The sequence below is a fragment of the Hibiscus syriacus genome, unplaced genomic scaffold (genome assembly GCF_006381635.1).
Source record: "Hibiscus syriacus cultivar Baekdansim isolate YM2019G1 unplaced genomic scaffold, ASM638163v2 tig00113722_pilon, whole genome shotgun sequence".
Lineage (NCBI taxonomy): Eukaryota > Viridiplantae > Streptophyta > Magnoliopsida > Malvales > Malvaceae > Hibiscus > Hibiscus syriacus.
Window position 1 is genome coordinate 722722 of NW_024063469.1, and position 55170 is coordinate 777891.

The following is a 55170-nucleotide window of genomic DNA, read 5'->3' on the forward strand; positions in this document are numbered from 1 at the left end:
TGACCCTCCAAAACACAAATCTATCCAAACACGATCAACATTAGATGATTTCATTATTGTAAATTAATTTACTAAACAAATGAGCAACGAAACTAAAACCTGTTGCCGGATGGGGAAGGATGTCGTTGGATATAGGAACGGATGTCGCCGGAGAGAGTGATAGATGGAGATAGAATGAGTTGCGATTTAGGGATTTAGGTTATGAGTTGTTGCTGCTACGTATTTATATACCCAAAACATTTGTGTTGCGAAATTAAAACCTGTTGCGAATTCAGAAATCCAGTTGCGAATTTGAAATTCAGTATTGCGATAGTCAGAATCTCGTTGCGATTTACTAAATCGCAATGCGATTACGTAAATCGAAATACGAATTAGAAAAATCACAATGCGAATACGTAAATCGCAATGCGATTACGTAAATCGCAATGCGAATTAAGAAAATCGCAATGCGATTACGTAAATCGCAAAGCGAATTAGAAAAATCGCAATGCGAATTAGGAAAATCGCAATGCGATTGCGTAAATCGCAATGCGAATTAGGAAAATCGCAATGCGATTACGTATTCGCATTGCGATTTACGTATTCGCATTGCGAATTAGGAAAATCGCAACGCGAATTTGGGAAATCGCAATGCGATAGTCAGAATCGCGTTGCGAATCTGGAAACTGATTTGCGATACCGGAGATCGCGTTGCGAATTATCGATCGCATTGCGATTTAGTTGGTCATTTTGGCAAATCCAAAAAAAGTTGGTTAAAATCGTATATTATAAGGCATTTTTTGTTACTGAGGTTATTTTCTCTTTTGTTTATTATAGTTATAATCTTGGGAGAGTTAAATAACATGCGAGCCTTTCAAGTAAATTAGACACAATCTGGCCCAATCGAATACCGATGTTCTTTTATCATGGATCCGGTGTCTGTTTATGTTGTGGGATTGTCTAAGAAAAGAAAAACTAATATAAATCTACAGAACGGCGTAATTAAAATTTTAATTTTTTTTAATAAAACTGGTTTAGCGGGATTGAAAATGTTGACTTATTTGTAATGTATTGGGTGTAACTATTTTAAAATAACTTAAAATGGTGTAATTGAAAAACCTATCTTACAAGTTAAAAGCGGAGCACAAAATGTTATAAAGCAGAATCAGAAAAATTATAAATGTAGTAACATAATAGGTTACACCTAATATATTATAAATGGTAAAAAATAAGTTATAAACAATAAATGTTATGAATATTATTAATATTTTAGGTTGCGCTTAAAATGTTATCAGTGTTTAAGTTGATAGGGTCTTAGCCATTCACACGATAAGAAAATAAGTTAAAAGTTGAAAATGTTATGAATATATATATATATATATAAAATATACGGTTGCGTCTAAAAATGTCATAGTTCACTAAGAAATAGGTTGTGATATGGAATGTTAATATTTTTACTAATAAAATAAGTTGCGCCCAAGAATATCATGGTTTACTAAGAAATAAATTACGATATAGAATGTTAATATTTTTATTAATAAAATGAGTTACTTCCAAGAATGTCATGGTTCACTAAGAAGTAGGTTGTTATATGAAATGTTAATATTTTTATTAACAAAATAGGTTGCATTCAAAAATGTCTGGTTCACTAAGAAATTTGATGTGATCTAGAATGTTAATATTTTTATTAATAAAATGGGTTGCGCACAGGAATGTTATGGTTCACTAAGAAAGCAAGTTGTGATTTAGAATTTTAATATTTCTATTATAAAAAATTGAAAGTATTGATACTTTTTCAAAAGTATCGATACTCCATACTTTCGAATTTATAGGAAAACATGGAAAATGAGAAGACTTAAAGTATCTATATTTTTTCAAAAGTATCGGTACTTTTAAATTTGAAAGTTAAAATATAATTTTTCATGTTTTTTTAATTCGAAAGTATCCATACTTTTTCAAAAGTATCAATACTTTCTAATTTAAAGAAAAACATGGAAATGAGAAGGTTGTAAAATATCGATATTTTTTTCAAAAGTATCGATATTTTAAATTCAAAAGTTAAAATATCATTTTCCATATTTTTTTTAATTTGAAAGTATCAATATTTTCTAAAAGTACTAATATTTTTAAATTCGAAAGTTAAAATATTATTTTCTATGTTTTTTAAATTCGAAAGTATGGATACCTTTCCAAAAGTATCGATACTTTCGAATTTAAAGAAAAACATGAAAAATGAGAATGCTGCAAAATATCAATATTTTTCCACAAATATTGATACTTTCAATTTTTTTTTTTTAATATTAATGACATCTTAAGCTTTTAACTTTTGTTATGCTCGTGATAACGTAATAGGTAGCTCATTTTTTAATGTCAATTGTTTAAATTATAAGTATCAAATCGCTTATATGATGCAAAAGTAAGATAAAACATGTTTCTCATGATAACGTAGTATGTAGTACATTTTTTTATATCAACCGTTTAATTTATATGTATGAAATTGTTTATATTATGCAAAAGTAAGACAAAGCATGTTATTCATGATAACGTCGTACGCATCACCTTTTTTATGTCAACCGTTTAAGTTATAAGTATGAAATCGTTTATAATATGGAAAAATAAGACAAAACATATTGCTCATGATAACATACTAAATAGCGATTTTTTATTGTCAACTGTTTAAATTATAAGTATAAAATTGTTTATATTATGCAAAAGTAAGACAAAACATGTTGCTCAAGATAACATACTAGGTAGCGTCTTTTTTTAATATTAACCGTTTAAGTTATAAGTATGAAACCGTTTATATTATGTAAAAGTAAGACAAAATAGATTTTTCATGATAACATAATAAGTAGTGCATTTTTTATGCAAAAGTATTAATCAACATAGATTAAGTATAGATATTTTATATTTAGAACTATTTTCTTAAATAATTTGTCTCATGATTCACTCATAATAAATACCGATAATTCTCCACAAATGAATTAAAAAATGGAAAACGAGAAGACCGCAAAGTATTGAACTTTTCCACAAATACTAGAGCATAAGTATTGATATAAATAAAAATGTATCGAACTTTATAATATATGTATCGATATTTTAACTATCGATCATATTCATCAACTTGTTCAATATCTAAAAGTATCTCTATTCATCGCATAAGTTTCAATATTTTAAGTTTTGATCTTTTTATCAACTTTTTAATTTTTAAAAGTATTGATCATTACTGCATAAGTATCAATATTTTAAAATTTTGATCTTATCTTTAACCTTTTTAATATTTAAAAGTATCGATAATAATATATTAAGTATTAATATTTAAAATTTTGAACCTTTTTTTTAAATTTTTTTGGGCACAACATATTTTATTAATAAAAATATTAACATAACATATCACAACCTATTTCTTAGTGAACCATTACATTCTTGGACGTAACTTATTTTATTAAAAAATATTAACATCAACCTAACCATAACATCCTTGGGTGCATCATTTTCTATTAATAAAAATATTAACATTACATATCATAACTTGTTTCTTAGTGAATTATGACATTATTGGACGCAATTACATTTCTTATATATATTCATGACATTTTCAGCTTTTAACTTATTTTTTATCGTGAGAAAATCCAAAGTTCCATCAGCTTAAACTTTGATAACATTTTAAGCGCAACTCATTTTATTATTAAAAATAGTAAGATTCCATATTGCAACATTCTTTCTTAGTGAATCATGACATTCTTGAGCGCGACCTATTTTATTAATAAAAATATTAACATTACAGATCGCAACCTATTTCTTAGTGAACCATGACATTATTGAGCACAACCACGTTTCTTATATATATTAATAACATTTTCAGCTTTTAACTTATTTCCTTATAGTGAGAAAATCCAATATTCTATCAACTTAAACTCTGATAGCATTTTAGGCACAGTGTAACACCCACAAACTGATGTGGGTGACTTGATCTGATCTGAGGTGTTACATTAAGGCCACCGAAGCGACCCATAGTAAAAATCCAGGAAATTTTTTAAATTTTTCCTAATCCATTTAAAACCGTAAAATAATTTATAAATAAAATATAAGTTCATAAAATCATTTATATATTAAAATAAAATCCACTAATATCCAATAGTAAAACAAATTCCAGACTCGAATATAAAAACATAATACAACATACATGCCCCCTAATTACACATTGTATCGTACTATGCAAGCAAAGCCAAAGGAACTGTAACACCCATCTCTCGTATACCTTTCCGTACACGAGTTATAGATGTCACATCACTTTAAAATCATTTCCTTATTTGAATATATGTAAAAAAAAATTATAAAATATTTTAATTTAGTGTTAATAAAACATTCATTAAACTTACGTAGGTAAATAAAAAGTAATGTTCAAACATTTTATCATTTTACATCATGGTAAATCAAATACTTTTCAAAGCATTTTTGTTAAATCTATTACATGCCAACTAATTACATCAAAAGTAGATATGGATGTCGTGCAGTTACTGATGAGGCGACCTTTCTTGGTGATGTCAGATTATCTCCTTACTCCACTTGTATAATAACCTACGCGTGAAATAAACACACGTTAAGTATTTACTTAGTGAGGCAAGAATACTAGTACGATGATATCAATACATCATTATTTTATATCGATCCAATACTAATTCATTACTTTCAAGTCATTATCTTTTCGTTGAGATGCACACGTAGTGCTAATACGGTCATTCATAAAAATATTATGAATTCCATAGGTTGCATACATAGAGCCTAAATGGTTGTTCATCAATATATGATGAATTCCGTGGGTTGCACACATAGTGCCAAAACGGTTGTTCATCAACTTATGATGAATTCTGTGGGTTGCACACATAGTGCCAAAGCGGTTGTTCATCAACTTATGATGAATTCCGTAGATTGCACACATAGTGCCAAAACGGTTGTTCATCAACTTATGATGAATTTTGTGGGTTGCACACATAGTGCCAAAACGGTTGTTCATTAACTTATGATGAATTTCCTGGGTTGCATACATATTGCCAAAATGGTTGTTCATCAACTTATGATGAATTTCGTGGGTTGCACACATAGTGCATAAAGTACACATAGTATTGATATACAATTGTAACATATACTTTTAACACACACATTTATAACTCTTACTGTACATAATAAATGCACTCACATGTATTCCTCGTTCGTGTGCTTTAAGGATGTCCAACTATTTAGCAACTTTGTCTTTTCCCTTGTTCTGGCTTGACTCTAGAGCTTGGTTACGATCTACAAAAACATCCATTAAAGACACATATTATACCAAATGTTAGTATAATCCCTAACATTTATACTTAAACAATACTCACAAGTACTATTATTAAATTTTTTATAACAATCTCAGTCTATCTTAAAATTTTTGGCTCAATAGTATCGATACCCTTACCATGGTATCGATGCTTCTATAGTGTGGTACCGATACTCTCTTTCAGTATCGATACCATTTCTATATTCTGAATCCATGGTATCGATATTTGTCTTACCGATACTTCAATATTATGGTATCGATACTCTATTATGGTATCGATACCATTTTTACATTCTATAAATCAATGGTATATATACCTTCCTCATGGTATCGATACCCACCTAAGTATAGATATTATATTGCATCATTATCGATATTGTTCAGCAAATTTTATCCAATTTAAGCCTATAGTATCGATAATGTTCTTTCAGTACCGACCCTTACCCAGATTTTCCATTTTCAGTCTGATATTTACCCATATTTGACCAATTTCCCTTTTTTTAGCTCCAATTATACTATCAAACTCTTCTTTACTTATCCCAACTAACTTTACTTCATTTAGCTACTTATAACATCTACAATCTCTAAGGAACATTTCAATCCAAGAATCATACCACTTTTTCTAACATGTTTTTAAACTCATCCAATACTTCTAATCTCTTATTTACTTCATTGACAAGTCAATATACTAATAAACATCAATAAAAATTCATATCTTAACAAATCATTCAAAAACTCATTTTCCTAAATCTCCAATATTTAATTCATCTCTTAGTTTTAATTTTGTTTTACCCTTCCTTAAGACTCTATATTACTCCATGATTCAAAAACCAACCAAAAATGAAAGGAAAAACTAGCCAAATGAAACCTTACCTTTGGCTATGGAGGAGAGCTCTTCCACGGGAAAGAAGAAGAAAAGAGATAGCTTTTGGTTAACTTACTTTCCCCTTTTTCCTTTACTTTAATATCTTATTAAAATTGAATTTTAAATTCATTTCCCCCTTAAAGGATCAAAATGCCATCTTTATTAATCTATTGTTACAATTTAGTCTAAAACACTATTCCAAATCTCATTCTTTTATCATAATTCAAATAAATCCTTAAATTCTTAAATCTTTTTAATAAAGTCTCTGACCTGATATTTGGGGTATTACAGGAACTCCCAATGTTGAAGTTGTTAGCTACTCTAGATCGATTCTTTTAACCTGAAATGGTGAGTGAAGAGTGAGCTTTGGGAAGCTCAGTAATACAGAAATATCACATAAATGCAATAGACCATCAGGTGTAAGTAAAACATGAATTTTCTTAACGATACAGACATCATCAAATTCTACCGACGAGCTCAGATTTCATTAATCATTTCTTCAGGTAACAGTCAAGAAATCAAAATCTGAAGGAAATATTCAGAGAGAGACTCAGGAGATTGAGATGAAGAGTTTAGTGTGTTCCCTCAAAACCAGAATAAATGTAATTATATTTTAAAAACAATAGTAGTTTATTTCAGTAAAACATATTCTAAAATCACCGTAATACCTTCCACCCGAATACTCTATATGCAGTCCCCCCTAACTGCATCCATAAGCACTTACCCTAAGCACACAACAAATGAGCCACCCTAAGGGAATTCCTTGGGGCCTACCCAAGGGTCTCATTAGGTTCGTATGGATTTACCAGCTTGATTAGAGCTGAACTTCTGTACTCCAGACTCCTACCCATATAGTATACAGTAAAATTGTGTAAAAATGACAATGTAGTTATTTAGATCACATAAATGGCCTCCACCGTACATCATATGCAGTTCCCCAAAACTGCACCCATAAGTACTCACCCTAGGACCAATAGACCTAGGAGCCAACCTAAGGGAATGCCTTGGGGCCTGAGAGCCTACCCAAGGTCACCTTAGATCCATAAGGAATTACCAGCTTGATCTAAGTTGAACATCCATATTTCAGCCTACCCAGATAGTTTCCCAATAAAACATTTCAAATAGTAACCAGTAGTTCCATGATCCATACTTCAGGCATATTTCATTTTTCCAGTAAAACAAGTAACCAATAAATCATTATATTAATCAGTTAAAACATTCGTAAATCAACCAGATATCTATTTATAATTTTAATACAAATAAAATGGTCGGTAGCATATAGGGAACATACCAGAAGATTCAATTATTTTTCGGAGACAATTGATCGTTATCAGGAAGGAAAAACATATAACTTCTATAGATTGGACGAAATTTAGAATCGAGGTCCCTATAAAAAGGGTTCGTTCATTAGCAAATCTAATCAACATTCAGAAATTGATGTTTGAAAAATCATTTAAGATTCGAGTGTATTAAAAAGGTACTCATGAATCTATACATCATAATTATTAAAGATCTAGATATAACATGAGTATTTCCATTTTTCAGGAAAATAGGGGTATTCCATACATTTTAATTTCTGATGGATTCTTAGTAACTTAATCCAATAAGGGTAAAAATAGTTTGTATTATTCTAAATTTATATCGAATTATCATGATTTGGAGTCAAAACGTGCTAACCAATCTCCACCCTGAAAAACTTGCCAATAATTCAGACTGATATACTTCACGAATAATCACTTCTTAATATTTATTACACTCGTTGAACTGGTTATTTTCATAATCACCACTGAACGGAACTAGAGGAGACGATCAGGTATTCGATGGTATTATATATTTTTGTGATGTATCAGTATCAAGAATACTCAGCATACTTGAGTTAGGCTTCATAACCTTTAGGGATGATACAACATTTAAGTTTATTGGTGTTTCTAGAATTTATCCAAATACATTTACTTATTCTAAGTCGTTAGGATATTTAGGTCACTTCAACATTCGAGGTTACTTTACTCATCTTTGAGTTCAAGGTATTCTAATCCTTTTGGGGTTTAGGGGTATTTCAATCATTTGAATATCATAGGTTATTTTAGTTATTTCGTATCTCAATGAAATTTCGATAATTCTTTTCAATCCAAACATATACACTTCTTCTAGTAATTCAGTCTAGTATGTCCTTTCTGGATTATTTTTCACTTTCAGGGGTAATCTTGATCTTTTTATAGTACAAGAGCATTTTTATAAATTTACTCCATAGATCTATTTTTGTAATTTCTTAACCAAATATTCTCGGCATTTAACCCTTAAAGAAATTAATAAGAAATTTGGATCCTAAGTCAATTTATTTACTAACTAGTCCATGAACTTAGAATTATTTCTGATCGGTCTACCAATTTCTTTTGTGAGCCGTCTGAGTCTTATAAAGTGTTATGCCTTTATTCCATATTCAGTTTGAGTCTAGTGAAAATTAAATACACCTAATTGACCAATAATTTTCATTCATGCATTTACCAATTATCAATGAGTTTCGAAAAACATACAAAAAGTAGTAGATTATTACCTCTTTTTACGAGCCACATCGATTAACAAATTAAACTCCACTTTATCACTCTTAAAATTTAATTCCACATTCCATAACGTCTCGGATACATGGCAAAACCAATTACATTAGAAATAGAAGTTAAACGTGAAAATTTGCATTGAATCGAGAGATAAAATGTCGAAAAATAGCTTATCGAGTTTGAATTTGGAAAAACGAACTTCATATTCGGAATCGGGACCTCGAAAAACATACAATATGATTTTTTTAAAAAAATTTAAATTTTTGATCAAAGTCAAAGTCAAAGTCAATGGTCAACTCTGGTCAAAGTCAATGGTCAGTCAAAGTCAATGGGTTGACTCAACTCAACCCAGTTTGGTATGACTGGATCGGTTCCATAAGGCTCCTGGACCGACGAACGAATCCCACGTGCACTGTCGGCGCGTGGCAACATGTGCGGTAGCGACGGGGGTCGATTTGGACGATCGAACGTTCACGATCAATTACACACTTGAATTTAGCCAAAATTAATCCAAATTTACAGCAAAATACGCCAAAGTTATCGGAAATCGATCGGGAACTTACCCCGACGGTAAATGGCAGAAAATTGGCTTCAACACGGAGACTCACCGGTTGGGTTTCGAGCGCACGATAATGGTAAATCCAACTATGGTGGCGGTGATGCGAGTGGTTGCTAGATCAGTAGTAATCGAGTGAAAATCGAGCAGTGTAATTTGGGGTTTTCGACGAGGCTTTAACGACTTTTATACGACGATCGACAACACCTATCGAAGCGGGGTTGGAGGGGTTTTGGTCGGAGCAAAGTGGCAGTCACGGTGGGGGTGGTGGAACTCTCCAAAGTTGCTTGGACGGGGGCTAGGGTTAGGTTGGGAAATTGGGGGGTTTCAATTTGGAGATTTTGGGGATTTAAATTCCGAGCTTTAAGCATTAACATATATATTTAATTAAAATGTTAGTAACAATGCCTAGCCTAGATGGTAGAGGCATGGATGGCCTTATCCGGGGACACGAGTTTGACACCTTGCAGCACCAATTTCATTTTTTTTTCTTCTATGTCAACAAAAAATGAGTAAATTCAAGGTTAGGTCCCTAAATTTCCCTTAACATCCTTAAACGGCATGCAAGTTCTGAAAACTTGTAATTTGATCTCTAATTTCATTAAATTAATTCTTTTATTTTTTATTTCAAAATTGGGTTGTGACACGCAGCCTAAAATATTAATAGTATGGGTTAACTACATGGTTGATCACTTATCTTTTAGTTTTGTCCACTTTTGGTAACTGATTTCAAAATGCATAAGATATGATCACTTACATTTTTATTTAATTAAGATATGGTCACTTTCATTTTTATTTAATTAAGATGTGGTCACCCCGAGTTAATTGCCCTTAACAACAATTTCATTTTTTATTTTTTTTCCTTGTCGATAGAAAATAAGTAAATTCAAGGCTAGATCCCTGAATTTACACATGCAAGTTCTGAAAACTTGCAATTTAATCCCTAATTTCATTAAATTAATTCTTTTATTTTTTATTTCAAACACAACCTAAAATATTAATAGTATGGGTTAACTACACGGTTGATCACTTATCTTTTAGTTTTGTTCACTTTTGGTAATTGATTTCAAAATACATAAGATATGATCACTTATATTTTTATTTAATTAAGATATGGTCACTTTCATTTTTATTTAATTAAGATGTGGTCACCCCAAGTTAATTTCCCTTAACAACAATTAAATATTTTTATATAATTACACAGTTGGTCCTTATTATTACATATTCTCTCAATTTAGTCATACTTTTAATAAATTAAAATAAATTTAATCATCCAATCGAACAATGACAAATGTCATGCCAGTAAGGTTGTTCAAAAATACTCGACCCGGTTGAGTTGACTCGTCAACCCGTTGACCCAGTCAAAAAATATCGAGTATTTATAATAAAAATACCTGATTTTTTTGGTCGGGTACCCGACCAGGTTTCTGGGTCGAGCATGGGTCACAAAATGTTGGTTAACCAGGTACCCTCTGACCCGATACTCGATTTATTATATATTTTCATTTTTATTTTATATTAAATTGTTATTCATAATCCTCAAATTATTTCATTCTAACATTCTAAAATCCTAATTTCTTAAATTTTGACACCTAACGTTCTAAATTCTTAATTTCTTAAATTATTTCACATTAACATTCTAAATTATTTTGTAAAATATTTATTTTAACTTCAAAACATTTGAAATTTAATTATATTTCTTTATCTTAAATTTTATTTCAATTATGTAATTTGAACTTTATGTGTGGATTATATATATTATAGCTTTTTAAATTTTAGATTTTTTTTATATAATTTTTTAAAAATAATATAATTTAAATAAAAAAAATATAAACGGGGTACCCTTGACCCGAATTATATATAATATAATTTTATATATATTAACTTAAAATATTTTTATATTAACTTATTAAATAATTTTACTATTAACTTAATTTAAAAATATATAATTTATTTTACTTTATTAAAAGTATCACTAAATTGAAAGAATATGTAAACAATAGGGATCAAATGTGTGAATATATTAAAATATTTAACTGCTGTTAACAACTGTTAGCTCCGGGTGACCAAATCTTGTTTAAATAAAAACTTTGGTGACTATATCCTATGAATTTTGAAATCAGTGATCAAAAGTGTACAAAACTAAAAGATAAGTGACTAACATGTAGTTAACCCTAATAGTATTTGTAATATTTACTGTTTATAACTCATTTTTTATCATGTATAATATTTTAGTGCAACCTGTTATGTTACTTTGACAAATAACTTTTCCAATTCTAATTTATAACATTGTATATAGTACTTTTAATTTGTAACTTTTTTTACCAGTCAAAATTTTTTTTATTTGTCAAATAGTTTCTTCTATATAATCAGAAAGATTATATATATATATATATATATATATATATATATATATATGTGGACAGAGAAAAACTATATCTATGAGAAATATTTATTTAAATTTAGTCTAATTATAATTTTAGTGTCAACAGTGATATTATATTAGGATTAAATATTTATAATATTTATTTAAATATATATAATTGTTATCAACAATTCATATAATAGAATAAAATATTTGATGTTTTAAATAAGATTAGAAATTTAAGTTTTAATATTAATATAAAACATAATCGAGAAAAACACCCTTATAATAGGTTTATATAATATCTGATCTAGATTAATTAATCTATCCAAAACTTACACTACTCTGAATAAGATATATATCATCCAACAAGAATTAAGATTGAATAAGAAACACTATTTATTTATATATAAAAAAAAATAACACATTATGAGAAAACATCAACTTTCAAATCATTGAGGATTGCAAAATACGAATAAAAAACAATTGTATTATTTTCTCCACAAATCTTTCCATTAGGCTTAATAATAGGGCATATTGGTGCAAAGGTGCAAAGATGCAAAAGTATGCGATAGCTCTTCGAGAGCGAGCAAACTCTGCTCGAGTAACAAACAGTACTACAACAACAACCTCTGCTACATTCTATGTTTACTATAGCTGCCGCGTTCCTGTTCCCGTTCTCTTGACCCTCTTGAGTGCCGTGGTTCCTCTTCATGCTTAGCTGATGGTAGCAGCGATGACTCGTGCCTTGACGGCTTCCTTTTGAAATGTCTATCATCATCACTCGACTCATAATCTACAGCATTGCTACTACTGCTCTTCCTCCCACCGCCACTAGTAGTAGAAACTGCCTTGGCAGATACCGAAGACGACTTGTAATCGTATCCATTGGAGGATGGTTTGTGATGGCCAGAAGATGCCAGTGCATCAGAAGATATCTTCTGTTTCTTCATGCTAATTTCTTCTTCTGGAAAGCTAATGCGAGAAAACACGCTTGGCTTTGACTTCTTATCCATTTCTGTAGTAGTCGTGGAAGTTAATTTGGGTGCTGGTTCAGGTGCAAGCCTGGTAGACTCAGAGCGACGATGATGATGATGATGATGGAGATAGCGATCATGACCATGGTCACGATCATCATAGTTACGGTCATAATCACAATCAAGATCATGATGCTGATCAGCTTTCCTCTTTGAAGGACGTGGAGGTGGTGCTTCACAGTCCCGTAAGGAACGTTCTGGTGAGGTCCTCTCTGATCGGTAACGATGATGTTCGTGCCGATGATCACCGCCTGACATTTGGGGAATAGGCTTCTGTAACAAACAGACATCATAGAAACGATGCATCATTAACGGATCATCTAATTTCTCATGTCAATAACAAGAAATACAAGGCTTAAACTGTGCAACTTTGACCATAAAAAATTTCTGAGTGAAAAACCAAGAAAATGGAGAAACTTCAAAGTAGGCCTGAGTTAAAACAGCCAGTCAGAAAGTTGCAATTTTTATACACTTCCTTTTTTTTTTTTTGATAGAATAGTGGCCTCATTAAAAAAAACCCTTCTAATCCTCCATGTTATGTGAGTAACATGAAGGATTAAGGAAGAAGGAAAAGAGTGCCTAGAAAATTTTATTCATAAAAACAATAATACATAGGTAGAGCCTAACAGACTCCAAAACCTCCAAATGAAGAACATAAGACTTAACTCCAAAACCTTACAACACAGAATATAACATTTCCTACAAAACAACATAACCAATATAAAACAAGAATCACCCTATCCCATCTTTAGCTAGTTTATCAGCTTCCCAGTTTGCCGCTCTCAAAATATGCTTTATAATAATATCCTTTCATGAATTCTCAATATCAATAAACGGAACCATGAGTTCATAACAAAAAATAAAAGCATAAAAACAGAAAAAGCACCAATAAACAATCAGTGAATCCCATTTACCGAAACTTAAAGAACTAAAATAAAATAAAATCTTATATCCCTACGTTACTACAAGACTTAGTGCATCCTAGACAATTGGTTCCCAACAATCATGTAGCATACCTCCTCGCATGACAAACAACAAGAATTAAACAAAGCTGGGGGGAAAAAGAACACATACAGATTTTGACTTCAATGATGAAACATCAGCACTGCTGCTCACTTCCCTAACAAATTCCCGATCTCTAGAGAACTCCCTGTAATAATTTTAGAAATTGTAAGTAAACCATTTCATTCCAAGAATCCATCCCTGTAAATACTAAGATATTAACACGTACAGGAAGCCCTTTTCCAGGATTTCAGGACTCACATGCACATTGTCCCAAGGAGTTAGCCAAAAGAATTACTAGGAATTATTCCAAGGTCAATGGAAAGTATAAACCAATTGAATAACAATAATGTACGTAGCAAATTTATGTTCAGTACCTTTCACCTCGTCTCTCATTTTCACGCTTCCTCCTCAAAGCAGCTTGCCTAGCCTCAAATTCCTCTCTGCTCATGATAGGTGGGGCAACATTCATACCCATGCCAAACTCGGCAAGATCTCTACAAACCATTAAATTCAAAAAATCAAAGATGTCCAGACTCCAGATATCAGCATTAGTTCATTACATAAGAAATCAAAAGATGCATAATCCAATATTTAAAAAAAAAAAATAGACAGAAATGCCATGCACAGGCTAGGAATACACACAACTGGCATAAACATAGGCTATTTAACAAATGTTACACATACCTCATAGGTGGGACGGGAGGAAACATATAATTTTGAGCACCAAAAGGATCTGGTGGCATGACACCTCCGAATGGCATGTCCATTGGACCTAGTCCATACCCACTCATATACGGCATCACTCCAGCATAAGGACCCATAAATCCATCCATCCCAGGCTGCATACCAGTCCAGTAAGGATTATAGGCAGAAGGACCCATAGACATCATATAATTCTCAGCTGCAAGATCCTGAGGGGTTTTCCACTGCAAGTCTGGAGTGGGACAAATAAGATTCAGGTTACAAAACTCAGATATAGTTTAAACCATCATCAAATACAAAATAGTGGCTGAAAACCTACCATTTACTGGCAAACGAACCTTCTTTTTCTTTTTCCTTCCTGGAGAAGAAAAGGATCAATTAAACCAATGATCCATTTATTTTTCCTCATTTCCACTAAAGAAAAAATAATACTTACTCTCACTATAATACACACACAATATAAATCCTACTCAGAGTGCAAGATGGAACAGGACAGATGACAAAAAGATTTAGTGCATGAACAATGTAAGTTCTTAACAGACACATTTGAGAATTTCTTTAAAAATTATGACATCATAAATAGATCTCAGCCACAAGCTTTCAAGAACGGGAATGATCCTGAGGTTGACAAGGAATGAGATAGCCCAACTCCAGACATTTCCACACAGGTTTAACCCCAAAATCTCACCGCTCCCGCAACGAGATCAGTAACAAACTAACAATGTCCTTAAAGGTTGTCTCCTAACTTGGCCAAACCAATATCACCAATAAATTAACAAATCAAAATTACCTGCCTCTCCAGAAGCCACCTTCTGTTGCACTTCTTCATCCAGAAGTGGGGCACTCCCTTGTGATGCAGGCTCCTTCACACTCATCGACTCCAGTGTAGCTTCAGAAGAATCAGCTAGTTTAGTAGTCTTCTCAAAGACCTGCTGTGGGGGAATAGCTTCCTTCATCTTATTAGCTTTATCCTTAACATCAAGACTTTCTTCCTCGGCAAATACTGGTTTCTGCTCTCCCTTAGATGCAGCAGATGCAGTAGGAGATGGAATTTTTGGTTGTGGACCCCTTGCAGATTCCATATCTAGATTTGAAAGACAGGACAAAACAATAAAGATTTGTGTATCATAGAAGTCAGTTGAATGTCAATTCATTTGATTGTCAGACAGTGACGAACCTTGAACTTGAAAAGTGCTTCCCGTATTGTCAGCACTGCTGTTACCAGACTCCAATATACGGTTAATTGTATCTCGTAAGGTCTTATTTGGAAGAAGATCATCAGCAAGTATGTTGGTTGCCCCACATACACACATTGACTTTGAGATAATATGGTCCCTTATACCTGAGTTATATTTTGTCAAAGTGAGCTTCAACATACATATACAAAACCATTCGACAGGGGAGCAAACCAAAAGATGCATGGGTTAAGCAGCAATAAAACTCACATTTATCACAAAAACTCGTAAAACAACATTTGCTAGTTAGAACAGCATCTTTCATTACTTCCTTGCACACTGGGCAGTGGAGTTCAGGTGGAAGGTCACCAACAGAACGAGTGGAAGGTAAGCCCTCAATTTCTTTCTCAAATGCAGCCCTATTGGAACAAAAAGTTGGTTTTCAAGCATAACAAATAAAATTACCCACAAGCATGAAACAAAACCACACTGATAAGACAAAACAGTTACTCGTTGGGTTTCAAAACAGCAACCGCTCCACTAGGTAATGCGTAAGAACCATCAGGAGTTGCCATTAGCATTGACTTCGGAATGCCAGTTGGAGGCTTCACCCTTTTAATATCATAGTTTGGATCACCATTTGTGGGGCAGTGCTGAATAAAATGCCCTGAATCACAAATTCAATAGCAACCACAGGTTCACTAAAATGTATAATCTAAGCAAATGAAAAAAGGAAAGTAAACCCAACATACCAGGCACCTTGCACCGGTGGCAAACATAGCCTTGAGGAGGCGTTTTGCGCTCCAATCCTAATCGATATCAATAAGAAAAACAAAAACTTCAGTCAAAATATTATTTGGAAGCACAGTTATAACAATCAAATGCCCCACAAAATTTCCAAAATAACTGATCTAAATGAGAATAACAACTATCACACTTTCAAGCATAAACATGTTTACACACAAAACTGCTATATGTTATGGCAACAAAAGAGAGAAAGTTCGGACTTTGATTAATCTGCAGAAGCATATACCACTGGCAAGATCACACTTAAATGATGCAACTATGGACAAAGCCAGCACAATCACACGCACTTATATGCGAGCGCGCACACACACACACTATATATATATAGGTAATCACAGAATGAATATCTCACACGCAAAAGCACAAGGCACACGAAACAAAATGATAAGCCACAGAAGACAATCAAACTTCAATATTCTAGAGATGTAAGTTAAAGTGAACATCCTATACAGAACCCCATGCCCCACTCACGAAGACGGATTGAGATCCAGTCCATTACTATTTTGTCCAAAACTATCCCATTCAATAATCATTATCATATATATGTGTAGGAACCACCTATGAATTGTAATCAGGCTTATGAATAATGATGAACGGTGATTAAGTTTATATTGGATTGTAATGGATAAAAAAGAATAATGGATGGTAACTTGAACCCACAAAGACACACAGCCATGATAAACGATGCAATGAAGGCAAAAAGGGCTCAAGAAAATTACCAAAACCACGCCCTCCCATCCTTCCACCCATACCCCTTCCAAAGCCTCTACCAGGTCCCAAGCCATCTGCACCTAGGCTGCAAATCCAAATAATTAAGAATGAAGATTGCATCAATAGAAGAAACAAAAAAGGAAAATAAAGAAATAGCATTCATCTCACCGCTGCCAATCTAAGGCAGGAGTATCTATTAAAGCCTTAATCTTGCTTTCCTCATCATCTATATTAGTAGGGGGAGCATCAGGAAGTGGATTGCTTGACTGGACTGGCAGCGTTTCAGGTATTGAATACAAATCGTTCCCAAATTCATCCCATTCTGAGTCTTCGGGCTACAAGTAAAAAATCAAAGCCCAACATGATAAATTCAATATTCATCAAAGGCAAAAAGACAACATTATTAGTGCAAACACAAGTCTATTTTCATCAAGGAAAAAATGTCAGAAGCAAAGCAATACATATTTTGGAACAGATGAATCAGCATCCAGGAAGCTGCTCATTTCTGGTTGAGCATTCTCAATCTGATTTGCCACATTAGGCCTGTGAAGCATAAAAAAAGTGCAAACCTAGAATCAGGTGTCCTCTCACAATAGTAGCCACCAAAAGTCAGAACCAAACTAAACACACAATTGATCAAGTTCATGCAGCTAACTGAACTTCTTGATACTTGTTATCTTAACAAGTTCACTAGAATTTAAATATTTTAAGTGAATAGGTATCTAAAGGATCGAGATAGTACTCTGGTGCAGTAACAATGGGCATGCGAGGCCTTCCAGGAACCCGGCGAATCAATACAGAAGTATTTTTGGGGATTAACATTACTTCATCTAGATATTCTGAAAATGAAAAGATAAAACAAGTCTATAAAAACTATAGAGATATGCTATTTCATCAACGGAAACAATTACTAAAATTTAGTCCTAACATCAAATCAAGAAACAAAGAGTGAGCCAATATAAACCCCAAGGGGATTTCCAACAAAATGGAAGATTTGGCTATACTCCTAACCCATATTTTTATGCCAGATTAAACGAAAAATAAGAATTCCAATGCATTGAGCAAAGACCGACCTTCATTAGTTTGGGCATTAGTGACAACGAGGTCAAAGTCTGTACCCCTGCCCAGGTGCTTTGATTCAAATATTTTTTCTTTCAAAGTACCAACGCTTATAAACGGACCATCCATGGAAATTGAATCAAAATCTCTTGCACTTTTAAATTTGTAATAAACAGCCATTTTTAACCTTGTTTCCTCTTAATAATAATAGTAGTAATAATATAATTTTTAAAAAAAACACACACACACACACAAAAGAAAATATGAACTTATTTCTTAGCCTTCCAAACAATAATAGGCCTGATATTCACTAAAAAACAAATATAAACAGTACAAAAGTTTTTTTTCTTATTCTATGAGAAACTGAACCAAACTCATCGATTCTTCTTCGGTGTAAATCCCGAAGCTCTGACATCAAAAAGTCAACCCTGAAAGCTTCTTCACGCTGTATTCCAGTAATCGAATCTTTCAGCTATACCAGCAGTTTAGGGAAAATCGTAGGGAATAATGCAAAATCCCCTTTCCTCTTAGATCGTCAAATTCGCACAAAATCTTCTATTATCGATTATTTTAGTAAAAGAACCGCTCCGAATCAATCAATCCACACGGCCCAGATCTTGTAAAACGCGAGCAAAACAAACCTTCAGGAAATAATCCTACGATAGATTGATCTTCAAAAGGAAACTCGGGAGCTTTGAGACTTGAGATTCTGATACTCCGAAACCGAAAATTATAACATTACAAGCTTACAAAAACGTAATCAAAGATCGGAAACTGAAATAGTTAGTGAACAGCGATCATCGTGAATCTCTAGGGTTATGACCTGGGTAAAGGGTTTCAAGAAAGCGGAAAAGGGAATTTGGGGAGAAGGTTATCGAGAAGCTATAACCGAATCTGGCCCTCCAACAAAAATAAATAAATAAATAAATAGATATTATCTACACTCTATAATTGACCGCCATATGCCCCGCACGTGCAGCTCTGGTGACAACCAGGGACGCAACTACGGGCCCTGGCCCACAATTGTGTGTGGATTAACTCTTTCTTAGGTCCTCTATTTTAAAGTTAGATAAACTGAGCCTTAAATCATTTTTTATTAATCAAATATTCTATTGTCGTTGGTCCTCGAACTGAAACCATTAAAAATAATAATAATTCATTTAATAAATTAGGTTATTTAGTGTATTCTGTGAATACATTTTTAATAAAATAAATAAAATAATATAATCATATAGTATTATTAAATTTTATTTCTTTCAATGCGTGATAATGTAATTTACTATATCATAATCTTTTTAGGTACTTTATATTCACATAAATTTTATTAAATAATCTTTTTAGGTACTTTATATCCATCTTATTTTGTATAATTTCATGTTTTAGTTAATTTTTTAATTATATAAATTTTATTATATTAATATATTTGTACCATATTGTGCTTTGTAGTACCATATATTTCAGCATATTAGATTTTTTTCTTATTAATAATTATTTATTATAATATACATGAACTATAAATATTTTATATTTCAGTACATATTATGTAATTTTCACTCATAAAAATGACCCGACAGGTGTCTAATTTCTGAACATAAGAATAAATGAATGGCAAATTCTAATAAATTTGCAATTTTATATTTAAAATCAATAACACTAAAACTAAAATAAAAATTCATTAAAATTAAACTAGAAGGACAAAACCCAATACGGTTCAAATTTAACTATAAAATAAAAGAAGAAATGAAATTAGGGTTTTCACTCAAAAACAAGAGTTGCATTTCTTTCCATAAAGTGAAGAGTGTAATCTACTTAATCTAAGTTTAATTAAAATGGTGGGGGAATAATAATAATTTGGTCAATGAAAATCAAAAAGGGAAAGACAATCTCACACATCGGTCAATATTAAGGAAGATACAATCACCGCATAGACTAGAAAAAAGAAAATGGCTATCTGAACGAAGAACTTTGGGTTTTCTCTCATGTTGGGAGATGTAACCGCCCTGCAAAACCAGAATCTTAACCTGGTTAATAAAACCTTGTGGCTGGTGAAAATGGAGTAAAGAAAAGTTATGTAAAGTGAAATTATGATTCAGCAAGTAGCTTTTGTGGATGGTGCAACTGGATTTTACCTGGCGATTCGCTGTGAAAATCGATGAAACGGCAAACTTTGGATGAATACAATTCCGGGTCCTGTTAGAACAGCTGTAACCACATTGTCCCCCTGCAAGGTTGCATCGAAAGAACTACAAAACTTACATGGCCATACATGGCTGGGTTGCAATTAAATTTAACAAAGAGCAGGATTTTGGGAATAAACGTTGATCCAGATATTATAAAGGATTGGGCTAATGTTATTGGTTGCTCGGTGGGTTCGTTTCCGTCCGAGTATCTTGGTTTACCTCTTGACGTTAGGAGGATTTCGGTGGCTATGTGGGAGTCGATTGTTCAAAGATTTTATAAAAAGCTGGCTGATTGGAAGGCGTCGTCTTTGTCCTTAGCCGGAAGGGTGGTATTGGTTAAATCAGTGGTGTGCTCTCCCAATCTACTTCTTTTCTATCTTCTGATTACTAGTATGTGTTTTGAACAAGTTGAACTCCATAACGGCTGCTTATCTATGGGGTGGTTCGACAGATGAGAGAAATATTCATTGGGTAAATTGGGTTTCGGTGTGTAGGCCTAGGAACTTGGGGGTTTAGGAATTCCTAACTTGGACAGCTGGACCTATTAAACAGAGCTCTTTTGGCGAAATTACTGGAAATTTGCCTGTGAAAAAGAATCGTGGCGGAAAAGGCTTGTGTGTTGTGTCAATAATTTGGATACGAATGCAAGTGTGGTAGATAGTTCGATTTCCTCTCGTGCTTCGTGGATTTGGAAAGGGGTGGTAAAAAATTTCTATTCAAGCGATGATTTTGGAGAAAGTCTTGGAAATAATATGCAATTAAGAGTCGGTAATAGTGAGTTTGTTTATTTTGGCATGACATTTGGTTGGATTCGATTCCATTAAAAGATCGGTTTCCGAGGTTATTCGCTCTCTCGGTTAACAAAAGGGGCAGAGTTGTTGATTTCAGGAAAAATACTTCGTCGGGGTGGTTTTGGGACTTACAAATGAGAAGGAACCTTGCTGATTAGGAGTTGGACCAATAGCTCGTGCCTAATTCGATGTTGAGTAACTTTTTATTGTCGCCTTCGGTGGAGGACTGCTGGGTTTGGACAAGGAATAGGGAGGGTTGTTTTTCAGCTATGTCGTGTATTAGGAAATTATTAGGAAATTTTTTGAGTTTTTTTTTATAGGAATTATAGGCCTCATTAACCCCCTTCTTGATTAATGGATCTTTTGGGAAAGTTCCTTAATCAGCGGAGGGAGGAAAAGAGTGCCTTAGGATTTTATTGATCAATGGCACAGAACATAATATACAACCAGAAGACAGACTAACAAAACCATAAAATTTACAAAACACTTAAACAAACCCCCTATACAACCAGACCTCTCATAAACAATAGCAAAACTATCACAGTTCCAACAACCTCAATAAAACAAGACCCTACTGAAAACCCTCTAAGGCAATTATAAATATTCATCCAATTCCCTGTTTAGCTAAAGTGTCAGCCTCACAATTGTTGCTCCTCGGAATAAGTCTTACAATGATCTCCCTCTCCAAGATTAGGGAAGCAATTTTTTGAACCAACGACCTAAGAAACCGAGGAGATGATGTCGGCAGCAAAATCCAATCCACCACTGACTTACAATCACTCTCAATAATTAACCTTCCTTTCATCGCCCATTCCGACGAGAGAAAGAAGTCTATGCCTTTCTCAATGGCTTTCAGCTCAGCAAGTGGAAGAGGACCTGGACCAACAGCGTGCGAGAAAGACCCAAGAATTTTCCTTTCCGAGTCTCTTAAAATGCCCCCAATTCCCCCCAGCAGCCCATCCCCACTAATTGCCCCATCAACGTTAACTTTGAAAAAATGAAGTGGAGGAGGAAGCCATCCCTGAACCTTATTCCTTTTAGGTTCCCTAGTCTGATGCTTGTCAGCAAGTGTAGGGTCCCCAACAAGAGAGTCCACCTGAATGATAACGTTCGGGTACTTAGCTAGGAACCATTTAACCAATCTAAATATGCATATGAAGAAAAGAGAAGGTCTATCCAGTTTCCAATCATCAAAAACCACCAAGTTTCTAGCCTTCCATAATGACCACATAACTACCCCCGGTATAAAGCTCCATATTATTGACTTTGGCCTTAAGTCCGACCATGAAGACAACAAAGAAACTGGATCTTTAGGCAAAACTGACGAGACTCCCCATAACCTCCAAAAACTGCTCCATAGGTCCCATGCAACCAGACACGATATGAACAAATGCTGAACTGTTTCCTCCTGTTTCGCACACAACGGACAAGAGACCTCCTCCAAAGTAACACCTCTCCTTATCAACTCCGTTCTAACTGCCAGTCTTAGATGAGAAACCTGCCAGAGAAAAGTTTCAACTCTAGGCGGAGCCAAACCTGACCAAATGAACCTTTTCCAACTGAAGCTACCCCCTGAGTTGGAAGAAAGGGTCAACCTGCAAGCTTTAGCGGTGAACAATCCATCTCCCTTCCCCGACCACGCCAGAAAATCATCCACCGAATCAGACAAACCAGCATTCTCCAGTAATGACATCAATCGGATCCAGTAATCCATCTCCCAATCACATAGATTTCTTCTCGTTTGAATGTTCCAAATCCATTTATTACTCATGAAACTGCCAAACTCTGAAACTTTTCCCCACTTATTGTTAGAAAGAGCATAAATACTTGGAAATTGATTCTTTAAGGAATCCTCATTTAGCCACACATCATGCCAAAATACAATCGATTTTCCATTGCCTATTTGAATCTTCGAATGAGATCTCAAACCATTTCCAATTGCGTCCTCTGCCAAGTAGTTTTTTGTAATACCCTTCCATATCCAAGAATCCGAAGGAGAGACTACCTTGTTGAGGTCTAAAGACAGAATACTCACATTATGTTTACTACAAATCATGTTCTTCCAAAGTGTGTCTTTTTCATTTGCGAACTTCCATACCCATTTACCTAGCAGCACTCTGTTAGCGAAATTCAAATCCAGGATTCCCAAACCTCCCTCCTCTAAGGGTTGACAAACCCTTTTCCAGTTCACCCAGTAAATTCGGCGTTTTGAAGACCCTTCCCCCCACAAAAAGTTTGCCATAATAGAATTCAACTTCCTATAAACCTTACTCGGAATTCTGAAAATAGAGAGGAAGAAAATTGGCAAGGAGGATAGGGCTGATTTAATCAACACTAATCTGCCCGCCATAGATAGTGTTGAAGCTTTCCATCTGGATAATTTTTTGTTGAAACTTTGCATGACTGGCTCCCAAAGAGCCTCTGAGTTTCTTTTTGCACCTAATGGTAAACCTAAATACACTATTGGAAGAACCCCAACGGCACAACCAGTCTCCTTAGCCCATTCGTTTAATACCTCGTCATCCACATTAATTCCATACAAATTACTCTTCGACAAATTCAAATGGAGTCTAGTCATTATGCTAAAGATCCTCAAGACTCTCTTAATATTAAGAATGTAGGTAGATGAGTCTCGGCAAAACAAAATCAGATCGTCAGCAAACTGTAAATTTTTTGAGTTGTTGGTTGCTAATCCTATTTGGGTCATACAAGTTTGGTTAGGGGTAGCCCCGCCTCGAGTGGAAACTTTCATCTGGCAGGTTGTTCATCAAATATTAGCGGTTAAAGAGGAGTTGTTGAAGCATGGAGTCGCAGGGATCGTGGATCCACTTTATCGTTGTGTGGCAGGTTTTCAGAGTATGTTTCTCACTTTTGTGCATTGTGATGTGGTTTGGGGCTTATGGTCTAGATTTTTGAGCTTTTGGAACGTTTCCTTTGTTGTTCCAGGGATTCCAGCTGCTTTGATATCTGTTTGGGCAGATCTAGTTTCGCGCTTGACTATTTGGACTTTCATTCCAGGGGCGTTAATTTGGTCAGCTTGGAAGTGTACGAATGAGATTATTTTTGAGAAAGGAAAGTTGGGCTCTAAGTTGTTATTTTTTCTTGTAAGATATAGGATTGCAGCACATTTTGTAGCTAGATTTCCGGACTTGGTAATTCCTTTTGACATTTTAGCAGGCGATCCAAAAGTAGCAGATTCTGTTGTGAGTTCTAAGAAGGCCGGCTCTTCATTGGCGTGTTGGGTTCCTCCTTCGGGCTTCTTCAAAGTCAACATGGACGGTGCCATGGATAAAGGGTGGTCAAGAGGAGGTATTGGTGGTTTGCTTAGGGACAGTGACGGTGTGTTGCTGTGTTCATTCTCAAGGAGTGTTGGTCTTGGGCCTCCTATCCTTGCTGAATTATTGACTATTAAAAGGGGTATGCTTTTATTTATGGAGTCCGATTTTGATTCAAGGGGGAGGCTTATTGTAAAATTGGATTGTTCTACTACTTTGGAGTGGATCAAAAATTCAGGTTGCTGTACTCCATTGTTCGAGTCATTTGTGAAGGATATTGTTGCTTTAGTGGTAGAAAGGGATGTTATCATTAGGCATATTTTGAAATCCGCCAATTGGGAGAGGCGGATGGGTTGGCTAAAGTAGGAATTGGGTGATTCTTGTGTTTTCAGGTTTGGGTGATTATGTTAGGTTATGGGTGCTATGTTGGTTGTTTAAGTGTGGGTTTTTATGTTTAGGTCAGTTTTGTGCTGAGATGTATTCTGGCTGTTATTGTTTGTATTGTACTGGTATTGTACTTGGTATTATATTAATAAAATTTTGAGGCACTCTTTTCCTCCTTCCAATGTCCGTTAAACTACTTCTGTAGTTTGAAGGTTATAAAGGGGGTTTTTAACGAGGCCTCCTATTTTTATCAAAATGTAATCAATAATTTTGGTCATTAGAAAAATACCGTCAACAATAACTGAAAGCACACAATTGTAAAAAGAAAACAGATGCACCAGAACTCCTACTCGACCAATGTCTAACGAGAGGGTAAAAATAACAACTGAAAGCAGCTTACCCCAAAGACTGCTCTTCTTATTGGACCATTGTATTTGATTTGAACGTCGATGGAAGTAGTAAGGGCTACTATGCATGAGATATCAACTGCCAATACCTCCCCCACCTCAAGAATTTTCTGCACAACTAGCAAAAGAAAGAAGCCCACAGAATCCCAATGGTCAGTTTACCTATGAGTATAAATTTACAACTTCCATAAGAAAAACAGAACATGCTCTCTCGTGTCCTGTAACGTGCTATCTTTTGAACTCAAGCAAATCAAAAGGCAATAAAAGGATGTACAAAAGAAAAGATACATACCAGATCCACCAGCAAGAATAAATGCAAGCCCCTGACCCGATAACTTCTGTCTCAGAAATCCCTGCTATGCCAGTAACACATCCATCAAATACACAGAAACTGAAAAAGATCTTTGAACACAGGAAGTGTATGAATCTAAGAGAAGAGAAACTGATAAAAAATAATATATCATTATGTCACCTCTACACTGGTTACAATATTCCGTGGCCGCTGATCAACTGTATTATTAACCTTCACATCATTGATGGAGCAAAGAAATGCATCTGGCTACAAAACAAGCACAAGATGGCATAAAGATTCCAGCAAATGCAATGAAAAGCAAAGCTCAAATTTCAGCAAAAATGAATTTGCATGAAGAAGTCAGGTACCTGACATAAAATCACTCCACCAAACATTGCTAAATCGATCTGTCAAAATAAACATGAACCAGGAAAAACATATAACTCATAATTAGGGATAACAAAACGGAAATTTGGGATTACGAAGTATCAAACTTGACGTGTACTATAAATAGGTCTATAAATAACTGCTAAGAGTTTGAAACACAAACCGGAAGAACCCTTGCAAGAGAAGGTGCAGCAATGCCAACAAATCCATCATTTGGACCATTATTGCGAAGAGCAATACTAGTTACACTCTTCCCAAAAAGCCACTGCCACATGCCGGCCTCATTTTCTGGAACATAAGTATTTTCCATTTCAATGGACCCAGACATGAAGCACATGGAACCTGCATTTTGTTACATTCCACGTCAACTTTAGATGAATTAAAGTATACATGATAACAAACAATAACTAAAAGAATGCAGCAAGCCAATCATCTTATCGATTAAGCAGTTCTCCTTATTGAACTTCAGCAGAGTACCTAATGTGATCTTAACTATAAGAAAAAACTATAAGAATACACGTAGATAATTTAACTGATAGTAAAGTAACTTCTCCATTTTTGAACTTTTTGACACTTCTAGTCACTATTTGTACTACAAGATATTCTAGGCAATAGAAATATGTAGCATTCCAAATTGTAGAATATAGAGCTGAACTCCTAGCCTAGCAGCCAACAATTTTCTTATCATAATATCCAGAAAGCTTTATCATTCATAATTTTACCAAGAACAATAGCTTATGATCACAAAAATATACTAAAATTACAATGATTTACTGCATCGTGATAGCATCAAGACCATCTTCCTATACTAAAAAATAAAAGTATAGTAGCGTTAACCCAACCAAGGAATCCAATAGAAACCAAATAACCTACCGGGTTTTGCAATAACCTTTTCTTGTGGCTTCAGCATTATCTGGTAAATGAACCATCACCAAAATTAAACAACAAAGTTCCATAATCATCCGTAAGAGGTCATATGCTTAAATTAAAAGAAAATTCTTTGATAAAAACTGGGGAGTACCTGAACTATTTGAGCTTCACCACCCAATATCTGAAATGGGGTCACAGCATCTTGCTGACTCTGAATGATTTTATACCAACAAGAGATTAATATAAATATACACGCTGAAATATTTAAACTACACAGCATTATCATTCTAGTTTCATCAGGAAACTGTCCCCAATTTGGCATTCGAGCTAGCTACTCTCACTTTGATCACAGCAGTTTATACAAGTTTGTTCACAAATTGATTATAAACGGATCAATTTCAAGAAAAAAAAGGGAATCAAAGTCAACTCTATTTAAGGAAATCCCAATCAAAATTCTTCAACAATGAGAGATCAAATGCAAAAGTAGAGCCTAAATTCCATTAAATTTTCACGACACTTTTCCAAGAAGCAATACTAAATTTCCTTGTGATTTTACCCTCTTTTCCTCATGAAACAAGCAAAAATTCAGTGAAAGACTTGAGAGTACGAAGATTTTTTAAAAGAACGTTACCTGATAAACGTAGGGTTGAAAAGGAGTGGAAAAAAAGGGGGCGGCCATGGACGACGAGGTCTCGAATTTGAAGCTAAATTCTTCGATTTCGAGATTTAATCCGACTTCAACACTTTAATCACAAAAATTCATAAGGGAAATATAAAAACAAAAACCAAGGAAATTATTTTCTCTGCGTCTGTCCTTTATGAAAGTAGGCGATCTGGGAATTAAATAGGTAGAGATGTAAGTTACGTAATTAGCCTTTGAAACTTCTGACACCGTCGGATGAACTATTGCGGGACGAAAAATGTTACTTGGTGACTCTTTAGTCATTTTACATTTGATATTGTCGATATACGGTCTCTTGATGACATGGCGTCATATTATTGGTTGAAGTTTCAAGTCTATACGTGTTTGTTTTTCAATATAGCAAGAGAAGCTCCTCGCGTTCTCATAGCCGCGTCGGATTATCTATCTCATTTCTCCCCTCCCAACCTAAATTGAATTTAATTCAAATTTTATTTTGTTATATCTACCATGCATGTAATTTTTTTTAAAAAAAATCATATGTATGAATATTTATTTGTTGAATGATCGGAATAATGATTCTTATGTGTATTTATTAATTTTTATTCAATTTTAAGTAATAATTTTTAGGGTAAATTGTAAGAGTGACAACTGAACTATAGTTCTTTTTTATTTTAACCATCATTTTTTATTTTTTATTAATCAAGTCACTCAACTATTTAAATGCATTCAATCAAACCACTTATTGTTAATATTTAATGAAATTATTGACATTGACATTACAAATAATAAAATTTGTATAATTACACAGGCTTAATTCCCAAATAAGTGTCTAAACTATCATTTTTGTCAAATAAGTGGCTACAGTTTTTTGGCCCATCGAGGTGCTTAACGTTATAAACGTTACCCTTTTAGGTGTCCATGTCGTCAACACCGTTAGTTTTCCCCGTTAAGTGACACATGTCAACACCTGATAATTTTAAAAAATTTATATAAAATTAAAAAAAAAGATTATATATTTTTAAAAAAGAAGAAACATAAATTTCAAAATAACCCGTAAACTTTGAAAACTTTCATTTCAACCCCTAAACCCATGTTGATCGCTGCCTTTACCTTCAAAGAAGCTCCAACCGACCTCCCTTCCCCTCAGCGACCATAACCCCTATAAAATCATGACCAGTTGAAGATCAATCGACCACAAATCGACGTTTTAAATCTTGTGAACCCTAAGAAGAAAATCGTGATCACACATAATTTTGATGGTTAATCAGCGACAACTACGACGGCATATAACTAGGATGATGTCAATGACTACGTCGACAACAACAGTGGTGGCCAAAGAAGGCACTGGCGGTAGATTAAGCTTAGGATTTAGTATTTTAGGGTTGTTTTATAATACAAGAAAAGTTAATGTTTTTTATAAATATAATAATATTTTTTTACATAAAAAATCAAAATTATCAGGTGTTGACACGTGGTACTTAACGGGAAAACTAACGGCGTTGACGATCTGGGCACCTAAAAGTGTAATGTTTGTAACGTTAGGCGTCCAGATGAGTTAAAAAAACCGTGTACACTTATTTGGCAAAAAAAAAAGTATAGTTTGGGCACTTATTTGAGAATTAAGCCAATTTCACATATGGTCATTATTACTTATATATTCTATTAACTCGATCTTAATTTTAATAAATTAAAATAAATATAATATTCGAATCAGATCATACCACACGCCACTAGTACTGAATATCATCACACTTGTCATTTGATTGAAGGATTTAATTTATTTTAATTTAATATATTTATTTTTCATGGATTATAAAATGACGCGTGGTGGCAAAAATTTAAAGTTGCTTTAAAAGGGAAGTGTGGAAATCAAACATGGGTCTTGTTATTTGTTAAAACGTACCAATCATTAAACCAAGCAGATTATTTTGTTATATATTAGTTTTAACTTAAATTTACATATTAAATTAAATTAATATCTTAATATTAAAATATATATTTAATTTTTATCTTAACTTAAAATATATTTTATTATTATTTTAACTTAAAAATATATTTTAATTTTTTATTAACTTCAAAAATATAATTTATTCTTATCTAATATAAAAATTTAATAACAACTAAAATTAGTATAATTACATGTTCTAAAAGAACTTTTAAATATATGTAAAAAATACATAGTTTGAAATATAATATTTTCATCAATTAAGATGAATTCTCTTTTTCATAAAATCAAAATCATACGATCGAGGCAAAATAAATATTGAACAATTTTGATTGAGTAAAAATAACATATGAGAAATAGCTTTTAAATTTTTATTATAATCTTGTAGGTGATGTTGAAAAATTGCTAAACAAACCGCTAATAACACCACAAGTTCATAAGTAATTAATGAACAAAATAAAAATAAAGTATGAAAATTCAGAAAAAAGTAATAATTTTACACACAAAAAATCATTAACTTAAAAATTTCAGTTAAATATTCGATTACCTTCAGGATTTAAAAAGAAATCTTTGAATTTAAAAAGTACATAATGGATATAAATAAATAAGAAAGAGAGAGCAACACAATATATAAGTTACAAGAAGGTAGCTCTTAATTTAAGATTTATGCAGAGATAAAATTACAGTTAGATTTGAAATTAAATAAGACTCTAATTAATTTAATTTTGATTAAGTGGAGATATAATTAAAAAATTAATAAAAGTATATAATTATATTTTTTTCCTTTTGGCATTAAGGGGGCATGGCCTAGGTAGGTCTAGGCCTCCCTCCACCCCTGCGTGAATTTAAGTTAAAATGTGGAATACTATATAAAATATTAAAAATTTAAATTTAGATTAATATCGAAATATATATCATATGTAATCTATCTTAAACAAAATAATATGTTTGATTATTCAAAGGTTGGAAGGTTGAACACCTTGAAGACCTAAGCTTAAATTCCACACTCCCATTTTTCAGTAGCTTTAATTTTCTTTCTACTAAAGGATGATGTGTCATCCTCTGATTGGTGAAATATTAAAATAAATTAAATCCTTCAATCTGGTAACATCACGTGTCATGATATTTGGCACACGTGACACTCTAATTAGAAGATCAAACTTATTTTAGTTTATTAAAATTAAGACAAAATTGATATAATATATAAGTAACAATGACTTTATGTGTAATTATACCAATGTTATTAATTGTCACATCTATTCCTCCACTAAATGTTACCAAGTGGCATGATTAAATTTATTTAAATAGTTGGCTGACCTGACTTACAAAAATTCAAAAATGAGCTATAATTAAGTAATAACTTGTATAGTTTATCCTAATTTTTAATTATTTTATTTAATATATTATAAAAATCTTATCGGATTAATCATTCTTTTCATTAGTATAAGAGATTTGGAGTTAAAAATGTCATAGTAAACTTCATTGATACCAAAGCAAGCCGATGAAAATAGAACTCCAATGAGAAATAATGAACAACAAAGTAATGAAAGAATTGGACCCAAGGGAGAGAGGGAAGTATAAGCTTGGGAAGTGAAGAGAATACAAAGGGGTTTGAAAATTTTCTTTCTTTGCTTCACACACTGCTTTGAACACAAAAGAGTGGATCAAATCCAAAAAACTGGAAAAAAAAACATTTCTCCCTATTGTTGTGCCTGATTTATTTACAATATTAACGACACAATCCAAAAGCTTTCTTAACTACATTATATACAACAAACAAGAGCAACACCATCACCACCTTCTTGGAAGCCAACACCCTAAGATTTATCCTTAAACCATGTTTTCTCATTAATCTCGTTGTTGTTGTACCCATCATTAATAGCCATGAACCAATTAAGCAAACAAGAGTTTTAACGATCTCACCTGGTCTGCTCAGGTTTACTGCATCGCCTGGGAGATCCACATAGGACCACTTATGATCAACATCATTATCTTCTGGGCAGTTTAGGCCAAGGCTTTCGTTCAACCAACTGGATAACCAAATAAGCAACTTTGCAAGCCATGTAACCTCATCATCGGAGATTGGGCGCTTCATCCAGTCACCCCTGTATGTGACATTAGCTGAGGTTTGGTTGCCAACTCTTCTGGGTTTGAAGAGCTCATCGCGGATGTGTTGAGTCTGTCCCAGTTCAGGTGAAATTGGAATTGGTTTCACCATAGAGCCACCAAACAAGTAGCTCACCTTTTCTTTTAATGAATCTATTACTGCATGTGCCATATCATCACCTTGCAACTCGGCTTCTGCACGCAATATAAACAACTGCACGAACAAAATCATTGTCAACAGATGACAACAGGTATCGGGGTAGATTACATAAGATGCAATTGCAGCTTTACAATTACAAATATTAGAAGTTACAAAAACCTGAAGTAGTCGTTGTCCCCCATCTTCCCCATCACTAAAGAGTTTTAGATCTTTGTTCCAGTTCTCATGCAAGAAAGATCCATCAGCATCACTTTCACATAAACCATCCTCCCAATCCTAATGATGTCAGCCAAAGACGGTCAGACAATAGTGCAAATATGCTCCATTTCAAAAAAAAAAAATTGGAACGACCGAAGAACAACATCAGAAACTAATGGGAAACCATAAATTGAATTAAAAATAAAATAAAACCCACATAGATTGGAACTTCTACATGTGAACCCTTATTTGCTGAAATTGATAAGCAAAAGGAAAAGAGCATAGAGATCCAGTCAGTAATCTACCTTCAATTGTTCACGAATTGAAGGAACAAATCTATACAGGTCATTGAGGGCTGATTTGCTTGATCCACCTTGTTTAGAATGAAAAAGGCTATCTACATTCTTTATAAGATCAACCAGCTCTTTAGAGGATGTCAGCAAACTTATAACCTGTAAAACAAGAGAATGAAAAAGATCTTAGAAGAAAAATAGAAAATCAATAGAGATTAGCAGATAGCAATCTATCTTAAATCATAAGAAAACCTATGTACATACACCAACACTACCAAGTACCAAGTGCACAGTGTTGTCTACCTTATTTCAGCATTTAGCTCAATACTTCTCTTGTTATCTAATCCTTAACAACACAGTGTTGATAACCTATAAAAGGATACTCAACCATGATTGGAAATGATAGGAAGTTATACAATTACAATAAGACATCAACTGGATAACCTAAAGGCTAGTGCCCACATGAAATAACCATAGCTCCTAATATGGTATGGTACCCTCTATACATGACAATATCAGTGCTGTCAAGGTTTGGTCCTAGACATGTTGATCATTGCACCTTAGATCAGTTAGGGTGAGGCACATTTGATCGGGCACCCAGTGTGCCTATAAGAGCTTTTATTGTACAACCATAAGAAAGATTTGACAGAAAATTCACTTAATCAAAGTAAAAATGGCTACAGTTAAGAAGCAAACCTTCAATACCATCTGGACAATTACTTCGGGATCTGTATGAAGGAACTTGTGTGCAAACCCAACGAAATGCATAACCAGTGAACTGTAGTATAGAAAATTAGACAACACAAAGGCTTGCCACAATGGAGAATATCCAGAAATTTCAGTCTGTGTTTCCTGATTCCTCACATCCTTACTTGTTCCATTGACAACCGCATCAAGCTCTGCAAAATCATCCAAGCTGATTGTCCAAGGCTCCATATAACTAACCCATACGGAGAACACCTGGGATGTATTCTTTATTGAAGTTCCCACAGGAGAGAACAAGAATGTTCTCAATATAAACCTATACAAAGGCCTTTGTATCCAGGTGCTCCAAGAGCCAACGGAACCCACAGAAGGTGACAAGGAAACAAAGTCCCTTGGCGTCCCACTATCAAAACCACCAGAAACCCTCCAGCTTGGACTTCCATTATACTCAATATTGTCAAAACCATCCATAGTTATCACTGAGCTCAAATTCAAGTACTTCACAAACAACTTCACCACCTCACCCAGCCCACTTGTCGGTGGGCTCTCCCCCAACACTGACCTAAATGGAAACGACACACCAAATGATTTGCATACATTAACAGGCAATGGCGAAAAATCATTATCAACCAACCAATACTGCACGAAGACCTTGACCAAAAACTCGGCACGAAATATGACTGAACCATCACAGTTCAAAGTATGATTCAAAATTGAACTACGATAGGGTTGGTGAGCACCCAAATCAAATATAGGCACAAATGCACGAAGATAAGCAAATAAAAGCTGTACATAGAGATTACCCTCAAATTTTTGCTCCATTTCACGCTTAATTGACCCTGAAAACCCCGGAATTGAGCGTGTCCAGTTCTCTAACCTAAACTTTCTGCTTCTTTTTACTGAATTCAAGTCCAAGTTCTCGCCGTTTCCTTTACAAACGGGATAATAAGCGAACCAAAACAGGTAGTATTCAAAAACATTCAGTTGAATTTGACATAAAGAGCCCTGAACCGAATCTTCTTTGACTTTACCTTTAAAGAAAGGGCACAAATCGGAAATAACCCGGCAATATTTTTCGTTCGACAACATGAACCGGACCCACTCAGGGAGCCGTTCAACAGGGAAAACGTATTTGACGAGGGAAAGTCTATCAACGGCTGAAATTGAGTTCATCAGGGTTCCATTTGGGGAAAGGAGGGAGAATACTTTAGAGGATAAATCAGCGTGGTTAGACTGAGAGGCAAGTTCGATCCATCCATTGGACTGGGGAAGCTGGGGTTTCTGAGACGGTGGAGGTGGGGGTAGTGACGTGACGTCATCGAAGCCGAAGAGCTTGCAAATGAGTGTAGGGAAGGTGATGGAGAAGAAATGGCGGGACTGATCGGGTGTATGTGACTGTAGGAATGAATCAATGGAGGCGCAGGTGGCGGAGATCTGGGAGGGGGCGGTGGAGGCGATGATTGCGGAGGCGAGTTCTTGGGATCGGGAAAGGGAATTGACGGCGTAGGAGCGAGGGAGCATTATAAACTTCTACGGTAAACAAAAATGAAGAGGTTAGGGTTTTTGCTTTGCTAAGAAAAGAGATGCAGAGCCAGGGTTTTTGATTGACTTTTCTATTTCAAATCAAAGGGAGAAGGATATGTGGCGCATTTTTAAGGCATGTAACCCTTTGGATGGAGAAGTGACCGAACAATTCATTAATTTATTATCCTATGTAGTAAAGTTTTTTTTTCTCTCCCGACTTTTAAGATTTTTGTTTCGAATAATTCAGATAATACGGGTCGTATATTTAATTTTAATGAATGAGTATTTTAGTAAAAATTTTATGCATATTCAAATTTAAATTTTGTTTAAACGATAACAAGATGTTTATCACTTAAATTAATCTTATTAAATTAATAATGCACATAGATGTTATTAATTGAATTCAAGACATATAAGGAGAATAATATTTTTTTACTACTAAGATCATTTGATGGAGATTTAAATAATTATTAAATTATTTTAATTATTTTTTAATAAAAATATATATTGGAGTATATTTTAATATAAGCATAGGTTAAATATAATATATTTTTAATATATTGTTTAAATCCAAAAAAAGGAAAAATATATATTTTTGCCCCCTCTTACATTTTGTTCCTTTTTAACGATTTTATGTACATAGATATTAAATATTTTAGACTAAACTTTACTCAATTCTTTATAGGGTAAACTATATTGATGATCATTGAACTCTCTAAGATGATTTTATTTTGGCTACTAGCTTTTACAACTTCTAGTATAATTATTAAATACTTATTTTGCTTTCATCATTATCATTTTCGTTAAAAAATATTGGCGTGACAACGTTGAAATTTTCTTACTACAAAATTATAAGGTTTCAAATTTACAATCGTCATTAAGATCAAATTTTTAGTGAATAGAGCGATCGTTAATCGATTTCAATTATGAAAATGATACATCTGACTAAAAAATTAATATAATTTATGTTATAATAATTCGATGGTTGATAGTGATAGATCAAAATACTTTAACTTTTAATTTTAATTAGGATTTATTTGTAACTTGAAGATATTAAAAAAATCAATGAGTTTGAAATAAAGAAAAGAAAGAGAAAAAGAATAATAATAGTTTAATGATCTTTTCGTTTAGAGAGTCACCGAACGGCAATAAAAAGAAAGAGTTCAACATAAATCAAAAGTTAAAATTTTTTCGATCCCTTATTATTAATTATAAGATTAATTTAAAATTAAATTATGTTAATTTTTTAATTAAATGAAAAAATTTCACCATGAAAGTTAACCAACGATCACTTCATTTATGAATTTATTGAAAGAAACAATACTTGGAAGTTGCTTTGAATTCCAAAAACACTTAAATATATAACGGGCTTAGCAGGGTAACTACTCCACGCCACGATTTTAAGACTATAATATATCTAATGCCATAATCCAAAAGATCGTAGAAACAGACGGTTGCCTAGAGCAGTGAACCTGCCCTTCGTCTCTCGGGTGGTCAATATCTCATAACTTTATTCCTTAATGTCCTAATATACGTTTACTAAACGGCATGGTACTTCGTTCATCACAGTCTTGCAGTGCGGATATGCTGCTTCAATATCGGCCTAATGTACTCGAGGTAACCATCCGGCACGACCGTATCATTCAAAGGATCCTTCCATGCGTCCTGATAAAGTTTTTGATAGACGTTTCCGTCATAGCAGCCGAGGATCGAGCCAAGGTAGTGGTCAGTGTAATTGAATGCATCGACAAGTGCAATGGCATTTGGACGGACCTGAGAAGAAAATGAGACGAGAATTACTGGATTCACTGAAGCCTTTCAAAGCTGAGGGCCGTGTTAACTAAATCGGAGTATTGAAACAAACCTGAGCGAACAACAATCGCAGCTGTTCATTTGCTAGTGCACCTTGCTTCGGTGTAATGCAGCCGGTTGCAACGAAATCTCCGAGATGTTTGTGTAAAAGATGCAAAGCATATACATTGCAGAGGATCTCCAACTGTCTTTTCACTTCCTTTCCCGGTATGTCCTTTTGCAGTTTTTCAAGGAACCTGGGGTAAACAAAGGAACTATCTTAGAAAACTTTTCCGAAAACGAAAGAATAAGCGAGATTTCTTTCAACTTCCGTCAATAATTACTCAAAAAAGCCAACCAATCAACAATAGGAAAACTAGTATTAATTTTCTGACCATAACAATTGAGCGGATAAGACTCGAGAGGTTTACTTGGAAACAACAATTAGCTGACAATGAGCAAGTGCAGCCTCAAGCAAATCAGCTGAAAGTTCAGCAAAACCTGAAAAATAAAGAGAAAAGTGCAAGCACATCAAACATACAGACATCAACGACTTCAACAGAGAGGCTACTGCACAATCTTGGCGTCGAGGCATCGAACCTGTTTATTTTCTATCATAACAAAATTATGTTCATTGAAAATTCATCCAAGGTTTTAACTTACATGACTCACAGTATGACAAATTTTTGAAAGAGAGAACTTAGTTGGGTAACGCGTCAATAAAAAAATTACTGATAAAAGAGAACACTTGCTTCTCAATCTAGGTATAAAGGACATACCATCTTCTGGATTTGAAAATTTTGCGAGGCTTTTCGCACAGGTGACAGACATCCTCACAGCCCTCGCTTCAAATGCCTCCAATATGACACTTGGCTTTAGCCAGTCCTCAGCTGTGAACCAACACAAGGAATGGAATATTTTTATTTACTCAAACCGGTGATAATTGTCAATGAGTACAACCTAATGAGAGATCGGTAGCAAACAGTGTCATGTAGAAAAAAAGAAGATATAAAGGATATACCCTTTTCAACTTCACAACAGCATTGCATAAGGTGTTCTGCTCGTCCTATGTAAGCTGTAGTCCCAACAGGCTTCTTTCCCAACCCCAGCTGGGAAACCGTTTTCATAAGAAATCTTGCAACCTAAAGAAACGTTCCACTTAACATTGTCAATAAAAGGCACCCAGAAGCATTATCAACATGACATCAAAGAATTTTAGATTCATTCCCTATTTTATTCCTTTTTGTTCTTTACTATAGTTTCGTCTTGAGATTGTTTAAAATATCATAGAACACAAGAACCAGCTAATGTGAAATGGAATTTATCCCCTACCATCAAAAGAGCTAAATGAAGATGGTGTTATATTTCACATTTGCCATACCTGTAAAAGCAGCACGACATTGTCTCCTTCGTAAGTGCAAGTAGGTATATAAACTGCAAATAACTCTGGGAGACCACTGTTAGAGAGATACCCATGACCACCACATAATTTTCGGCATTCTTCAATTGCATCCTGCAACCATATTTATTTTACTCAAGCAAAAGCATCCAGAAAAAAATACATGTTATTGAGTCATTGACTTAATGACTTATTTTATATTGAATGCCATTTTTTTGAACGTATAGAAAGACTGTTTATGCTACCAAAATAGTGAGGCAATATTTTACAACATAACTAGCCAACAAGCATATAAGTTATTAAAGCTACAGCAAATTGATTAAGAGTGGTGAAGGTTGGTAAAAGTAACATACTGCAGTTACAGAAGTCGTCATAGATTTTAACCCCGCAGTACATGCATGAGACTCAGGTAATGTTGAGAAATCATTAGCTTGCAATCTTTGGGTCACATCAGTGTACAGCCACTTCAGCCACTCACCAACGAATCTGAAAGCATAGGCAGAAGCAAGCAAAGGAAAGAGTCTGCTTTGCTGAGTTTTATAGTCAATCACCTGAAACAAAATAAATAAATGAAAATTATTAGATCAGCGTTCACCACATGAAAAACTAATTCTGAAAATTCAGCGGCTGCAAATCAGATATTCTTCATAACATTTATTTGGAAGTTTCTATGGGAAAGAAAAAACATTAGAAGTGATCATAAAAGGTAGCCGTATACAGCAGCAACTCATACTTGAAACATATATATGTGTACAAGATCCAAAATAAGATACCTGGGTCTCCGGACCACCATTCTGAGAACCAAACTGCCTGCGGACAGCACTATACCTTGTTGCTATACAAACTGCTCTAGCTAAAGCACAAGAAGCATCAGATACAATTGTTTGTCGAACATATACCATAGTACCATAAACCAGCTGGCGGGGAACATCAGATTGCACAAATTTCCCTTCTTTTGTAACCTGTGAAACACTGAGACGTTTGGAGAGGAAAAAGAAAATCAAGCTTCAGAACAGAACATCTCTGTCCATTAAAATAATGCTATTATAAAAGTGGTGGTTCAACTCGGATTATAACTTTTTAGCATCTTCTGGGTGGTTTTATTCTATCGAGGAAAGAAATTTTCTAAGTTTTATATTTCTGAACTGTCTAAAACTTATATCGGGTTAACAGCTGTAGAAGAAAATTTTGCATCTTTCAAACATCACTTGAGACAACTGCTCATTACAGGAACCATCAAAGAAAACCTTATTCAGAAGATGCTTCCCTCCATACAATTCTAAACTTATAGGTTTCCATGCATTCTCTCCACAGGATGGGCAACCAGAGAAACATCAAATGACATGATATATTAGACTTCGGAAAAAAAATAAGAAGTCAAGATTGGCTAAGACATATAGAGATTAGAGGCATGGTTAGAGAACAAACCGCATTAGCATTTGGTTCCTTGGTATGCGCACATGATCAAATCTCAGAAGACCATTGTCCATGCTGTTATACGCTCCACTTCCAAATTTCATTCCAATATCACCAACTGTTATGCCTGGAAGAGGCAAGTGATCATCCAAACTACGAAGCTGGACAATAAAACCTGAAAAATGGAATTCTTGAATTAATATATGAAATACCAGCTAAATCGTTGGATTTATGAATTTAGAACTTACCATGCACTCCATGGTCCTGTCCACTCGTTATAAGACGAGCATAGACCACAGCATGTGTGGATACTTTACCCAATCCACCAGGCCACCACTAGAAATGACAAAAGACCAATTAGAGAGTGATAAGTCAAGACAATACAGAGAGATCAATATAAGATTAAAACCTTTCACAAATGATTTAAAGAGCCAACAAGAAAACAATGCATTGCACACAAGAAAAACAGAAGAGGACTAGAGGGTGTCTCGGCCAAAAATCATTGAGAGAACAATAGAAGAACCTCTAGTGATAAAGTGCTTGAATGATGTGGCTAATCAATGACAAATAAAGAATTGGTTAAAGGCTCACTTTGCTTGAAGTCAATGTCGGACTATGAATGTCAAATTCATCAGTCTGAGGATCAAATGTTGCAGTAGTCTCAAGCCCTTGGACATTGGAGCCATGACCAAGTTCAGTTTGTGCATAGCATCCAATTATTTGCATCTTATATGCCATTGGCAGCCACTTCTCCTGCTGCTCATTAGTTCCTTGTCCTTTGATAGCAGGAATAAACATTCCCTATAAAGAAAATATACACTAGTAGGTTAAAAAACTTCCAATCCCTTTTCCCAAGTATTCAAAACCTGATATGAGCACAAAAGAGACCATCATTTAATATTATACTTGGCAAACTAATTAAGTTAATCAGTGTATGTGTTTTTCCAAACATTTATAATCTACTTAGCATTTTATGTGGCATATATAGTTCTTGAAATTTTGTGAAGCATAGAAACAGGAAAAGAAAAACAGAACGTACCCAGTGCAGATCTGTGAAAGCAGGTTGATCCACATATGACCTTAACATATTGGATTCTTCTTCTGTTATAAGAAGATTTTTATATTAATCAGACAGATAAGTGAAAAATCAATTTAGAGGGAGAGATCAAGTTGAAGACAAACCCGAGAGATGAAGGTCAATTATCCGCTTCCATGCATGTGCAGCTTTTCTCAAAGTATCTTTAAACAAGTCCTTCCTAGTTAGCATAGTTCTGTTATCCTTTCGAAAGACCTTAAGAAAATTGCAGTATGATTACTTAATTATTAAAGAATAAGATTAAAACTCCAAAATGAAAACTGAATCTAATCCTTTAGTTTAGGATAACAAAAGTGAAACACTAAAGACACTGAAGAAGGGGAAAAATTAGAGATACTGAATTTTGTTTTTACAGTTTCGTGAGAAACAAAAGTGAAACACTCAAGAAAGACTAAAAACAAGACGTATGAGTGGAAAAACCATAAAAGCTTATTTAAACAGTATCTTCCCTAACCAATTGACTAGAAACTTCAGCTCCATTGTTTTGCTACATGTTCTCGGGAATCAAACGGAACAAAAAATAGCTGAGCTAAGAATTAATAACCGGTCCAGAATTTCAGTTAAGATTCTACTAAGAATTTAAGTTCCATCCTATAATTTACTCGAAACCAAACAAAGAGGAAACTGAAAGATATGAATCTAAAGAAAGTAAAACTAACAAATCATTCAGCAATAAGAGTGAAGAAAATCATTAAAATCCACGAGGAAACTTAATAAATAAATATACTCCACAGTTTGAAGTTATAAATATCCAAAATTATTACATAAAACAAAAACGTCGGCCGTCGCATTTATATAAAGCGAAAAAAGAAAAAATTAAATTACCGGATCGCTAGCGACGATACGAGCCATTCGATCGGAAAGTTCATAGTTTCGACGAGAACCCGCCCAAACGATCTTCATCTCTTCCAAATTGAACTCCGCCTTGCGCCTCTCTTCCGCGTGGTAATCTAGTGCCTCCATTTTCTTCTTCTCAATCCACAATTCAAATTTCAAAAAAAAATGCCAGAGAATTTCGTATTCTGATATCGCTAACGGCCAACTGGAAAAACAAACCCCAAAAAAACAATGCAAAAGAAAAAAAAAAGAACCGGGTAAGCGAAAAAGGAACGACCAAACTGAATATAAATAACCTGACAGGTCTGAGCTCGGTTAGGCTGCACTGCAAGGATAAAGAAGCGGCTGGTTTGATTTTAGTTAAATTTAGTTAATGTTGACGTTGCACCATTCTTTTTTATTAATATTATTTATTAAATAAATTTAAAAAAAACACACACACACACACAAACTGAAAACGCACGTGAAAAACTGCAAGTGAATGTCTTTATGTATCCAAATAAAAATAAAAGTGTAATTCTAACCGATAATAGTGTTAGAATTGGATAGAATTTAGATTATCCATTTTTATTAGGTAAATTACATAATAATTTAATTATGAGTCTAATATCAAATATGCTATCTTTTAATTGTAATTATTTTATTTAATTAAAATATTATTATAAATAAATCATTGTGTAATTATGTTATTTAATTACAATATTAATATAAGTGAATCATTGTGTTGCCAAATCTTAGATATAAGAATAATATGATCTGATATAATAATAATTCAAATTTTATAATTAATATTATAATTATTTATTTTAATTTAAATTTAAAATAACTTAATAAATTTTATTATTTTAATCTTTATTCTTCTCCTAAATCATTTTTCTTCTCCCATAATTGTTAAATTATTTTCATGGTATATAATAATTTAAAAGTAATTTATTGATGCTTTATGATATGATATAACAAATTAACTACAGCTTTAATTCAACGAGTATTTGATTTGATATTATCATAAAAATTAAATTAATAAAAAGTTTAAATATAAATGACTAAATTTATTAAACTATTTTAATTAGAATTAAATTGATAAAATGTATAAATTTTAGAAATTAAAAATATTGTTATACTAGATTAATTAGTTATCTATTTTAATTTTAACAACGTAGTGAAATATTCATAATAATATTTTAATTAGTAATATATTTATATATATTTTTTAAAATAACATGCTTATTATCAAACTTATAATTAAATGATATAAGTGTAATTTATTGATTTTTACTTAATTATCAATTAATTAACAGTTAATAAAAAAAGTAAAATATTAGTAAAAAAAGTTATAGAATATTTTAAATGTTTTACTATTTATTTTACTTTAATTTAATCTGTCAATTTTTCTTATTTAATTGTTAGATTCGATACGGTTATAACTTCTAACAACCATGCTAATGAGTACCAACTTCATATCTACTTAATAAAATCTAGGGTAAACTACATGTTTACTAACTAAATTATCATTCTTGTTTCACTTTAGTATCTAAATTTTCATTTTCTTTTAAAACCATACTTAACGTTTACTTTATGTTTCATTTTAGTACCTCTATGTTAAAAACTTAATGAAACTGAAATTTTTATGAGTAAATTACATTATGCATCACTCAATTATCTTCTTACTCCTATTTTGATCATTGAAGTTATTTTTTAATTTAATCGCTTAACTTTCAAATTATTCATATTTTAATCACACTAACTTATTTTATTAATATTTTTATGACGTGACATCTTTTAATTATTGTTTTATTAAAATATAATTAAAATAAAAGAAATAGACGAATTGGAGAGTCCGATAAGATTGAGGCAGTAAGGGCGGGGTGAGTAGTTTGTGATATAATTTTGGAAAAAGTACACAAATGATCCTCCGACTATTAGGTACTTCTTTATTAAGCCCCTTAACTATTAAAAGTTATAGAAAAATTCTTCGACCATAGAGTGTTGCTTTGTTAAGTCCTGTAAAAATTACAAAATGGCTACCCGACTATTCATATGTTCCAAACTCGTCATTTATTGTTAAAAATTTGACAACATGATGACTAGGATATGATAGTCATTTAAGATTCAAGGATTAGTTTTGACATATAGCAATTAGCAAGTTAACATTCATCTTAGGACGACGTTAATTTTTTAACAGAAATGGATAAGTTTAGAACATATGAATAGTCGGTGACTATTTTGTAACTTTCAATAGTCGATGGACTCAACAAAACAATGTATTATAATCAAAGGACTATTTGTAACTTTTAATAGTCGAGAGACTCAACAAAGCATCACCTTATAGTTGGGGGACCATTTGTATACTTTACCCTCTAATTTTTGGATTTGGATATAATTTTATTTTATTTTTACTTTTATTATATATTAGTAAAATAATAATAATAAATATCATGTCACATAAATATTAATAAAATAAATTAAAGGGATTAAAACAATAGTAATTTAAAAGTTAAGTAGTTAAATTGAAAAAATTTAAACTTTAATAACTAAAATAAGAGTGAGAAGATAGTTGAGTAATGAATGTTGCAATTTACTCATAAAAAAATGCTACCCGCTTGAGTTTATCAAACAAAAAAATAAACATCATGAATGATTTAGAAAATAAAAAATTATGTGCTAGAACATATCAAAAGAGATATTTTATGTATAAAATATTCGATTTACCCTAAAATCTAAATAGTGTTCAATCAAATTTTCATTTCCAATTTTTCAATAAAATATGAGTTCCCCCTTTCTTAACTAAAGCGGTTCCTTCCGACCTCTATTACCGAATAGTCTTAATATCAAAATAATTGCTTAAATTATATCATTTATCTCAAATAGATGTCTAAACTATTTTTTATTTCAGTTTCTAACGTTACAAACGTTATCATTTTAGGTTTTTGGATCATCAACGAAGTTAATTTTCTCGTTAAATTACACGTGTCATAATCTTAGAATTTTAAAATTCTTATTTTTCTTTTAAAATAAAAATATTATTAGTTTTTTTATAAAAAAACTTTCACCTACCCGTGCGCCCCTCTTCTCCTCCCTTTGCTCCCTCCTTCCATGGCCAAACGCCAAACGACCGACCAAATGATTGAATGTCATAGTCGGCTAAACCACTTATTATCACGATCAAATTTGAGGGATTGACTATTTCAGATTTTAGAAATTTGAGAATTTTGAGTTTTGAGATGATAGTAAGGGTTGTGACCGGTCATTGGGTGAACGACAACATATGAGTTGTCGGTCGTCGACGAATGCCTTACTGGAGATGGCCGACAGTTGGAGTAAATGAGACTATAATAAGAGATTTAATATTTTGGTGTTTTTTGACATTTTAGAAAAAATGGCTTTTTTTGAAATTGAAATATTTTTCATTTAAAAAAATCCAAAATTACCAGAACATGTCACTTAACGTGTGAAATTAATGTTGTTAACAATTCAAACACCTAAAATGGTAACATTTGTAACATTAGGCACCGAGATAAGTCAAAAAAATAATTTAGACATATTCAAAAAAAGCGATATAGTTTATACACTTATTTTGGTATTAAGCCTACCAAATAATCTATCATTTAATTTAGTTTCTAAATAGTTTTAATTTTATATATTTTAAAATTATTGTATAAGTATGATTGGTAGTTGAAATCATTTTTTTCGTTGTTAATTTTAGTAGCTTATTTTATTTTATTCAATAATCTAAAAAATATATCAAATTAAAAAGTTTTATCCAATATAAACATAAACATAAATATAAATAGATCCTCTATTTTTAAAAAAATATTAATTTATTAGTTTTATTTTAAAATATTCAAAATTAAAATTTCGTGACAAGATTAAATTTAATAAAAAAAATATCTGCAAATTTTAATTAAATGATATTAATATAATACCCCAATTTTGGCTAATGACTAAAATGTAATTTTTGAAAGTTTTGTGGCCAAGGTATAAATTTTGAAAAGTTCAGAAACCAAAAATGTATTTTCAAGAGTTATATATTTTGGTCCGTAAATAAATAGTTTGTTCCGAAATAATTGTTTTCGTGGAAATCAAAATTTTGATTCGAGATTTATATTAAAAGTTACAAAGCAATAAAGTCCAATAAGAAATTGATTAATCGAATAAAAAAGAAATTTCAAGAAAATTTGAAGGATGTCAGATAAAGGTTTGAAATATTATTTCTATATTTTAGAACATTGAAATTTAAGATGGATCGGTAGAATTGAAGTCAATTTACCATATTTAGATGATATTGGGAATCTTGGTGACTAAAGTAAAATTTTTGAAAATATCATGGACAAAGTGAAAAGTCAATTTTAAATTGGTTCATCTTTGACCATGAATATTTTAATGAAAAAATATTATCAATGGCATTTGGTAATCATCATATTTTATTAAGGGTAAAATTGAAATTTCTCATTAATTGAATTTAAAATTAAATTAAATTAAAATGTGACAAGCGTTTTAGTTAATAATTACCAAGGAAATTGGCTGAAAAATTAGTCCCTTCTTGCTACTGCTGCTAAGAGTTTCCATAGCTAAATGGGTAAGATTTTCAAATTGATTTTTAAGATTATTCGATTGATTTTTGGGTTAAGTTATTAGATAGAGAATTAATCTATTTGCAATTCTCTATCAATTGGTATAAATAGCTCATGGAAACATTCTTAAATGATGAATATCATGATTTGGTTGGATGAAGAACAAGTTTGATTTTGGTGATTTAAAGCTTGATTTTTATGTTATTAAGGTTGTTGACTAATTTCCAAGCTTATGTGGTGAATAAAATTGATTGATATATATATATATATATAAGATTTGGCCAAACTAGGGTTTGGTGGAGGTTGGTTGAATTTTGATTTATTTTGATGTTAATATGATTATAATAACATGAATTTAATGATTAGGAGATTGAATTCATGCTTGAAATTGAATGAAAATCAAGTCCTTGTGCATTAAGGGTATTTGGCCATAAAGGAAAAATTAGGGGAAAATGTTGAAAAATTTCCTATGCTCTAAAATTGATATTAGATGAATTCTACATACTTTGGAAATTGAATTGGATCAATTTGGGATATTGAGATAGAAAAAAAGGTTATTTTGCAAGCATTGAGAATTATGGAACATTATAGCAAGAATGTTACATTTGGGGTGTTTATTGTGGAATTTTAATATTGAAATGCTGAAATTTTAAGTTAGAAAGTTGGTTGAAATCAAATTCCAAATTTGGGAGAATTTAAAGGTGGAATCCGAAAGGTCCTATAAGTTTTAGGACTTGATTGTAAGTTCATTAAATGTGGAAGTTTCATTTGGGTAAAAATTTTATTAGTATGCTGATTTTTTAGTTTAAATATGGAGTTGGGATCAAATTGCAAGTTTATAAAGGTGGACGGTTGAATTTGAAAAATCTAAGAAAGTTTAGGGTGACATTGTCAATTTTTGCATGTTAAAGTATTAAATTGAGTATTTTATTGTGGAGCTGGAAATTTTCGTAATTAATATGCAATGATTGTAAGGATGTATGATCATTATGAATTTAATGGAAAAGTTAAGGTGAATTCTAGAAAAAAAATCATAATTAGTGGTTTGATCATGCAATTAGAAAAAGTTGAAGAGTTGATTGTGAAAATAAATATTTATGGATTTGAATGAGTTTTTGAGAAGTTTGAAATTATAATGGAAGTATGATTTAGTTTATGTAACGATTTAGTATCGATCACTTTTATATAATTTATATTTTTCATCAGAATAAGATTACATTAGCATAATACTAACATATAATTTAAAAATGATGCATATATGTGATGTCGTATAGACTACGTCAAATCTTTTTATTTTAGTGTTTCGAAACTAAAGGATAAATACGCAAAAAGAAAAATAAAACATTGTAGGAAAGGTTCAGTAGTAAGACAAAGATGAGTGCAATTTATTTATGAGAAAATAACTTTAATGACCGAAAATGCCTTATAATATACGATTTTAACCAACTTTTTTTGGATTTGCGAAAATGATCAACAAATACGCAATACGAACTCCAATTTCGCAACTCAGTTTCCAAATTCGCAACGCGAAATATGTAAATCGCATTGCGATTTCTGAAATCGCAACGCTAATTTTGTTTTCGCAACTCGATTTTCGAATTCGCAACAGGTTTTAGTTTCGCAACACAAATGTTTTGGGTATATAACTACGCAGCAGCAACAACTCATAACCTAAATCCCTAAATCGCAACTCATTCCATCTCCATCTATCACTCTTTCTGGTGACATCCGTTCCTATATCCAACGACATCCTTCCCCATCTCTATTTTTTTTACATAATTTTATATTTCTATATAATTTTTCAATGATTTCTCTCCCAAATTATCAACTATCAACTTAATAAAGGTATGTTTTTCTCTAAGTTAGTGATGATATGTAGTTTATAGCTCATTTGTTTAGTAAATTAATTTACAATTTGTAGAATGAAATCATCTAATATTAATCATGTTTGGATAGATTTGTGTTTTGGAGGGTCATGGGAGAATGTTCATGGTGTTTTACAATATAAGCCTTTACCTATGAATCTTCAACTAAAACTGTCATTAAAAAAGTTAACTTATGAAACTCTAATGTTACGTGTTGCAAAGAAATTGAATTTAGAGCCTCCAAGTGGATTTAGGCTATCTTATCAGAGAAAAGATAAAGTTTATTTGTTAACCGACAATGAAGATGTTGAACGATTCAGTGCTTACATTAGTGTTTCGCAAGAAGATGATGTTACATTGTATGTTGTTGAACCTAGAAGTAGTGAAGTTGGGTCAGTAGCGGGTAGTAATCAACTAAGTTCTTCAACCCCAGTTTATGGTGCTCACAATGTATAACGTTGTTATCAACCTCAAAATTTAATGGTTCCACCACAATTTCATCACCAAGAAAATTTTGTTTCACTACATTTCCAATATCATACACAATCTCAAAACCCACAACCTTTTCCTAATCCAAATCCCAATAAACTTTCAGCACCAAATTCTGGTTTTCGTATTTTCCTAATCCAAATCCCAATCAACTTTCAGCACCAAATTCTGGTTTTCGTATTGACCAGTTAGACGATTATGAGCCAACAAAAAAATTGTGAGTACTAGTCAGTATTCAAAATTTGATCTTGGTCAATACCCGAACTTTGATCTTGGTCAATACTCGGATTTTGATGATGTTTCAGAAGAAGAAACAGACCCTACATGTAATGATTTTGATATTGGTCAATACCCAAATTTTGATGATGAAACAACCGTTGCCGAGGAAGATGTTTTTGATAATAATGAGTAGGAAGTTACGACTGTGAATGAACATGTTGAACATCCATTCTGTAATTCATATAACCCTGAAGAAGAAAAAGTTCCCGAATAAAAGAAAAAGAAGAAAATGCCACGGGAGTATAACTGGAATATGCCAGAATTACTTCAGATACCAGAATAAGAGTTGGTAAAGATAGCAATTGATTGTTACACAAAAGTTATTCGTATCAAGAAAGATGATTGTTTTGATACAAAGGAAGACTTGAAGATAACTTTGTATACGAAATGTGTGGAAGATGGCTATCAACTAAAAGTTAACAAACCAAGCAAAGATCATTTCGAAACAAAGTGTATAATTGTCAAAAACTGTACGTGGCGTATGATTGCAAAGAGGATAAAAGATTGCGAAATGTTTCAAGTTAGGACTTTTATTGAAAAACATACATGTTCAAGAACCCGAGTTTTTCCTCACCATAGACATGCAAACAAAAAGGTGTTGGGTGGTTTTCTGGCTGAGTTAATGTTTTTGAATGGCAGGGTATATCGGGGACATGAAATTATGACTGACATGAATGCTCGGTTCATGATTAGTATCTCATATTCTCAAGCTTGGAGAGCCAAATGTTATTCCTTGGAATTATTGATGGGGTTTCCAAAAGCATCGTTTGCCCAACTGCCGGCTTATTGTCACAATTTAAAGCTGAAAAATCCTGGGTCGGTAACTCATATCAAAACAGATAGAGATAGATGCTTTGAGTTGTTGTTTATCACCATTGGTGCTGCGATTAGTAAATCAATATAATTTTGTTGACTCATTTTTGTTAGTTACATGCATTTCACATTTAAATGATTATGTATTGTGTATATTATTTTGTAGATTCGTTCGTTTATTACTTGCATGCGCCCAATTATTATAGTTGACGGAGCACATTTGAAAGGTCGATACCTTGGAGTAAACTTATTAGCAGTAGTCATGGATGCTAATAATGAGATACTTCTAATAGCTTACGGGGTTGGCAAATCTGAAACCTCTGATTCATGGACATGGTTTATGAGGCATCTTAGGGATTACATAGGTCCTATTAGCAATCTGACAATCATATCTGATAGGGCAAACTCAATTGAAAACGCTGTTAGAAGGTGTTTCCCAGATGCTTTTCATGGACTTTGTGGTGTTCATTTGTACAGAAATCTAAAATCAAGGTCTGCTGGTATAAAAAATCACAAATGGACATACTATAAGGCTATAAAAACTTACCGGGAAGTGGATTTTAATAAGCATATAAATTGTTTAAGGCGTGTTTTGCCTCAATGTGCTCAAACACTAGAAGATATCGGGTTTGAAAGATGGTCAAGAGTACATCAACTTGGAGCAAGATATGGTTCCATGATGTCTAATAGTGTAGAATCAATCAACGCTCTAAGTCGTCATTCCCGAAAATTACCCATTACTATGTTAATGGAGTTTTTTCGAGCCTCTATTCAACAGTGGTACTACAAGAAAAGAAACCTTGCAGGTATTATTTCTTTAAATTCGTAACTTATCATATATTTTACTAAGTATTATTTATTTAAATTTACAAGAACATTGGAACGTCGTGTTACACCATAGACTGAAAAAAAGATAACAAAACGTGTTTTGAAGTCAACGTCATGGAGAGTTGAACCATGTTCAAACACTTTGTTTGAAGTATTAGATAATAAATTAAATGAGCTTGTCGATCTAAATGCAAAGACGTGTAGTTGTATGAAATGGAAAACACTGGTTATCCGTGTGACCATGTTATAAAAGTTGCTCTTCATCTAAACCAAGATGATTCAAGCGCATACGCTATAGATTGCTACACTACAGAAGTATATCGACAGACTTATGCCGAGATTGTCTACCCTATTCCACATCCTTCTGAGTGGGACATACCAGATGACTTACAAACAGTTTTGCCACCAGTCATGGACATCAGGCTACCTGACCGACCAAAAAATCATGATCGTATACCGTCTATGGGTGAAGAGAAGAGGATATCGACATGTAGTCGGTGCAAGGAAAGTGTTCATACAAGGTTGACAGTGGATTACCAGTGCCATCACAATCATCTTTTCCTCTATCAAGCTATGGATCCTCATCAAAATCCAAAACTCATATGGTGTCAAGCAAAAGGAAATCAAAATCGCAATTAAAATCAAAATCCCAATCACAACCGGCTTCACCTTTTGGGACTTATTAACTTAGGTGATTTTTAAATGCAAACGTTGTATTATGTGTATTTTATGTGTGAATGCATACATTTCTGTTAGACATTCATTAGTAACTTGAGTTTGAACATTACTATGATATGTTCAGTTGTTATCACTTATCATATTTTTTGTTGAGATTGTTACGAAAGTCAAATTCGCAACGCGAAAGTTAAATTCGAAACGCGAATTTGACTTTCGCGTTGCGAAAGTGTACCTTCAACATGTCTTTTTTGCCTTCAACATAATGCAGATTGAAATTTAAAACAACAAATCAACTTTTACAAATCAATTAAACAAGCAAAAAATAAGAATTATTTACACATCAATTAAACAAATCAACTTTTAGAAATCAACTTTTACAAATCAATTAAACAAGCAAAAAATAATTATTATTTCCTCATCAATTAAACAAATCAACTTTTACAAATCAACTTTTACAAATACATCAATTTCACGCAGACAGTTGTTTATGCACAAATACGTCAATTTCACGCAGCTCACTTCAAGATTAACCTGCAGAAACCAAACATTTGCTCAAACAACACTTTCTACACATCTAAAACCAACAAACAACAAATTATTAAATTCTAGGTACTTAACCAAATATTTTCAAACCAACAAAGAGTATATATGTTAACAACACTTGCTCAAACTTACCAATTGTTTATGCACACTTTCAGCACGTGGATTCAGGTAGGCAGCGTCTCGCATATATCGCTCTAGCCATAAAATACCAAAACCACAAGCCTACTGCACCTCTATCTCTATCTGTGGGAGGTAGAAACTGTTTACTTCTTATCGTCAAACGTTCCAAGAACATGCATACGAGAGGACCACAATCCCCTCTGACTCTCTGCGTTTGTTGTGGCGCGGTCTCGTCTCTGATCTTTGTAACTTTGAACTTCTTTGGCTTCTTGTTTCTAGAATTAGTCTAATAATCAATCACATCCAAGTATTTAGCCAAATGAGCGCTCAATCCCTTACAAATAATATCTCTCAAATCAGACAATGGTATGTAATTTAACATGCTGTCATATACCATTGTCTTCAGGGATGGGAGTTGAAGCTCGACGAGAAGCCAATGACGACGTTCCAAAACAGGGATAAACACCTGCAATCATAAATAATAATTCAATTGCGCACATCAAATTTTTATTTATGAACACCTTTAAAATATTCAAAAATAAATACTAACCTTATCGACCTCCCACCATGCAGGATAAAGTTTATGTTGAGTTAATCGATTGACTGAATCGGCCAAGGGGGGTGAATTGGCAATAAAAATATTTGTGGAAGCTTTTGCAGAAAATTGAAAGAAATTGCACAGTGATTTAGAGTGGTTCGACTTTATCAACCAAAGTCTACGTCCACTACCTTAGCTATCCACACTAAGGATTTTCCAACAAATTCACTAATTTGTTCTTTCTTTTGAGGCCAAATAGATAACCTTACAACTCCCTCAAGAATATATCCCAATTCTTGAGAACACTCTTTTCTCAAAGAGAAATACAAAGTTGCAAACTTACAAGAAAAATCTCACAAGGCAAATATGTTTGCACAATTCTAGAACAAATAAAGAACACTCAAGAATAAATACAATTGAGCACAATAAGTTTTCTTGAAAGCAAAATGAATAATGAATGAAAAATAGGCTTGAAATGCTCAAACTTGAGGTTTGGTGCTTTCTCTTTGATTCTCTCTTGATTCTAATTGCATGATGTTTCTTGTTATTAATCAATGACTTCTAAGCTTGCTTAAATACACCTTTAATCACTTCTGAACGTTGGGGATGATTAGAGAAAATAATATAGCCGTTTTAGTGTGAAAACAATTAATAAAACAATTTGGAGCGTGGGGGAAATCGGTGCCCCCTATGGGGAATCAGTTCCCTAAGTGTAAAATTCAAATATTTCGACCGTTATACAAGGGGGGAATCGGTACCCCCTGGGGGGGAATCGGTTCCCTCCGAGCATACTGGAATTCTCGGAGCCAAACCATTCAGGGGGAATCGGTACCCCTTGGGGGGGAATCGGTTCCCTCTGAGCAATCTGGAATTTTTGGCTTTGAAATGATTCGAAATACTTTGTAAAATTATTTTGAAATTGTTTTAAGATTAAAACTTAATTTTACACTTTGAGTAAGGATTAAAAATGATCTTTGAAGGATTTGGAGTAATGTTTTGATATTCGAATAATTCTATCGAATATACTTAGAAAATCATTTGGAAAATCTTAAAATTCATTTAACTTAATTTGTTATATCGAAATATCAAAATGTTTTCAACAATCTCCCCCTTTTTGATATAACAAAACATTTTAGTAATTTTAAGATTTTGAAATCAAGTTTTGAAATTACTCCCCCTTACTTTAACACTAACACTTCTCCCATTTATCATTTTTTAACTTCTCCCCCTTTTTGTTAAATCAAAAAGATATTTTAAAGAATTTAAACAAGGTTTTGAAATCATTTAGCCAATTGATTATATATAATATAAGCTGTTAAGATCACAAGCAAGAGAAACGTTAGCCATTAGTTTCATAATCAATATTCATAATTAATGTGAAATGGAAAAATTGGTCGTATATCTAATCATGAAGTAAATGATGCAATAATGAATAAATTTAATCACACCAAATAGATAATTTCTAACCATTCATAAATCCAAACAAATTCAAAGTCAATCAATCCACAAATTCAAACATTCTAAAATATTCAAAATGTTAAAACAATAAGTTTGGAGTTCAAAGCAAAACATAGAATCACATATCAGGATCAGGAGGAGGAAAACGAGCTCGCATAGCGGTCATTTCGTGAGTGAGGTCATTAATACGCGCGTTGGTTGTTTCATTGTTTGCACGCATCTCCCGAAGAATTTCTAATTGTTGAGCTCCCATTGTGGATAAGTGGGACTCTATAGAAGAAAAGCATGAATCCATTGTAGCGTATCGGAAATCGAATGTCTCCATAAAGGATTGAAAATATGGTGGCATTTGATGCGTTTGTTGTGCTTGCTCTTCGGGCTGCTCCTCGGGCTTCTCAGGCTCATCTTCGGCTTCATCGATGTCTCGCATTAATTTCTCAAGCTCGACATCTTCGTCAGCTTCGGGTGGAGCTTGTGAAGAACTAGCTCCCGGAGTATTTACAGAAGATCAAACCCATTCATTGGTTTCCTTATCCTTAATCCATCCCGCTCTCGTTAAGGAAAGAAGGTTAATTTGTTTCTTAAGGGGAAAAACGGCATCTAGACCGACTCTAAGCCCAGCTTTGGAAAACAGATTACTCAAAATGCAACCGTAAACAAGAGATGAACAGAGTTTCTTGTTAGGAACAAGATTTACGGTTTCAACAATTTTAGCAAAAATAATCTGAGGTAGGTTAATTTTAATATTGTTTTCGAAACAATGTAACCACCAAAGATCTAAGGCTCTAAGAGTAGAATAACGACCTCCGGATGGTCGAAACCACCAAGAAATCATTAGATGAAGAAAACGTTCATGAAGGTCTAAGACACTTGCACTATCCCTTCTTTTATAACGAGATCCTAAAACCTGTTTTTCATTTGAAATACCATCATTATCTAGTCCGAATGTATTGACTATGTAAGCCGAGTCAATATATAAGAATTGTCCTAGGAGGTAGGAACGAATTCCTATGGTTTCGATTTCAGTTTGGTTTTTAACACAAACGACATTAGAATAGAAAATACGAACAAGTTGATGGTAAACGATGGGTTCAAGGTCAAATAGTTTATCAAATTTCCACTCTTGTAAAAGAGGAAGATATTTAAAATTGATAGCTAACATAGCTTGAAGAGAATAAATATGTTCTTCCCGGATTTTGTAAGAGTCGAAATATTGATAATACCAAAAATGATGATTTCTAGGACCAGGATGATTGAAACACGAAATTTGGATAGTCAAGTTAGGATCAATGGGATTAGGATTAGAAATTGGAATAGGAGGAGTATTTGGAGGTGGATTTGGTTGACGGTATGAGCGACTAGAAGATGACCTAGCACGTTTAGGATTTGACATGGTTTAGGAAATCGGAATAGAATTGATAACCTGCAATTTAGAAAACACATGTATGCAATTTAATCAATCCCAAAACTCAATTGAGTCCTCAATATTTCAAGGTTCTCTAAATCAATCCTAATGGGTAAAGTTTTTTGAAAAACTTTTGAAAAATATGGTTTTGAGAAACAATATATGTATAGTTTTCATAACAACAACATAATTTAATCAAAACACGACAATTTGAAAATTAACATTTTTTTTTAATTTCGAAAATTTAAAAAAAAAATGGAAAATTCTTGTGTTTTTGATGAAATTGGTTGTAATATCTAGTTTCTAATCACTAAACAATCAATGCCCGATCTAAAGTTCATCCTAGAACTAATTAAAACAAGTCCTATGTTCAAAATCAATAAAATAGGGAGTTTAGAAAATTTTACCTTGAAGGATGAGATTGAGTGGATTTTGATGTTGTTTGCACGATTTCAATGATGATTGCAAGTTTAGGAGATGATATTTGAAGTGAATTCTGATTAAAATCGATGATTTGAGGCAAGAATGGAGATAGGGAGAGAGTTGAGGGAAGAAACGACGTGAAGAGAAAGGAGGGTTTTGAGTAAAAATAAGGGTTCTGCCCGTGTATAACCAGAACCCCAGGGGGCTGTCGATTCCCCTGTGGGGGGAGAATCGGTTCCCCTTCAAAGGGGGAATCGATTCCCTCAAGGGGGGATCGATTCCCTCTGCACCAAAATGCTAAAATCCGATTTTAAACACCCAAAATGCTAAA

General features: G+C 33.1%; 4 protein-coding genes across 7 annotated transcripts; all 4 read right to left on the reverse strand.

Moving 5' to 3' along the window:
- Window positions 1-12100: 12100 nt before the first annotated feature.
- Window positions 12101-19050, reverse strand: LOC120186984 (E3 ubiquitin ligase PQT3-like). 2 transcript variants are annotated; one of them, XM_039190778.1, is made up of 15 exons: window positions 18505-19050; window positions 17814-17910; window positions 17533-17614; window positions 17240-17406; window positions 17080-17156; window positions 16306-16362; window positions 16064-16220; window positions 15824-15972; window positions 15556-15720; window positions 15169-15462; window positions 14698-14736; window positions 14361-14610; window positions 14051-14170; window positions 13746-13821; window positions 12101-12944 (listed from the first exon to the last, which is right to left on the reverse strand). In XM_039190778.1, the coding sequence occupies exons 1-15, from the start codon at window positions 18506-18508 to the stop codon at window positions 12270-12272; spliced, it is 2409 nt and encodes an 802-aa protein (XP_039046709.1). In that variant the 5' UTR covers window positions 18509-19050; the 3' UTR covers window positions 12101-12269. The 2 variants fall into 2 exon arrangements, with proteins under 2 accessions (XP_039046709.1, XP_039046708.1); XM_039190777.1 differs by having other exon boundaries at window positions 18145-19050.
- On the reverse strand, window positions 13072-34338 carry LOC120186985. Of its 2 annotated transcripts, XR_005522248.1 has the most exons (7): window positions 32758-34338; window positions 32074-32220; window positions 31730-31846; window positions 30997-31624; window positions 22670-22673; window positions 17205-17214; window positions 13072-13087 (listed from the first exon to the last, which is right to left on the reverse strand). XR_005522248.1 is itself a non-coding variant. In XM_039190779.1 (4 exons), the coding sequence occupies exons 1-4, from the start codon at window positions 34285-34287 to the stop codon at window positions 31034-31036; spliced, it is 2385 nt and encodes a 794-aa protein (XP_039046710.1). In that variant the 5' UTR covers window positions 34288-34337; the 3' UTR covers window positions 30925-31033. The 2 variants fall into 2 exon arrangements, 1 of the variants encoding a protein (XP_039046710.1); XM_039190779.1 differs by lacking the exons at window positions 13072-13087; window positions 17205-17214; window positions 22670-22673 and having other exon boundaries at window positions 30925-31624; window positions 32758-34337.
- On the reverse strand, window positions 19945-27531 carry LOC120186988. Of its 2 annotated transcripts, none has more exons than XM_039190781.1 (10): window positions 27348-27531; window positions 26868-26927; window positions 26720-26759; window positions 26010-26188; window positions 25828-25866; window positions 25640-25726; window positions 25460-25520; window positions 25161-25285; window positions 20260-20373; window positions 19945-20130 (listed from the first exon to the last, which is right to left on the reverse strand). In XM_039190781.1, exons 1-10 carry the CDS (start codon window positions 27393-27395, stop codon window positions 19996-19998), a joined length of 888 nt encoding a protein of 295 aa, XP_039046712.1. In that variant the 5' UTR covers window positions 27396-27531; the 3' UTR covers window positions 19945-19995. The 2 variants fall into 2 exon arrangements, with proteins under 2 accessions (XP_039046712.1, XP_039046713.1); XM_039190782.1 differs by having other exon boundaries at window positions 19948-20130; window positions 20260-20351.
- Window positions 34339-35617: 1279 nt separating the features above from the next.
- On the reverse strand, window positions 35618-41047 carry LOC120186986 (peroxisomal acyl-coenzyme A oxidase 1-like). Its single transcript, XM_039190780.1, has 14 exons — window positions 40818-41047; window positions 40079-40187; window positions 39936-39997; window positions 39488-39697; window positions 39145-39232; window positions 38909-39071; window positions 38254-38452; window positions 37834-38031; window positions 37463-37594; window positions 37103-37223; window positions 36861-36971; window positions 36513-36582; window positions 36155-36338; window positions 35618-36063 (listed from the first exon to the last, which is right to left on the reverse strand). Exons 1-14 carry the CDS (start codon window positions 40953-40955, stop codon window positions 35854-35856), a joined length of 1995 nt encoding a protein of 664 aa, XP_039046711.1. The 5' UTR covers window positions 40956-41047; the 3' UTR covers window positions 35618-35853.
- Window positions 41048-55170: the final 14123 nt, after the last annotated feature.

Bases quoted from the DNA above. Each gene is read 5' to 3' on its own strand.
- LOC120186984 (XM_039190777.1), bottom strand. From the start codon at position 18,310: ATGGCTGTTTATTACAAATTTAAAAGTGCAAGAGATTTTGATTCAATT. The intron at 14,737-15,168 runs GTAATTTTGATT...TTTCTTCTCCAG, and splicing joins GGTGGCTTCTGGAGAGGCAG to GAAGGAAAAAGAAAAAGAAG. The intron at 14,171-14,360 runs GTATGTGTAACA...AATGGTTTGTAG, and splicing joins CCTCCCGTCCCACCTATGAG to AGATCTTGCCGAGTTTGGCA.
- LOC120186988 (XM_039190781.1), bottom strand. From the start codon at position 27,395: ATGGCCGCCCCCTTTTTTTCCACTCCTTTTCAACCCTACGTTTATCAG. The intron at 26,928-27,347 runs GTAACGTTCTTT...AAAATCATTCAG, and splicing joins TTCAACCCTACGTTTATCAG to AGTCAGCAAGATGCTGTGAC. The intron at 26,760-26,867 runs GTACTCCCCAGT...TTCATTTACCAG, and splicing joins GTGAAGCTCAAATAGTTCAG to ATAATGCTGAAGCCACAAGA.
- LOC120186985 (XM_039190779.1), bottom strand. From the start codon at position 34,287: ATGCTCCCTCGCTCCTACGCCGTCAATTCCCTTTCCCGATCCCAAGAA. The intron at 32,221-32,757 runs GTTTGCTTCTTA...CTTGTTTTACAG, and splicing joins TTGTCCAGATGGTATTGAAG to GTTATAAGTTTGCTGACATC. The intron at 31,625-31,729 runs GTTTTTGTAACT...TTGTTCGTGCAG, and splicing joins GGGGACAACGACTACTTCAG to TTGTTTATATTGCGTGCAGA.
- LOC120186986 (XM_039190780.1), bottom strand. From the start codon at position 40,955: ATGGAGGCACTAGATTACCACGCGGAAGAGAGGCGCAAGGCGGAGTTC. The intron at 37,595-37,833 runs GTATGTTACTTT...ATATGGTTGCAG, and splicing joins TGACGACTTCTGTAACTGCA to GATGCAATTGAAGAATGCCG. The intron at 36,972-37,102 runs GTATATCCTTTA...GTTGGTTCACAG, and splicing joins CTGTTGTGAAGTTGAAAAGG to CTGAGGACTGGCTAAAGCCA.